Source organism: Megascapheus bottae, chromosome 1 (assembly GCF_031878675.1).
Source record: "Megascapheus bottae isolate mThoBot1 chromosome 1, mThoBot2.hap1, whole genome shotgun sequence".
NCBI lineage: Eukaryota > Metazoa > Chordata > Mammalia > Rodentia > Geomyidae > Megascapheus > Megascapheus bottae.
The window spans coordinates 49,184,137-49,256,225 of record NC_143509.1 but is presented as its reverse complement, the minus strand read 5'-3'; the positions used below and the strand labels follow the sequence as shown (position 1 = coordinate 49,256,225).

General features: G+C 36.9%; 1 protein-coding gene and 1 pseudogene across 1 annotated transcript in view; both read left to right on the top strand.

The window, feature by feature from the left end:
* The window catches only part of Gmnc (geminin coiled-coil domain containing), a 30,873-nt gene extending 12,314 nt beyond the window's left edge, over positions 1 to 18,559 (top strand). The window contains exons 2-5 of the mRNA XM_090331799.1: positions 12,961 to 13,135; positions 14,843 to 14,931; positions 15,838 to 15,954; positions 16,834 to 18,559. Of these exons, the coding sequence (XP_090187925.1) occupies positions 12,961 to 13,135; positions 14,843 to 14,931; positions 15,838 to 15,954; positions 16,834 to 17,442 (990 nt within the window). The 3' untranslated portion in view covers positions 17,443 to 18,559. The remainder of the gene's footprint in view (positions 1 to 12,960; positions 13,136 to 14,842; positions 14,932 to 15,837; positions 15,955 to 16,833) is intronic.
* Positions 18,560 to 26,887: 8,328 nt separating this feature from the next.
* Positions 26,888 to 71,577, top strand: LOC150069108 (AT-rich interactive domain-containing protein 5A pseudogene; annotated as a pseudogene).
* The last annotated feature ends 512 nt before the right edge of the window (positions 71,578 to 72,089 follow it).

Sequence of the window (72,089 nt, the reverse complement as noted above, 5' to 3'; positions counted from 1 at the left end):
GGGTGCTGTGATTCACACCTGTAATCCTAGCTACTCAGGAGGCTGAGATCTGAGGATCACAGTTCAAAGCCAGCCCTGGCACTGTAGACTTTGAGATTATCTCCAATTAGTCACCAGAAAACTGAAAGTGGGTCTGCAGCTCAAGGAGTACGGTGGTAGCCTTGAGCTGAAGAGCTCAGGGACAGCGACGAGGCCTAGAATTCAAACCCCATGACTGACAATAAATAAATAAATAAATAAATAAATAAATAAATAAATAAATTTGTTAGAGTGACTAACTTGAAAAAAGTGATTTTTTTGCATAAAATATTTAGATCACCTTTAAATAACTGTATAAAGGAGTTTCCATTTTCCAAAGCAGTTTATGAATACAAAGTGTCTTGATGAGTGTCACCCACTTAACATTCTCACCTCTCCCCAACTGACTCCTTCCCCTCTTTTTCTTAATTTTGTAATATAAAAGTCTTGACTACATTCTTCTGAAAGGTAATTTTTTTAATATTTATTTTTTTATTTATGCATTTTTGACTATAATTCATTCTTTTTTATTTCAATGTATAGAGGGGTTACAGTTATATTTGCCAGATAGAGGATGCATTACTTCTCACACATTGATATCCCTTCTTATGTTTTTGTCCGCATTTCCCTCCCTCTAACCCTCCCCTCATTTTCCCCTTCCTATTTCAAATAAAAAAGTAATTCTTCAGTGAACATAAAGGCTAATTTTCTCAGTATTTGATCTCTGTATCTATAAAATGCATATCATTTTTCAAAAAATAACTAAACATAAAGACTAAAGTAAAACTATAAAATGGAAAGCATAAAAGGTTCTCCCAATCATAAATTAGAAGTAAGTCATAATCTCCAGGGGAAGAGTTAGGCCCTTAAACTAAATTGTGAACACTACAAGTTTCTGCTGCTTATAACAGTGGGAAAGAAAAGGAAGTAAAGAAAATATTAAGCAAGTGAAGTATGGATGGGATACAATGCCATTAATGTCAGAGGATGGACATCGGGGCTGAACTGTTATACAAGATCTAAAGTAGATAGTCATGGATTGATGAATGGCATATTTAGTGAAGAAGGTACACCATCATAGACCTTTGAATAATAATAGTAGCCAAATTAATAAGTAGGAAGGACTTATTAGTACCTTAGCAATTGGATGAAAATGCAATTACATCATAATCTTCATCATAACAATACTATGGAATGGACATGATTATAAAATTTATTAGCTATTGAGGAAAAGTGAAAAATAAATAGGTCAGTAGAAGTCCCATTGAAAATGATGAATCCCTCGTAAATCTGAATAAGAACAAAAAAGGAGTATAAAGCATAGGAGGTAAGGAAAGACTTGATTATGGATAATATTAATTGTATAATGAATACATATAAATTTATGGAACAACTCTATAGAAAACAAAAGATATGTGCAGTTTTTAAAAACACAATTATCAAAATGAATGAACAAGTGGAAAAATTAAAATGAACACTCAGAAAATTTTAAAAAATCGTATTCACAGAAGCTTTCTAGCAAATATCCAAAGAATAGAGACTGTAGGTGTGTTAAAAAGCTATTTTGGTAGTTATTTGATACAATAAAGTATCAACTATTAGTAACATAAAGAAATAAAATGAGAATACATGAAAGCCTTTAAATTTAAGACCTGGCTATGTATAGATGGAATAACAGATATTGTCATCAGTAACAAAGGTTGAAAACTTTGTTATGCTGAAATTTGGATGGGGAGGCTGCTTTAAATATTGTTTCAACATTTGCTGAAGCTATCTATAGTAATAGGATAATTAATATTACTACTAGGAAAGAAAATTTTGTTTCTCTGTCCTGTTTGGAAGATTCTAACTAATAATTATGATTCTGGAGAAACTTATTTCAATTAATATGTGAGTTCATAATGATATGTTACAGTAATTTTAAAATATGGAAAAAATAAAAACTCAGTGATTACTATGGGTATACATACAGCAGTGAGTACTTAATTAGAATAGGGTCTATATAAAATATGTACACATATATATATAAGCATGTATGCACAGTCATGTGGCTCAATGCAAGCCAATGCAGACAAATTTGTGATAGTCTTATCTCCAGTTCACCAGACCTGGTGACATGGTTCAAGTGAAAAAGGTTCAGTAATGAGTTAAAAAAAAGTACGTGAGAGTATGAGGCCCTGCGTTCAAGTCCTCAAATATAAAGAATAATCTCAGAAGTTCATAAAAGTCTACATTTCTTTTGTTTGCAAAAGTGACAAACCCCACGGATGTGACTTCAAGTTAAAGGAAATAGTTGGTCTCCAATTGGGAATGGCAGTTATGGAATATGGTAAAACAGAATTACTGCTATAGCCATTTTTGAAAAATAAAATCTGCAGAAGCAATGATGTAAAATGCTATTTTTAGATTCTTTCTGTTAAATTTTCTACACATGTTCATAGACATTTTAGAATTTGGTAAAGTTAATTTTACAAACTGGCATTCATATATTTTCTTCTGTGAATATTTCTACTCATTGCTTATTTTTGTTTTTAGTGTAATATTAGAGTTTTCTGGTGCCCTTATACAATCCAATCTACCATCCTTCACCTAAAAGGCATACACACTGAACCCTGCAATTCCTCCTTCACTGCAAACAACACAATTCCTGTTTACATAAATATATGTGAAATAATTCTCCCCAACATACAGAAATTATATGTGCTCTGCTTAGCATTTCTCCAGTACTCATGTAATGTAGCATAAAATGGAAAGGAAGATCTGTTGCTTTTTAAATGAATGTGTTGCTTACAGTTATTTAATAAAGCCAGCTCTGTGGCTTTTGAAAGGACTTCTTCAGGGAGGGAAATTCTGTTATTACTTAAGGACAATAATTTTTGACAAGTCTATGAAAAGCTCCTTCTGTTGTAGACCATACACCTGTGTCCTGAGTTCAAACTTTCGATTTGTTTTACTTTTTTCATTGTCACAGTAACTCTTAGGAGCCATCAAATATGAGAGTTAAATGTTCCACTAAGAACCTGATCCTATTGCCAGTTGACACAGAAAATGTTTGTGATGAGCCCCGATGATGAGAGGCCAAAGCCTTGCTCCAGAAGAGGGAAATGTAGACTAGTCTAAATTGGGATTTACTGGCTCCATAAAGAAAAAAACTCAGTTAACTAGTCTGTACATTCTCTTCTTCAAATTGCTCACTTTTTGGTTCTTTTTTTCCCTCAAATAATTTGTTTTAATTAATTCATTGAGTTAATATTTTATATTGATATGTATTATCTATCTATCTATCTATCTATCTATCTATCTATCTATCTATCTATCTATCTATCTGTGTGTGTTCCGTCCTACTGAAGATATTCAAGAAGATTAATTAGAGGACATTTTAATTTCAAATCACTTGGAATCAGGAGTCAGTTATAACAGGAATAATTGTAATTTCCTGGTAATATGAATGTATGCATTAATGTGATGCACATGAAGTCTCAAGTAATCTAGCCTCTTTGACATTCTTGTAGTAGCACACATTCACCACTTACAGGATGTCGAGTTTTATCTTTAAATGGTACGCTGTGTTACTAAAGTCTTCACTACTTTCAATCTAGCACTTTGCTAATGCTAACTACTTATAGTACTTCTGCTTAATCATTGTAAATAATTTCTGAATTTGCAGAGTAGAATCCTGTTCTATTTAATTATATTTTCTATCAAATAACAAGGGTCAGACCTGTATTTTTATCACCCTTGACTCTTGGTGTCCAAGACCCACCATGTTTTCATAATGATTAGAATTTTAGAGTAATGCTGCATTAAATGAAGTAGCTAATTTGCTGCAATATTTTGTCCTCTCCATATTTGTAAGATTTTTTTTTACATCGTAAGCTTGTGGAAGAGAAGGAAATAAAATACATGCATTGCCCCCATATGCCCTTCTTATGTAAATCAAGTAAAGGCAAAAAGACACCGAATACTTGTTTTAATTAGTTAGTTGGTACATAATTATACTCTGTCACTACTTTTCAATTTGTTTTGTTTTAGTGATGTGGTTATTTCACCAAAATAAACCACTTCTAGTCATTTTTTTATAACTTCATATATCTTTTCTGTGATTGTGAAAGCAAAAGATTCTTTTCAAGTTTAAGGAATGTACAATAATGTGAAAAATATAGAGCCATTATTTCAGTATAATTTCTATTATGAACACGAAAACATTGGTGTGTTTACATTTTAACATTTTTAAAAATTCATATAAAATTTAACATGATGAATTCTTCATTGTTTTTCCATGAATCTAATTTCTCCAGAAAAGGTTTGCTACTTACATACAACTCACATTATGAACACAGTGTAATAAATTAAAATAATCATTTCCAATGGAAATTTTAAAATGTTTATAAATGTTCTTTGTACTGACATGATGAACAAAGTTGTGAACTATTTGTTGCTGAAATTTCTTATTTTTATAATTGGTTTCTTGGCTTGAAGGATTAAACTTCTTGAAGTGTTTCTTACTGAAGATATAAATTGAATATATCTTACATGAAATATATATTAGTAAAAGTCAAATGCATGCAATTGTCTCTTAATTACTTTTGTTTTCTGACAAATCACTTGATTGTTCATTACACCCCTTTCTCAAAATAAAATAAGTAACAAATGCAAAAAAACAGATATATAAATTCCATTGTTAAACCTACAAAGCTTGATTAAACACTTATGCATATATATATATATAGTTCCAGCATATGTGTGTATGCAAATGTATAAGATGACTATACTCATGACTATCTTTATATTAATAGATACTAAGGCATTTATAAACTAACTGTTAATGTACATCTTTGACTAGGAAAACTTCAGAATTCAACATAGTGTGTTGCCTTAATGGTGTCTAAGAACAAAGGAATAAAAATAACGTGCTTGTTTCTTGATATTCTCATATTCCAAAAGGAATCTACTGAAATGTATTTGCTTAAAACTCTTGACAATGATTTGGTCACACACTTGTAAAACTGATGCTTCCAAGATTGTAGGTGGATAGATTCTGTTTGAACAAAACAAAAAGTTAGAGAGGGGGAAGAGAAAGGAAAGACAGGGAAGGAAAGAGATAGTTTATGTATATTTTCTTACCTTTATCCAGTCATAGAGGATTCTGGGATTTCACTTCATCATTGGGTTGTTCTTGGATTTTTGGTAGGATGCTTTATTGCTATTATGTCATTTTTCTCCATTCTTGTGATAGTAAGCATTATTAGTTTCATATAAATATGATTTTCTCTAGTTTACTTCGATTATTTTAAAATATATATGATTGCCCAGTAATGCCAAATCCTTTTTTAAAATAAAAAATGCTAATATATAAGTATATCTACTGGATATAGGTTGGCATTGTATTTTCATTTGGAAAATGAAAACCATGGAAAGCAGAGTTTGACAAGGAACAAACTCAGAATTTTAAAGCAATTTTTAAGTAAGTGTCTTGACTTCACTGTAAATAAGAGGATCATACCAGAAAACAATAAGCTTTGAAGAACTTAGTTAATACTTTACAAGTTTTTCTTATTTTAAAAGCTTGGAATTATAGCTTTACTATAGGTTCATGTACTTCCATTTGTACTTTTTATTATTTTTTTTAAAATTTTTCTTTTGGTAGAAGAATCACATTCTTTCAAGTGATCTTACTTTATAATTCCAGGGCTCCATGGACTGAAATCCCAGTTGTCCTGCTTTACTACTGTATTCTTAATCTTTTTGACAGCAACAATCAATAGCTTCCTTATTTCTATATCTTCAGGAAATATCAAAATGATATGATCATCTCCAATTCACCTCTCAGACCTCTTTAGCCATCTACTCCTTGAGTCAAGTCCCTGAGAGGGTATTCTCAAGAAAAGAAAGCTCTGAACCCTACTTTGTGAAAATACTGGCACTCAAGGCCCAGAAATTGATTTTATTTAGTTTCAGTTGACTAGCATATCTTTGATGTTTATGAACCATGATAATTGTTTAGTTCATCCTTTAGTTGTATGGAGCAGAGTTGAATCTCCTTGTCTTTGCCATTCCAATCTCTAACCACTGTGCAATGCAAAGTAAAAGTCCACGGCCAGTGGTATTGATATTATTTTATTTCAGTTTGTCCAGATTGGCTTCCCTAGAGTAGAGCATCTCAACGACTATGCCCATACACAGTTGGTTGTAGACCTGTGAGATGCTCGCTTTCCCTAATCTCAGGTGGGAAGTGGGAGACATCACACGGCTCACTCCTACCAACAGTCAGGAAACCAGAATCCTGGGCTACTTATTTTAACTTGGAAACATTTTATGATGAGAAAACCAGAAAGTAATGCCATCAAGTATAAGAAGGGTTTGTGTCCATTTGCCAACTGAATACAGATTTCTTATCCATTTGTTAGTTGTCTCTTAGATGTGAAGTAAATAACTGATCTTTGAAATGCCTCCCCTTACACTAAGAATGTTCAAATTTGTGAATACTGCTATAGTATGTAAATTGCTCTAGTAAAATGCAATGGAACTGAACAATTAAGCAATCACTTGTTGAGTCAGCCAATGGCTGAAAATAATTATTAAGACAATTATTAATATGTATTCTGGCTAAAACCTTCAAAGAAACAGTACCATCTTAACAATCCCCTCTCCATATTGAAACAGTTCTATTCTGATTAAACCCTCAAATGGAACATTTTACTCCTTAATTTATCCAGGTCTTTTCACTTTTCTGTTTTGTTAGTCTGCTACCATTTTCTGAAATTATTATTATTATGAGTATAATTTTCATTTTTATTACCAGATTCAACAGTTGACGCTCTTTGGTTTATGTGGAAATACATTCATATGTTCTGTTGGCATGCAAATTTCTGTCTATGTCAAAACCTACTGATTTCTACAAATAATTGTTAAGGTGAAATTTAAAACTATAGCCCAACAAACAGAATAGATATTTAAAAATTGCAAATACAGCTGGGCACCACTGGCTCACACTTGTAATCTTAACTACTTAGGAGGCTGAGATCTGAGGATCTTGACTAAAGGCCTGGGCAGGAAAGATAATGAGATTCTAATCTCCATTTGTCCACCAAAAAGGAGAAATGGAGCTGTGGCTCAGTGGTAGAGCACTAGCCTTGAGGAAAGAAATCTCATGGACAACACTGAGGTCCTGATTTCAAGTCCCAAGAACAGTAGAAAAAGATGCATTTATTAAATCTTCCAGTGGAAAATCTTCATAGCACTGAAATGTCTCGTATAGTAACACTCTATCTAGAAATGAAAGCAGAAATATTATCTGTTTTTTATTGTCAAGAGACTTAGCTATTGAAGCTTTCAGGGAAAAGCTATGTTCATAAAGAAAAATTAGAAATATTCTTTCTTGCTCATGCTACTGAATCTACTAATAGGATAATCAATTAAGGTGCTCTCTAGGGGTGAAATGAAAGAGCATTCCATATGCCAGTCTGTTTATCTCCTCAGCCTACCTATCTGCTCACATTCTACTATTCTCTGCCTACAGACTTAGCTCTTTGCAGATCAGATTACTTCCTGTTTTGTTGTGTATCTTTGTCCTGAGGGGAGGCAGAACCTTGCTTTAACAACTGGCCTATTATTACCCAGCTCACATACTGTATCCCTTCAAACACAATACAGATGGCAATTTTCAACTGATCTTATTATTCCCAGAAAGAGAAACATCCAAATGAGTTTGTGACTAGTCTATGTCTCAACAAGGAATGGGATCTTCTTTGTTTCAAACAGGTGAGATACAGTTGCCAAAGGATTTTACATAATTGGTTACTTGATGCAGTTAAAAAAAATTTCACAAAGATATTAATTAGCTCATACCAAATAGTGGACCTTAAATACATAAAATGATGCACATAAGTCAGATTTAACTTAGTTGTGTCTAACAATATTTAATTTAACCAAAATATACAATACCACACAATAATGCAACTAGTTGACAATTCATAAAGCATTCATCTGTTAAGAAATAGATCACCAACTTTAAGATTACATTGACTCTTCAAACTATTTTGAGGATTTTAATTTAAAATCTTTATTTCATAAGTATAAAATTCATTTTCAATTATTTGAACAAGGGAGAAAAATATGTCTTTCAAATAGCTGAGTTCCCTACCTCTAAGAAAAAAATTTGTTATCAAACAGCATTGAATTTGGAAGTGGAAATTGCTAAGTATTTTAAAAAGTGGTCATATTTTTTATGTTTTTATTTGTTGTTATGTTTTGTTTTGTGCTGGTTACTCTAACTCTACTGAGTTATAACCCCAGGTCTAATTCTATGCTCAGGGTTGACATTACCACTTAAGCAACACCTTCACTTTTTGCTAGTTCATTAGAGATAATCATCTCTCAGATTTCTCTCCCCAATCTGGTTTCAAGACCCTCAGGTTCTTGAGTAGACAGTGGCCATCTTAAAAAGTACCCAGTTTTTAATGTGAATGTTTCGGGCATCACTATTCTAATTTGAGAGATGAAATGATAGGATTTAGAAATCCGAACAACATAACTCCGGGTAATTTTTATTCAGGGAATAGAACTTATATTCAAATCTAGATAGATTTATATAGACAACCTATCATCTTTTCCTTCTCATGTGTGTTCAGTAGCCTACTTGTATTATTTCTGGAGCCAAAAAAAGATATCTCCCAGAGGTTCACACTTAATTGTGACAGCTTCCCCTAAACAGAACAGCCCTCCTTTTTCTGCCCTGCTGCTCAGCCTAATTAGGGATTTGTCAAACAGATTGCATTTTGGCAGGACTGAATGTGTGAGCAGCTCTTTACCTTAAACAAGATCACCAGCTTTGATCACTTCAGCAGAATTTGATCTGTGCATCCGTATCCCATCCTTTCTACAGTGAGGGCAATGGTGGTGGTGGGGGGAGGGTTTGCTCTTTCTCGCATGTCATTCTGAAAGGAGTCACTCATCTATCTTCCAAAAAGTGATCCAAACCCTTGGTACTTTTCACATAAGTATTTCCTTTCAAATATATAGCACTGGAGTATGAAGCAAGAACTCCACCAAGTGGGGTATCTTTCTTTCCCTACCTCCCCCTCTTGATTTTTGGACGCAGAGCATTTAATGAGTATATGAGCCATTTTGCTAAGGGCTTAAACTGGTAAGTAGAGAAACAGTGAAGAGTAAGAAAGATTCAGGGGGTTTAGAGGGTAGCAACAATGCAAGCCCAAACTGGAGGTTGGTTCTTAGCTCTTAGGTCACATACAAACTAGTACACTGTGGGAACAATAACGTCACACAGGAAGTGGCCTTAAACCATGCAAGCTATTTTAGAGTCTAGGATGCTCAAGACCAAGGTTCTAGGTTTTGGCAGAGATTTTTTTTCTCTTCTCTCCCTGAATCATTCCTACTTGATTTGCAGACACGTGACTTTCCCTTCAATCCTCAGGGGTATCTCTTCATTTTGTAAGAACTTCAGTTTTGTTGAGATAGACCTCTACAATTTATTACTCCCTTAAAGGCCCAATTTTCAGTATACATTGGTAATTGCATTACTTACCTCTTTAAAGGCTTCATCTCTAAGAATAGACAGCTTGAGTAGAATACAACTCAGTCTAATGCCCATTAGAAGAGTGTCTGTAATGAAGTCAAAGAGAAATCAAATGTCTTAGGCAAAGGAGGAGCTGAATGCTGTAAGACTTCTGTTACTTCACATTGTATTCACAGTGACTGGTTTTCTTAATCTCAAAACTTCACCCCTTAGCCAGTAAACAGGGACAGTAGGAGTGTCTGCTTCATTTTCAGGTTGTAGTATCTGCTTTCCTTGGTAAGCTGAAGGGTTAAGTGGGCATTTAGTGATAGATGAAGCATTTAAAGATGGCATTTCACCTGTTTCTTCTCTGCAAAGCCTAATAGAAAACAGTGTGAGTACAAAATATTGGAGAAATGATAGGGTAGTTACATACTTTCAGAAATGCTCACATATGCATATGTTTTGTGTGATACTGTAGCTTAACTCAGGTCTTCTGGCTCTCCCTTAGCTTTTTCACTAAAGAATAGTAGTTACCACTTGAGCCATACCTCCACTCCTTGCTTTTTCCTGTTTACTTGGAGATAAAAGTCTCTGGGGTTTGCCTACCTAGACTGGCTTTGAACCATGTTCCTCAAATCTAACCCTCTCAGTAGCTAGGATGCTAGGCATGAATCACCAGCCCCAGGGATTGACACATAGTATTTTTTTTTTTGCCAGTCCTGGGCTTGAGACCAGGGCCTGAGCACTGTCCTTGGACTTTCTCAAGGCTAGAGCTCTACCACTTGAGCCTCAGCACCACTTCTGGCTTTTTTCTATGTATGTGGTACCGAGGAATCGAACCCGGGTCTTCATGCATGCTAGGCAAGCACTTTAACCACTAGGCCAAACTGCCGGCCCATCACATAGTATTTTTAATGGCAAGAATTCATTTTGTATAGTAGTATTTGTGAAGAGGTTCAACAAAGAGCACACTTTCATTGTATTCATTCTTTCCACAAATCTTATTTCTCTATGTTACAAATTGTCTTACCCAGGCATTTTGAGATTAGCAGGGAGCTAAAGTCTCTTTTCACGTGCAGCTTACATTGTACAGTGGATACAATGTCACCTTCACACTTAGCATTCATTTCAGAAATGCATCTTTTTTTTTTTAACCTTAAATATCAAGTGGATGCCAACTTGTTGTCTGGGATAAGAAAACACTAAGTGCAGGATCGCTTGGATGGGCGTTCTGAAAGGCAGCTCCCGTCCCTGGATTTGGGCTTTTTCTGGAGTTAGGATGCCCTTGGTACCTGAGCTCATTTGCCGGCCCCTCCCCGCCCTGCCTCGCCCTGCCTTGCCCCTCCCCGTCCCGCTGGCTGCTGTGACTAGGGCTTGAAGCGCGAGGTCCAATGCCAAGCCACTTGGCCCCCTGCCCGTCCCTCGCCACGCCCAGCCCCAGGTGCGAGCTGACCGGCACACGCGCGGGTTTCGAAGCGGCCAGGCACCCTCGGGGGCCCGAGAGTGAATCGCCAATACTGCCTAAACCCCATAGCCCCAGCCCAGAGCTCGTCCGCACATCTCAAGTCCAGATGCGGTGGACGCCAGAACCCTGCGCTGGGGCAGACTAGATCCTCAGCGCGCGTCACCTGTCGGACAGCCTGGCACCACATCCTCGGGCTGGTCGGGAGTCCTGAGCCTCCCCCCACCACCCCGGAGCTCTCATGGATGAGAACTCATCGCTCCTAGCCCCTGCGTTCCGTCCCATTTAAAGCTCCCACTGGCTTTAGAAAAAAGTTCACTGCGGGCTTAGTGCCTGCAGGGATTTCTCCCACTGCAAGATGGTAAGTGAAGGGGAGCAGGCAATTGCCAAGGGGCTGGCAAAACGGGGAGGGAGGAGGCTCCGAACTCTAACAAAGTTTGCTTTTGGAAGTTCCACCTTACCAGCAAGATTTCTTTGCTAACTTACCAATGAAAACGGATCCTCTCAGCTACTCCTTTATTACCTTCTATTCTCTCCTTCCCCCTCTCCTTCTCTCCTCCTTCTCTCACCCTAGCTCCCCTCTTAGTATTTTTTTTTCTCTCAGTTATTTCTGGTTATACAGCATTCTTCCAAACTTTGCATCTTCACCTGTACTCAGGGTTCACACCGCCCTTCCTCTAGATTATGCACATATTTGCAAACACAAGTGGACTGCTTTGAGTGCCTTGGGTTTGTTTTCCTCTCAGGTGTCAATTGCATAATAGTTTAGCTCTGATTCCAATAATAGCCTCCAGGAAGCAGTCAGCAAACAGGCTTTCAGAGTAAAAAAAAATAGCCCTAGATAAACTGTTGGCTGGACTTCCCACATCAGCACTGCCCAACCTGTGCTGGCTTCAGGAAGAGGCATTTTCTAAATTTAACTCATTTGGGAGCAGGAACAAAGTGTAATTGCATTGACTTGATGGTTTTCATTTTATCTGTCTCCTGTTTGTGGGGTGTTGTTGTTGTTGTTAATTCTAAGAAACTCAAGTCAACAGAAAACTATACTGGTCAAGAAAGGGTTTATCCAAATCTGAGTTCTGTTTAAATGAATTGCTTTTATCTGATTAAACATTGACACATCCTTTGTTGTACAAATTAACTCAGAAAGGCTGCATACCTGCCCCTGCTTGGATATTGGAAAAACTTTGTGTTTGAGAAGATTGGGGGTGGGCAGGAAGTAGAAAGGTGTTCACTGAATCAGAACTGCATGTAGGATGTATGCCAGGAAATTAGTGGGTGGAAAGACTTTGGGAGTAGATAGAGCTCTAGTTTGCATTTCTTCCTTCTTGCAGCTTTGATTAGGTGTTTGCTTGGGGTTATGCTATCAGTAATTGGACATGGATAGAAAAATGACTTTATTACATCTGGGATTCACACACATTTACACATGTGTGCGTGCATCTATCTAATATATATACATATATTTACACATATATACATACATACGTATCCATTCTACTCATCAGACTCATGAAAAATGAATCCAAAGTGAAAATATGGAGGTTAGTTTATATAGTGACATTTTGTTTCATTGTTTATTCTCTGATATTTCAAGGTTAATAGAAACTCCATTGGAATATTGTCTGGAGAAAACTATATATTGCTTGTATCATCAATCAGTAGTCAAATGATTTTTATTTAATTTTTGAGTAGCTTTAAAAGCTAAGCTCTGCAATGGAGAATACCTTTGGGTATTTATCAGTTTTGTCCACTCAATACTCATCTGTATTGTGCTCAAAAAGCGGTTTTAATATTTATTAGTAAGCCACTTAACAATTAATCTGAATTTATACTTGACCGCTTTGTTGAAAGTTTATTTGTTTTCACTACTTTATTTTCTTTATGTTTGTCCCATTTCTCCCTCTTGGAATCTCTGATACCCCATCCCCTGCCACTGCCTACTTGTCACTGGATTTCACAGAACACCATTCTGCCTTGCCAAGACCAGTATTTCACAGGAGGCCAGAACTATAATTGCCCCCATTCCACTACAACGTCAGAGTCTAGTGTTGATGTTTCCACGGAGACTTGGGTCTCCTTCTGGGCTGCTGGTCTCCTGGACAACAGGGAGCCCCAACAAGCACCGCAGGCACCCGGTGAGTTCTGCTCTTCTGCCTTACTGATAGACCTGAAGTCTTTCCTAGCCTGATGGCTGCAAAGCATCATGGTCTGGGACTCTAGAAAGTGAGATGTTCAGACGATTTACCTTAGCCTGAAGATTGGATTTTCTGGACTGAGAAGTTGCTACGTTTGACTTTCCAAAAGTGAAAAATGGACTTTTTCTTTCTCATGTGTTAGACAATGTATTACTCCCTACGGTTCCAGTTCCATAACATTCTCAACTCACTGACAGCGTTTGGGTCTGGGTCAAAGTTTTGTAAACATTTTAGCAGAAGTATGGAATCAGCATACCAAATGGAGCATTTGTTCTGGAATTCAGGAGATTTTTCTGAGCATGAGAGAAAAGCAAGAATGAATAAATCAGTGCCTATCAATGGAAACAATTCCTTCTTATTCCTATCTGGCACTCACACACACACACACACGCATATTCTATCTTGGGTGGAAGTATAACATTAGGCAAAAGTATAACACTGATGGATAATTACATATAGAATTGATTTTAATCTGGAGATTTTTGAACAATTCTTATAATTATTAAAGGAATATCTATAACTAAGCTAAAATTCTGTAAAATCTCAGACACATCAAAATTAAATATCTGTTGTACTGGTTCTACCATTAAATGGTCTGTGTATGCATCTCTGTATGTGTGAGGGGTTATGAAAAAGATAAGAAAACTCAGAATTATGGAAACGTGTCACAGGAGAGTTGTTCATTATAAGCAAATGCAAAAACAATGCCCAACAATTCAAACTCGCATTGCTTTGTCACATTTTATTGTTATGTCTTTACCCATCAATCCACTGGGATAAAAAATACACTTCAATAACAGGAATTTAATTAGAGCAGGAGATAGATCAGATTCTGATTGACAGAAATCACTTTTTGACAATTATCGGAAAAAAATCTTTTTTGCAAAAACCTAAGAAGTACTAATGCAAATAGATGGAACAGGCCCTGCATGAGTATCATTTATTTTTATCATGATCTTCAAAGAAGAAAGATGTGAATAGTTTTAATGAAGAAATGAGAGTTGGGAACCTTGTTCAGTGGTACAAATAGATTGTCTACTATGTGTCAGGCCCTTGGTTCAACTTCTAGCAAGGAACAAATTACATGAATGAATGAATGAATGAATGAATTTTAAGATTTGAAAATACTACCACATAGAATTCTAATAAATATAGCATATTAAATTTAGCAAGCAGATAAGCAGCTAGGGAGATGATAGCATCACAGAATAAGATTTGATTTTGAAATAAAACAATGCATCAACAAATACTAAGGAAACAGAGAAAAAGAAAAATTAGACAAAGAAATTTCAGGGTTATTGCTGATGGAGACAAGGGATCCATATGTATGTATTAGAATAAATTCACAATGGAGATGAGGTCTTTCTTATTTAATCTGCACACTTCACACATCATGGAAGGAAATGTTCTTTCAATTTCCAAGGGGTGCAAATTTTAAGCAGTTTGACATACATTGTTTAAGTATTTGTCTATCCCAGCTGGCCTTTGACTTCCGAAAGTTTCAACAATTTTTATTTTACTGTGAGAAAGTAATAGCATTTTTAGAAAAAACATTGAGCCTATTGAGATTTAGAAATCAGGTGACAGCTCTATTGCACACGTACAACAAATGTGTTATCTCCATTATTAATTTGCATTTTTACATAGAATCATCCTGTGACTCAAATTTTCCCGTTTTGGACTCTTGCTCCTGGGAAGAAGCTCAACTCTCCTCCCAACTCTACAGAAATAAGCAGGTATGTGTAGGTACTCATAACATGTGCTCTATACTGGCAACTTTCCTTATTCTCATATTTATCCTTCCTCTCACATAAGAAAACTCAGAATTATGGAAACATGCCTCATAGCTACTGTTTATTGGGGCTTGAACTCAGGGTCTGAGTGCTATCGCTAAGCTTCTTGAGCCAAAGTTCCACTTTGGCTTTTTGGGGGGGATGAATAGTCTTATTTGAGATAAGAGTCTCATGGACTTTCTTGCCAGGACTAGCTTTGACCCACTATCCTCAGTTCTCATCCTCCTGATTAGCTAGGATTACAGATATGAGCCACATGTATGAAATGAGAATATTTATGCATCATATGTCTGATGACGGCTGGAGTGATCAATGAGCTCTTGAATGTTACAGTATTTTAAAAGAAGTCATAATTGTTTACTAGAAGAATGAGATGATAACTGCTTTTTCCCAATGACTACTTTTTCAGTTGTTCATTGTAGCTGGCATCGAGGTAGATAAATCTGAGACTGGAAGAAACTAAACATGCATATATCTTATTTTTCTTTTAGAAAAGTACAAAGAGTCGAACTGAACCTTTTCCTAAATACTTTTTCTATATTTAAACAATGGCAGGTAGCTCATTTTCCTTCATACCTACCTGACACCCTGTGGTTACAATTTTATAAGTCATATAATCTCTTCAAATACTATGTGATGAATGAAAAATTTAGAGCGTAAAACTGAACAATCAAGTAGTGGGAGGTTGTAGGTTTATTGTAGGTTTCTGAGGATAAGGACTCCTTGAAATTGTGTTCACAAAGCAAACAGGAGAAGAATCAAATTTAAGGAGGCCAAGGAGCAGTAGCATTGTTATAAAGTTACAGAGTCAACACAGTGAAACGCCCTCCCCATTATCTGTCTTTACAGCTCCAAGACACCTTGGTACAGAAGGAAGAAGAACTTGCACGGCTACATGAAGAGAATAATCACCTCAAACAATACCTGAGCTCTACTCTGGTTAAATGTCTGGAAGAAAAGGCCAAGGTATGTAATAATCTTTTTTTCCCCTAAGGTCAGAGCAGTGATTTGAGAAAGGAGGCCATTTATGGAAAACTTAACTAATGACAAAAGCCTGTAGAACAATGTCTTTGTACCGGTTACTAGGATGGATAAATATTTCTTAAGGAAGTGCTATCTTAGACAACAACAAAAATTCTTATCATTTCAGATATATCTAGATTTCATATTTTGACCGGACATTTTAAAAGAGACTTAATTAAGACAAGACATGTGAAAGGGTATCAATGTATGTGAATTAATGCACCTTCTATCTGGCAAATATCATGTAACCCTTTTACTAATTACAATAAAAAATAAAAATAAAAAAAGAGTTAATAGGTTAATAGAGTTAGTAGGTTGAAATATAGGCTAAGGGATCCTGAGCAATCCCCAAATATGTTTGTGCCTCAGTTTTCTCCAGAATAGGTTTTAATAACATCTGTATCCAATGAGACAATGCATATAATCGATGGGCTGATGTTATAATCAATGGCAGTTTATTTACTTACAGATGAGAGGTCATTCTGTGATCTTGCTATTACTGTTGCCATAGTACTGATCACTTCCTTGTGAGGAAACCTTAAAGATATCATTTGTCCTTTGACTTTTCCAATAGAAAGAGAAATATGAATGGAAATTTCCACACAAAGAACTTGTCAGCACAAATTTAAACCTACAACCCCAAACGATTCCTTCCAGTTTTATATATGTGTATGTGTGTGTGTGTGTGTGTGTGTGTGTGTGTGTGTGTGTGTGTGTGTATGTGTGTGAAAAATAGACATTGAAACCCAATTTTTCCCCTAAAGAATTGGGATAACTGGAAACATTTACAGGCAGTGTCATTTTCAAATATTACGTTTCCAGAAACTGCTGTCATCAGATGAGTTCTTCAGAGTCTATGGGAAATTCAGAAAGGGGAAGAGAAAAACCAAAGAGCAGAGATACGCTTCTGCTGAGAGCTCCCATCCGAAAAGTGCAAAGCGGAACCTTTCCCACGAGTTCCATCACTATGCCGAAGAGCCCGGGAACACCGTGGACCCGTGGGTTCTTCAGACACTTGGGTTGAAAGACCTCGACACCATTGATGACACCGCATCAGCTAACTACAGTGCCCATGGCTCTCCTCCCCCCAGAGTCCCCAGTAAATACTCCCCCTTTGCACAGGATGTCCCCAGGGAAGAACGGCCCCCCATGGAGTATGTCAGTGAAGCTTCCTCTCACTTGTGTTGCAAGGCTAACCCAGGGGAGGATTTTCACTACTTAACTCAGCTTCCACCTCCCCTCACGGGGCATCAGACTGTTCCTCCTTACCACTCTGCGGATGTGTCACCCAATAAGACAGAGATGGCCTTTTCCACATCCCTGAGCCCTCACTGCAATGTGAAAACTCATTCCTTCCACCAGGGACAAGCCTTCGTGCGTCGGGATGAGGAAGGAGGCTGGAAATTTACCTGGGTCCCTAAGCAGCCATAGGGAGCCCTCTTCTAACACACAGCACTGCCAGGAACCCTGTTTACACAAGGCTTCTCTTTGCACTTGAACAGACTCTGTGAAACACAGAAGCTTTTGCTCAGTTGTCCTCTGCTACTTTAAAGGTTCCTCTCAATGACAGATGTCAGTCAGCATGGATTGGCTTCCAGGAGCACAGAGGAGGGGGTGAGGGTTCTTCTTCCAACCAAATTTAATTTGTTTACACAGCAACACCTGCTGTTCATTTCTGTCTGCCTTAGACTTGAAAAGATATTTTCTAGTCATGTGTAGGTTTCTTCCACACTTACAGATACTTTTCCAATAACTTCGTAGTGGCTTTTTTCACTTCCTTTTCTTAAAAAGCTTCTATTTACCTTTGCTTTTCACACCTGCCTTTAGAATGAACCTCATTATTTCTTCAGTTACTGCTTCTGAGTGTTCCAATAGCTAAAGACAAAGTAGACGCAGATACCTGCACAAATTCACTAAGGAAGACACAGTGTGGATATACTAACATTATTTCCACTCAGGTCTAAGATGTGTCTCATAATGGCCAATTTAGCCAGGCATCTCTTAAAACAATTGGAACAACTTGCAAGTAATAACTGATAAATGATCACACTTCAGCAGAATTTGCATTACTTTAAAATGGTCCATGGTATATACATTTCCATCGGCACCTGGCATTGCTGCTTTAGCCAGCATGCTTGAAATAAGAACATTGCTGAAGAAGTATGGTAACAAAACAAGCCATCATCTTAAACTACACAGAGACTGACAAAGTTCTTGCTGGAAGTTTATTCTAGGCTATCTGTACCATTACCTCAGACTTTCATGCCCTCACTTGTGTGTTCAGTCTTGCAGTGACAAATTTGCTCCAAATATCTGGAGAAGACCTCCTATCTATTTTGTACCAGGCTGTGTGATAGGAGGTGGTGACAAAATGCAAATAAGTTAACAATTTTCTCCACACTTTTGAGTTTGAAAATTAGTCATCCGCTGTAGTTTAGAGAATACCAACTCCTTTATGTGAAAATCTTTTTCTCAGTTGCAGAATCTAGAAAAGTTTGCTATATTTCTATGAATGGGGTCCAGATCCCATCAGCTTTCCTTCAAATATTGTCATCCTAGTTATAATCAAGCTTAACATCATATACACTGTTTAGAAATGCATGAGCCCTTTACAGCTAACAGGAGAATTGAATGATCTGACCACAATATTCTTTCCTCAGCACAAGCCCATTTTTCAGCTCAATATTGTTTGTGCTAGAATAAGTAGCATTGAAACATAGATTTCTGTTTCCTAAAGTAAACAAAAAAAACCAATTAGTCTTCATGTTAGTTTTCTTCTTTGTCGTCTCCTGTGCTCACTGTTTCTAGAATAAATTACCTGTGAAAATAGGCATGTATGTTTTAAGCATGTATAACCCCATTTTGAGATTTTTACCTTTCCTTCTCCTCTTAGTAAATAACCAGATGCAATGCGTTTTAGATGCTCTTTGGAATTCTCTGTAACAAAAATACGTACTTTGTTTTTGTTGTGGCTTGATCTTTGCCTTACTTTAGTAAAATGAGCAAAAACAAAATCATACTTTGTTTTGTAATCCATGAAGGTGGATCCAAGAAGAAAACTAATGTTACTCATGACTAGGAGAAAATGGAAAGCAATTGATTTATCAAGAAAATAAAAGCAAGAGTCAAGTGCCCTTTTTCCATTTTAGTATCTATGCCATTGGTGAGTAAAATATAGCTCTTTTTAGAATAATATATTGGAATCTTTTTTAAAGAGTTGACTATACTTCACCATGGGAGGAATTGAATAAATAACAGCTTTGAAAGTTGAATCAGCAAGCTATGAAATGAAATTAATTAGTGCACAAATGGTTATTTTCCATTCTTTCCATGAAGTATTGTGTATTAAGTATTACAAAGGGATCCTCTGCTTAACACAATGTGTTAGGTACACAAAACAAATGCCACATAAAATGTCATCACTTTTGAGGGCTTTTAAATGAAACTAAATCTCAGCTTGGCTGAAATTATATCATATTGATGTGCTACATTATGATAACCTGTTTTGGCTTATATGAGGAATTGTACTATGGAATATAACTGCAACATATTTTTGTGATTACGTCTACAAACGTTTGGTAGTCATTGGAATCTTAAGTAGAAAATCATTTTGTTGATGTTTGAGAAATTGAAAGTTTCTTACACCTGAATTCATGGTCTAACTTTTTTTTTTAGTTTTGGTTTGATTGTGCCTTTTCAGTAAACCACAATTAATATTTTATAAAGATAAAAGTAGAGAAATGAAAACTACTTCTGTGATTGTGAGGGACTTTAAAAAAATATTCTGCATAAGAATTTCTTCTCATCAATTTTCTCCACCTGGGTTGGAACCATGATCCTATTTATTTGCACCTCTTTCGTGTGTTTGTTTTCAGTATGTATGTTCAGTTATGCTTACCATTTCTGGTTTGATGGTACCTTCTACTCTTCAGGACACAATTAGAACATATTTCTATGTTAGGTTGTCTAAACTGTCAAGTGTTTTATGGGCACCGAGCTTGCTTACCTAACCTTGCACACAGATTGGAATCCAGTACCAATCTGTAAAATATGATAGCTTCTCAAATATCTACTAGTCATCTAAAAATGAGTCACGCTGTGTCTCACTAGAATCTGTAAAATAAGGGCATTTGGAAAGTTTCAGTAGTACACATAACATTCAATATATCAGATTATTAAAATTGAAAAATTTGAAAATAAATTCTATGAATTGCTATGAAGGGTTGATCTCTTTGACCAGACTCAAGGCCACAGAGGAGAGAAGTAGGAAAATTTGGAAAGGATAACATTGGTCAATGTGTATTGTACTCATAAATTGACATGTTGAATTGAAACCATTTTATGCAACTACATAAAGATACTAAAAAATAAAAAAAAGAATTAGAAAAAGATTTTTTTTGGTGTGTGAGTCCTGTGGCTTGAACTCAGGGCCTGGGCACTGTCGCACTGTCTTTGAGCTTCTCAAGGCTAGAATTCTACCACTTGAGCCACAGCACCACTTCCAGCTTTCTTAGTATATGTGGTACTGAGGAATCAAACCCAGGGTTTTGTGAATGCTAGGTGAGCACAATAGGTTATTCTCTGTGTCCAGAAAAAGGAAATTTTTAAAGAAAAAAACATGAGAAATGGCTTCAATAACTGAACTTCTCATCAAAAATGCAGTAGAAAGTATAAAGTTTGTGCATCTGGGGGAGATACATTAGGTATATTAATCTCTCATCTGTGAATTATATATAAAAATGGAATTTTTGTTTCAGTTTACCAAAAGATGCTCAGAATTAAATAAGTTCATCATTTTCCTTTTTATTTGTAATTTAACCAAATAGACTTGATTTTTGAGCTACAAATATATGGTGTAATTATATCTCTATATTTTTATCTACGTGTTTTTTATATAAACATTCAGTTTTAACTCTCATATTGGATATTCTACAAATGCAAACTATAATTTAATACTTAACGTTTTAAGCAAATGATTTACTTGTGATTTGAAATATTTGGAATTATGTGAGTTGGTTTTTATAATGAATTTATGACTAATAAATTAATGACATAATTTGATCTTGGCCCTTATTTTGAAATCACAATTCAATGAATAAATCAATGAACGAAGAAGTTTTCTTGACCCACTATCTGATAAATTTTGTCATAAAATATGCATTTCATCAAATTGTTGAATTAGTCATGTATGTGAAGAATAATTAAATCTATTCAGTATATATAGCCTCTGTCCCTCCCATAGAAAATATGAAAATAAATACTTTATAAAACAAACATAGCTTTTAAGTGAGAAAGCATAGGGTAAAAATGTTTAACCAGACCCAGGGAACAAATCCCCTAAGTCTTGGTTCCAAGAGTGGCTGGATCTGTGTATTCAAGGAGTCTTGCCAGGAATCTGAACTGAGATGACAGGAAAGCTATAGCTATGCTTGGAGATGAATTCCTCAGTGGTACTAAGATATCATTTATCACAAAAAGACATATCAGAATCCAAAATGGGCCAGTGCAGTTACGTTGAATAGCAAACCACACTTCTAATCATAGCTATGTGAAAGGGAGGGATTGAGAGGGTTGCGGTTTGGAGTCAACCCAGGCAAAAAGTTAGTGAGACTCCATCTCAGTCAATAAACTGGATGTCATGCTATGCTTCTTTGGTACCAATAACTTGGGAGATATTACATAGGAGGATCACAATCTGAGGTTATTAGGGAGAAAAATAATGACCCTGACATGAAAAATAAGCACAGGCCTATACACATGGATCCAACAATTGACTATGTGCTTTGCACAAATGTTCGTTCTCAAATTCAAATACCAGTACTACCAAAAAAAAAAAAAAAAAAAAAAAACCAGAAAAAGAAGGGAGAAAATTCTATCATAAAGTGCTGCCTGGCTTTGTGATAGTATTTTCTTATGCTTCCCATGTATAATGTTCTCTGCACGTGTTACATGTTTCAGAATGATCAGTTATGACATGGGGAATTATGAACAGACTGAGTTGTCTGCAAATGAAAATTATAAGCAGGATTTCAGTGGAACTACTCACTACTCTGGTCATGTATCCACTGGGAATGATGAACAGCAAGAGAATAAAGCATGTGATTCCAAATCAAGCCAATAATAGCCTTGTCCACACAAACATTCTTCTTTTACCAATCACAGATTAGCTAGCTTTTATCTTCTTTTTGCTTTCAATTTTCAGTTATTTGATGTTTCTTCCTTCTTGGAGAAAACTGCATGTAACCTTCATGGTTATAGATGGTTATAGTTGAAAGAAGAAATTGCCAACATCTGATTAGAATGATAAATATATTTTTAGTTTTGATTGGAAGATGAGAAGACTGAGCCTAATGTTGTGTCTTCTATAGTATTCATTCCACTATATTCTATAATGACCACTTTTTGGGGGCACCAGTAATTTATATGTAATCCACGGATTACAGTTCTTGTAGGTTTGCCTCCCAAGGAAAGTGAAATTGTCACTACGCTGAATACCGATGCTCAGCCCATCCATTCTAACACACTGGGAGCATTCTCTACCTTCTCTTTGGAAATCAGGGGTTAATGTTTTCTCTTCAAGGGTATAGTATATTTTATCCCTTCATTTCAGTGCCAGGTTGATCATTAATAAGCGTCCTGAAGTGTGTAGCCTGACTGGGGAGATGCCCCGCTACTCCAGGAGCTTTCTAAAGGGAATGTTCCCCCAGGGCCTTTGATTTGTACTGAGGCTGAGGGAGAGTGAAGCTCTTTAATGAGTGTGTCAAGAGAACTCAACATCCCTCCTCACCATCAGGTGAAAAGCCAAAATCACGCCCTCCATTCATTTGAATCTCTTGGGATTTGTCACCTCACAGCAGCCAGTCTTCCTCTTCCATTGTGGCCTCCCAGGAGAGGCAGGCAGGGTGAAACCTGAAAGTAGCATCTGTGCAGAGTCCTCCATGGTCCTGCCTCCCACTAGGGCTGTGCATGCACCCTACATAACACAGCCTCCACCGGGAGTTAGAGCACCATATTGCCACAGACTTAGCCTTTTTGTCCTGCACTTTTAGGTACCATGACTTCTCTCACTGTCTTCTCTCAATTTCATACAATTATTTCAATTCATATGCTGCATCTTGAAATAATAGAAAATGGATCAATTTTTTTTCTGTGTGAGTCACCCTGTTATCCACAATAGAATTTGAAGGGAAATGAGATCTAGACTCGTGTGCTGATGGATGAAAATACATCCTTACAATGACCTTGGACGTGGATTTCTCAAAGATAGATTAGTATCTACAGTAATTATTACTGTCTGTATTCTTAGTGTCTGTTAGACCAGGATAGAAATTCATACTTCTTTCTTTCCTGTGTAATGGATGGGAGAAGGCTACAGTCAAAACAACTGTGCTTCTTCTCTGGCACTTCTACAAGAAGTCAGAATTAATTTGATTTGGCTCAGTCTAGTGTATAGACCTATGAAGTGGTGATAAGAATGTTTGCCCTACATAACTTACAATATTGTGAGATAATCTTAGGAATTTTAAAGCCCAAGCATATGTTAAGTTCCTGATATGTAGCCTTAACTTCTACACAGAGTAAAAAAAAACCTGCTTCAACAAGAATTCTCAAGTGAAAAAAAATCAAGTTTCATAAACCACATGGTTAACAAATACATAAAAATGAACAAATCCACTGCACTTATTTCTACTGATTCCACTCAGTAAATTTTCACTTTCCTCTTATTATATTTCAAGGATTTGGACATAGGGTTGTTGAATGGAGGAGAAATAGCAAATGATGCATTAGGCACAATGTGAGAGATAGTCACTGGATAGGAAACTAGAATATCAACAAGCAATAGGTAGAGGTACAAGCAAAAGAGGAAAAGCTGCTCTGGGAAAAGCATGGAACTTTGTGTAAGGAATGCTATCCAGGCCAGTGCATTAAAGAGATTTTCATAAAATAATGTATATATTAATTCTATTGAGTAGAAATGCCTATACAATAAGACACAACACACAGGTATTCATGAGTGTTAATATTAAAAAGAAGGTAATGTGTGTTGAATAGAAGAGTGAAGAAAATAGCATAAACCTTCAAAAATAGATTTATATTTTATATCTATTTAAACTAGCAATTAGTATGTTTGTCAAATTTGTATAGATTTCCCTATAGTTATGCTCTGAATCACATATGAGTAATTCAGCACTGTGGGATGTTCCAGAGTTACCATTTTCTAAATATTCTGTCTTAGTGTTTCTTTAAAAAGCTTACACACTTTGTACATATAATATGACGTCCAGAGGAAAATACGGTAGTTATCCTTTAAGAATACACAAAGAAAGAAAAGCTAACATAAACTTCTTCCCACACAAGAAGGAGCAATGGCAGTGAGGGTTAGAAATGAAAACAAGGAAAGGGGAAGGAGAGATTTTCCTCAACAAGAGTCTGTAAGCCAGGTGCTGGGGGGCTCATGTCTGTAATCCCAGCTAGTCAGGATGGACTGAGATCTGACAACCACAATTCAAAGCCAGCTGGGGCACTAAAGTCCCTGAGACTCTCATCTCCAATTAGCAACCAGAAAACCAAAAGTAGGGCCATGGCTGGACGTGGTAGAGTGATGAAGCACCCAGGTCCAGAGTTTAAAACCCCACGACAAAAAGGAAAAACAAACAAACAAAAAATCCAAAAAACTGTTTGTGCAGCATCATGCCTAGCTTTCAGGCAACAAAAGACAATGTAAAATAACTCGATTGCTCAATATTGCTTATGATAAAAGGATTCCTGTTGTTACACATGTCCCAGGGAAAGGGGATGAGCAAAAAGGCACCTCCGAGTAGACAACTGACAATGAATTGGGATTAGAGGTCCAGGAAATGATACAACCAAGCCAAAGCCATGTGCAAGTTCTGCATGTCCAGGGGAAGTTATCATAAATGTATCCCACAGTGGGGATTATCACATGCTTTATATATGTGATATAATATTTATAGTGACAAATGCTAAACTAGAAGGAAAGTTAAAGTAAAAGACATAACCATTGAATGTTTTATCCAAAGATAGAGTGCACACAGTTAAAAGATAAGCCAGCCAGATGCAGCTGGTTCATGACTACAGTTCCAAGTACTCAGGAGACTGGGATCTTATCCACTGGGGCAGAAAAATCCCTGAGACACTTACCTGCAAATAACCAATAAAAAGCTGTAATTGGACAAGTGACTTAAGTGGTAGAACACCAACTTTGAATGACAAGCCAAGTGAGAATGCAGTGTCCTGAAGTCGAGATGCAGTAGCAATATAAACAAACAAAAAGGCTGGCAGATGCTGGTGGTTTATGCCTTTAACCATAGCTACTCAGGAGGCTGAGGTGCAGGCAGTGCAGGCAGGAAAGTCCATGAGATTCTTACCTCCAATTAACCATCGGGAAACTGAAAGTGGTGCTGAAGCTTGAAGAAGAAGAAAAAGAAGAAGACGACGACGGAGGAGGAGGAGAAGAAGAAAAGAAGAAGAAGAAGAAGAAGAAGAAGAAGAAGAAGAAGAAGAAGAAGAAGAAGAAGAAGAAGAAGAAGAAGAGGAGGAGGAGGAGGAGGAGGAGGAGGAGGAGGAGGAGGAGGAGGAGGAGGAGGAGGAGGAGGAGGAGGAGGAGGAGGAGGAGGAGGAGGAGGAGAAGGAAGAAGAAAAAGGCTGAAGGAGTGTTAAGAGCCTTGAAATGTAAAATTAACCCACTGGGGGAAAAGGATTGGTTATAAAAGGACCAGGCTCTTCAAATTACTTAGTAAAATTAATGCTCACCTGGACTTAGATTCATGAACAGAACTGACCTAATATTTATGATACTGACTTCAAAATGGAAAGGGAAATTCATCACAGCAAAGTTGTAATCAGCCGAGGGAAAAATAAAGCCACTTCAGTCCAATTAATTTACATTCTAATTAGATGGGATGTCTCGAAAAACATTCACAGATGATTGTAAAAAGTGAAAAATAAGTAGAACAGAAAAACTGGAGAGGTGTTTTTCAGATGAAATGGAACAAATGTATAGTTATTAAACAAAATGTACCAAAAAATTGAGTTAAAATGCTTCTTTCTCCAACAAAGATCAGAGGTTTATTGTCAAGTCATAAATCACAAAATAAATATATAAAGCCTATAGGAAAATGTATACATATGAATATATAATTCAGGCATATATATATAAATGCATAAGTTTGCTCTAACTGGGCACTCATGGTTAATACCTATAATCCTAACTACTTAGGAGGCTGAGATCTTAGGATCATGGTTTGAAGCCAGACTGGACAAAAGTGAGACTTTTGGGCCAGGAGTTTGGCCTAGGGATAGAGTACATGCCTGGCATGCACGAAGACTCGGGTTTGATTCCTTGGTACCACATACATAGGGGGAAAATAAGCCAGATACGTCTCAAGGGGTAGAGCTCTGTCCTTGAGAAAGTCTAAGAACAGTGTTCATGCCCTGAATCCAAGTCCTAAAACTGGGGGCGGGGGGGAAAGTGAAACTCATTTCCATTAAACTAAAATTTTCTTTTTAAGACAGAAGTGGGGCTGTATTGGTAGAGCACTACTTTTGAGTAAATAAGCTCAAGAAAAATGCCCAGTCCCTGAGTTCAAGCCCAAGATTGGCATGCAAAAAGAAATATTCTACAGTATGATTTTCAGTTGGTTCATACTTTGTTTTTCTATGTATATCTATAAGATTATAACAATTCAAACTAATTACTTCCAAAGTATAAATGCTATTTTCAATTTTTCTTATTACATATATATATATATGTGTGTGTATGTGTAACTATGAATAATTTTGTACTTTTAGTATATATATTTTCCCTGTTCATATCTTTATAATAGAGTTGCTTTGCGTTTACACTCGTAAAAGTATGGATATAAGCAGTATAAAAATAATCCTGAAGCTTATAATTTGTAATAATTTACCTGCACAAGCAATATTCCACATTGGACTCACTGTGACTACAGAAACCACCATCAAAATCCTCAGTGATACTCACAAGAGGGTATGTTGGAAATTAAATTTATAGATGAGGATAATGGGAGTCAGGGGAAGGGGGGAAGAAAATGGAAGAAAACAAAGGAGGGGATAAAAATGTTCGACCTGAAATACTCATTAACTTATTTATGTAACAGTGACTTCTGCAACATCACCCTTACAATAAAATAATATTAAAACAAAAACAGAATCCTCAGCAGACCCTGGTTTGAAATGACTAGAAAGACAATCGTTAGAATTTTATCTTTGACTATTTTGTTACTTCATGATAAAAACAAACAACAAAAAAAGGATCTAGCATTTACTATTGAATCACTGGTAAATTTCTTTTCCTTGTAACCCTTTTCTGCTGAAATAAAACTCAGAAAAAATTCATGGTCTCCCACTGGAAATTTTAAGATGCTCACTTGGAAATTTAACCTATTAATTACAGCCATCAATAGAATGAATATTTTATTTTTCTTGATAAAAATTCCTAGAGACCTCTAAATTCCAGCAACAGCTTGAAGTTTGAGATAAATGATTTATTTTGTAAATAATCTTCATTCATTTTTCGTAATAGATGCATTGCACGCTTATACTTCCATAGATTGCATTTTATGAAATAACTTAAAATGGGAATGCTCCATATATTTTAGATGCAAAATGTAATCTGATCTATTGACACTATTTCTAAAAAATATTTGTAAAGAATTAAGAGCAGTGATTTTTGTTAACGGTCTTATTTTACATATGTATTCAGGTTGTGCTTTTTGATACTTTTACCATTGTCACATGTAGATTTTCTATTTTCTTTAGCTGGTGATACTGGGGTTTGAACACAGTGTCTTGTGCTTTAGGAAGACTCTGTACCACTGATCTTCCAGACAGCTCACACGAAGATATTTCTTGACAAGAGATTCAGTTTCAATTTGTCAGGTGTTTTGATTTTTATGCTAATCCTGGGGCTTGAATTCAGGAATTCAGGTCCTAAGTGCTGTCCCTGAGTGTTGGTGCTCAAGGCTCTCTCATTTTAAGCCATAGCTCCATCTGTGGCCTTTTGTTTTGCTTTGTTTTTGGTAGTTAATTGGACATAAAGAGTCTCACAGGCTTTCTTGCCTGGGCTGCCTTTGAACCTCAAGTCTTAGGTATTCATCTCATGAATAGCTAGGATTATAGGCATCAGCCCTTGGCACCTGACAAGTCAAGGCCTTTTTCATACAAAAATATTTGAAAAATATTTACGATTATAATAATCATCTTCAAAGTAAAGTTTTATAAGGGATTTTTTCAAAATGTATTTTTTGTATATGTATATGAATTTATGAACCTTATATGTTAGTTTTTATATGCAAATAAAATGAATTATGAAATGTATGTGAAATTATAAAAGGAAAATCTAACTTTGCCTTAATTGTATGAGACTAATAAAAATGTATACATAGGCAAAACAAAAGTGCAAACTGACAAACAATAAAAAGTGGAATGGTGGCTGGGAAGTTTGGCCTAGTGATAGAGTGCTTGCCCAGCATGTGTGAAGACCCAGGTTCACTTCCTCGGTACCACATAATAGAAAAAAGGCAGAAGTGGTGCTATGGCTCAAGTGGTAGAGTTCTAGCCTTGAGAGAGCCCAAGGACAGTGCTCAGGCCCTGAGTTCAGGCCCAGGACTGGCAAAAAAAGTGGAATGGGAAACAGTGGAATAGATGAAAAATTCAGATGACAATTGCCATGCAACTATGTCTAACTCTAAACAGCCTAAATGTAGACGAGAAACAAAAGGAAATAACAAGTGGCCATGCCAGCGAACACTTGATAACTTTCTAGTCTTCCATATCAGTGACTTGTCAAGTAAATACAATGGAAGAGAGAAAAAGGCTGCATGACTGCACAAGATATTTAGGCAACAGATACCAGTGCCATTTTATTTCTTGATAAAATAATGATAGGGAAACCATTAAGTAAGTCTTATACATTATTTACTTAAATTCGTCCTGTTATCTGTTGAATTATGTATTACTACTTCTTAATTATAGTAATACATTAATTCACTAACTTAATTTCAAAATTTATTTATTAAAATATAAATATCATTTTCTACATGAGTGAATATTGGAAAAGTGTTAACATAGGAATATGGAGACAAATTTTCAAGAACGATGGAGAAGAAAAGTGTAAATTTATGAACTACTATAGGAAAGGAATAACATTGGGTAAACTGATTAACACAAAAAGAAGCCAGTATTTATAATATACAATGATTCAGATCCCATGTGGGCCTGTGCTTGTATAATTTTATTTCCATGAAAATATAGGCTGAGCCATATAATGAGTGACTGTTTTCCTTAATGTATTATGTTATCTCTCATCTCTTTTGCTGTCCCTTGGTTATCTCATATTGTTAAAATATTTCACTTTGTTATCTGATATATTCTACATATGCTTCATTGGTTATTTGAATTTGGAGAGGGAAGGGGGGAAATCAAAATGAGCGGAGGGAGGAGGGGAGGGAAATGGGGACCATGGCATGAGAAAGGGTATGAATGTTTGTGAAGTAATGCATCTTCTATCTGGTGAATATAATGTAACCCTTCTATTAATTACAATAAAAATATATGGAAAAAAAGAAAATATAGGCTGAGACACAAGTCTTAAAAGGCACTGAGTTTACTTATCTGTATAAGATGGAGAGTGAAACATAATTTCCTTTCAGAATCTCAAAGAAAATGTAGGCAAGGGGGCAGAGGGTTTTGCCTAGAGGTAGAGTGCTTGCCTAGCATGCATGAAGACCAGGATTTGATTCCTCGGTACCACATATACACAGAAAAAGCCAGAAATGGTGCTTGGTTCAAGTGGTAGAGCTCTAGCCTTTGGAAATTGGGGACAAAAACATGAGAAGGGGTATCAATGTGTGTGAAGTGATGCTTTTTCTATTTGGCGAATATAACTGTAACCCCTCTATTAATTACAATAAAAAATATGAAAAAAAAGTCCAAGGATAGGGCTCAGACACTGAGCTCAAGGCCCAGGACTGGCAAAAAAGCAGGCAAAAAATATTAAGGTTCTTTGTTTTCTTGTCATGTACCTTGACCTTTATAATATACCCCCCACTCTCCAAGACTTCAACCAAAATAGAATAGTATACAGTATATCTGAGCATTTTCTTTCTCTTCTATCTCTACCATTGAGTCCTACAGCCTTACCTAGAAAGTAATTTTCTTTCCTTGTATTGTAGTGATCATCTTATTGTCTTTCTTTAAAATTAATTTCAATGTCAGAACACAGCCCGCACTTCAAAACGCCTGTAACATCAACAGAAAAGATATAGTCCATGGTGATGGCAAATGTTTGTCAAGATATAGTAAGTGCATCAACCAACTCTTTAGATATCAGAAATACGTTTTGTGATCAGATTGTAGGCCATATGAGCTCAGATTGTCAGATGGTCAGATGTCAGATTGTATGCTGCAAATCTCATTTGTGATCATAACACAGTACTTTTATATAAGAATAGAACACAGCTGGAAGTGTGGCTCAAGTGGTAGACTACCAACCTAGCACATACAAGGCCTTCAGTTTAAAAGTCTATAGTGTCAACATAATCATCATCATCACCATCATAATGATGACATATACACTAGAGTATCATCATCTATTTTCTTCTGTGTGTGTGTGTGTGTGTGTGTTGTGTGTGTTGTGTGTGTTGTGTGTGTTGTGTGTTGTGTATATACTAGGGCTTAAATTCAGGGCCTGGGCGCTATTTCTGAGCTCTTTTGCTCATGGATAGCACTGTATCACATGAGCTACTAGCAACATTATATGGGTCATTTGAATGTTTAATTCGAGAGATGGACTTTCTAATTACTTACCTGTTCAGGTTGGCTTCAAATCGTAATCCTCAGATTTCATCCTCCTGTGTAGCGGGGATGACAAATGTGAGCCACTGCACCCAGCCATTTCTTTCATGTTAATACTAAAAGAACCTCCCTTAGATTCAGTCTTGGCATTACTCATCTAGATGTGGAATGCTGGCTTCCTGGGTGGAGGGGGGAAAAATGGGCACCAAGATATGAGAAAGGGTATCAATGTATGTGAATTAATGCACCTTCTATCTGGCAAATACAATGTAACCCTTCTATTAATTACAATAAAAATATATGAAAAAAAGATTGAACAAATAACCCAGAGCACTCGAAAAATGGCTTTTGACAGATACGTTTTCATTGAAAAGAAATTTAGTTTATAATAACTTGCTGCAGGGCAAATAGCTTAAGCAAAAGACTGTCCACATATAACATGAGGTATGGATTTTGGATTCATGCCCTTTTGGTATTTTATTCACAGCTAGGACTTATGGACTGATTATGTTTTTCTTTTAAATTATGCTTATTCAGTCTTCACTGTGTAAAATCTTTAGTTGACACATACAGAATTATTGTAGTTGGCATTGTTGCCCTTTGTGATTCATTTTTGACTATATTTTTATTGGTCTATGGTGGCAATAACTACTCTGTGAAAGCCAAGGTATAAAAAATATAAAAAAAAACACTCCTAAATCCAATGCTCTAGCCAAGGTGCTGAAACCATCCTGAAGAATTGCATTGTAGCACTAAGCATTCTCTACTGTTTTCCTGTTCACATGCACATGAAGAATGTACCATAGCAAATCACACATTATTTCGGCATCTATGACATCTTCCCGAAGGTGACAAATATAAACAAAACCAGAGTTGATGATAAAAGTTAAAGTTAGAGTACAGCCTGTTTAAAAGTATTGACTGTCCGAACACTAAGAAAAAAAATGAGAACACGTGCACATCATGAAAAATCATGTAAGTACACTGCAAGAATTCTTGGACTCCAATACATAAAGCACAGCCCCAACTAGCAGTTTATGGTAGACTAGATTATCTTTTTGATAATACCTTCAAACTCTCCCCACATGTCTAGTTGGCAGAAAGAACTGAAATCTGAATTAGAAGACTAAGAAGAAATGTCAAATTCTGATTTGGCTTGACCAGTGTCTATCACCCCAAATGCTTGAGAGATAGATATCAGGAAAAAATAATGGCTGGAGGTCAAAGCAGGCAGAAAGTAAGATCACAACTCAGTAAACGACCATATCAGCACAGACAAACAGGGCCTTTAAGAATTTTTGAGGCCTTGAGAACTCCTCCATAATATATGCAGTATAACATATAAAAGAAACTTTATGCAGCAATCTGTGCTGTTATTCTAGGGGAAAGATGCCAAGGGCAGGAACTCTCCACATAACTCAGGTTGACCTGGAATGCTTGGCCCTCTTGTATGTGCCAGCTCTGCTGGCCTACTCTTCTACCTTTAGTCAGGTGAAAACACAGTGTATGACAAAAGTGGAGAGCATTTCTCACCAGAAAACTGAGTCTGCTAGTGTCTGGCTCTTATGCTCTCTCATCTGCATAATGATGATAAAACAAATTATGTATTTTTACAATTGTTATTGCCTCTGTGTAACAGATCCAAAGTAACCACTTTAAAGGAAATAACTGATTGGTGTCTCTGAGGTGTGGGGCTGGGATTGGGTATCTGTTGATGACAATTGGTAGGAAACAATAGTGAGTGGATAGGTGAATAGGTGGATAGTCTCTCTACCACTGAAACATCTCTATCTGTAGGACTACTGTGATGTTTGTTCGTTTGTTTTTGTTGGTCATAGGGCTTGGATTCTGGGCCTGGGCGCTGTCCCTGGGCTCTTCAGCTCAAGGCTACCACCCTATCTCTGAGCCACAGTGCCACTTCAGGTTTTCTAGTCGTTAATTGAGATAAGCATTTCACGGTCTTTAGTGCCCGGGCTGGCTTTGAACCACAGTCCTCATATTTCAGCCTCCTGAGTAGGATTACAAGTATGAGCCACACCCAGCTTGTTGCATGCATTTTTAGGATGGATTTCCTTTGACAAATGATACAATATTATCATCTCATCTCACAGATGTTATCTATGCTGGTTCTGGAACTTGAACTCAAGACCTTAGCACACTGTCCTTAGTTTTTTTGCTCAAGGCTAGTATTTCTATCACTTGAGCCACAGACTCATTTTTTTTTTAATTGGTCAATTGTCCATGATTCTCAGCTCTGTTTCCTGAGTATCTAGGATTACCAGTATGATCTAATAACTGACACCTGCCAACCCTCCTAGTAGAGAGAAAATGCTCACTTCTATGGTTCACAGCATGATAGGACTTCCATTATTGGTACATTAAGATTGCTGGTCAATAGCATTTTGGGACCCTGTCTGGAACAGAATCAAAACTGCTGCATTTTCTGGCCTCAATTAGTGTCTTCACTCCAGCCAGCCACTTCTCTAAGAATTTCTTTACCTTCTGTCATTTCTATTTCACTTCATACAGGCCACAAATTTCCATAATGTTCAATAGCTATTTAAACAGCATTTTAGTGCCAATATTAAAAAAATTCTTTTTCTAAAATATAACCTTGAATTTTTGAGCACTATCAATCTTTTCTATCCAAGATTTTGAGGACCTGTTTCATGATGTGTACCCAAAATATCCATTTGCATTATTTCTTTTTCTGGTACTAAAAAGTTAGAGTCAAGTTCTCGTACACATATGTTAAGGAAGTATTCTGACGCCAAGTGTTCTAATGCCCTCAGCTCCTTTTGCAACTTTTTAAGAGAAAAAGCAAAACATTTAAGGATCATAATGAATCATTATAAATGACAATTATCTGTTTAGACAATGTTCACCTATGAGCATTCTAAGTCAGCTTTACATTTTACATTTGCATATATCTTCATACTACAAAACGTGGAAACACACCAATTTCTCATGCAAACAATTTTAAATGTGCCCAAGTCTATTCATTCAAATTCAAATTCTTTATAAACCTGCATGAGACATCAAATTCTGGACAAAGCATCATCTTTATGCTGAGGGAAGAAGTAGTAGCAGCTTTAGGATAAGTCAAGGAGTGACTGAGCAGGAAGTTCCAGTCCCTGGATGTTTAAGTGACCTCAGTCACACATGAATGGGAAGAGCTAATCCTGCTTGCAGAGTTGGTTAATAGACAGTCCCTTGAAAGGTCAGAGAAATCTGGTCATGGGTAGTCTTGTCTGTCACTGGCCCATTGACTTCCATTTCAGTTCAATAACATTACACATTATAACAAGTCTGGGTTAAGATGAAATAGTCATACCCATTACCTGACTTATGTAACTATAACTCCACTGCACATCTCCATTATAATAACAATAAAAACAAATAAAAATGATGATATAGTCATGTCAAAAATAAAGCAAATGCTGGTAGAAGAACAGAAATTGCCCAATCAAGACAAGAACTTTCCAGGAGCTCCATACGAAGTCAGAATACAAAATATCAGGCTCATAGGAGGAAATAATGTTTATTGTAGTCATAATAAATATCGCTACATATTTCAGCATAAGTTGTAACTGTTAAAAAGAAAAAAAAAGAAAATAAAAAATCTACCAAACTTTATCATTCATGCTTGTAGTTCTAGTGACCCAGAAGGCTGCAATGGGGAGGACTGAACTCCAAAGCCAGCTTGGATAGACAAATCCATAAAATTCCATCTTCAAAATAATCAATAAAGTAGCAACGTGGAAGGTTTGGCTCAAGAGCACTGACAAGTAAGTGAGCTGAGCAAGGATGAGAGCCTGTGTTCAAACTCCTGTGCCAGAAAAAGAAGGAAAAAAAATCAGTTGTATATGAGTATTATCAAAGAAACATCGAAACCTCCTCCTAAGTGGCAATCTGTTCTAACAAACTTTTTGAAAATTTCTTGTTTTTGTTATTACACTTCTGAGGAGTTAGGCTAATGCTGATAATATTGTAATGCTTATTTCCGTGAAAACTAAGTAACTATTCACACATGTCTTTGTCTTTCACCACTTATCATTGTCTCTATCATACAATGCAGGTGAGACTCCTCTAAGGCTTCTCTCATCTCCATGTTGAAAGAAAAGATATGAAGCTGCTTTTTCATAATTCTCCCTCTGAGATGTATATTTTGTTTGGAAGAATCAATCCTTATATAAATTTTATGAGGACGCTTAAAATTGTAGGAAAATACATTTAACTGAATGAAACAAAAATGGATTTTCAGGCCAGGCACAGAGGCTCATTCCTATAATCCTAACATCTCAGGAGGCTGAGATCTGAGGATTGCGGTTCAAAGCCAGCCTGGGCTTTGGAGACCCTTATCTCCAATTAATCACTAGAAAAGGGAAAGTTGGGCTGTGGCTCAAGGGGTAGTGTGGTAGCCTTGAGCTGAAGAGCTCAGGGAAAGTTGCCTAGGCCCAGAGTTCAAGCCCTATGACTCACAAAAAAAAGTCTTTTCAGTCCTCTTCTATTTTATTTTAAATATCTCCATTAGGGGAGAAAGATTTCATTAAAGGTATACTGGCAGACTAAAGAATTTCCTGTCAGAAGGACTATTTAGGTGAACTATTTGAACTATTGAAAATTTCCATTCCTATAGAATAAATATGGTATAATAATGGCAATTTCATACCTTTTAGTCAACCTAAATAGGCAGCTGCAATGTACTTGAGTGGGGTAATACCTTGAGAATATTCAACAAATGAGTCTGGTAGACAAAGTATGAGTCTAAAAGTGCCCACTCTGTGAATGGTCCCATGTAAAACTGAATTGAATATTCTTTGATGACAAATATTACCTTAATTATACAATAGCTGTTTTATTTGAAAATAGTCTGGTAATTCAGATCATTTTTTGACTACTAAGTACACTGTGGGGTACAGTCTACATGTAGGGCTCCAAATCATTGGAAAATCTAACTAACCTGACTAACAATACCCTGCTGGCTAACCAACCTAACTAACCACATGGTTCTTACTTTGAAATCTTTTTCCTAGGTATTTTTTTCCTTGGGTGAAATGAATGCATTCATTTGGAGATCTAGAATAGATCCTATACTATTCTAAATAAAGTAGAGGATGGAGTTATAGTTATTTGCTATATTAACTCATAAATCAAAGTGTCTGCTCCACTGTCTAAGTTTTTAGGAATTATTCCTTCCAGTTTTGAAACTTTACTTTTAAAGTTTATTTTCTTCTTATCTTAGAGCCTGCTATTAAAAATGCTGCACTTCCATGCACTTTTGACTTGATAAGTATACAGCAGCACAAAGGAATAGGCTTCATTTTCATTGGGTGTAAAAAAAAATGTAACAATGCAATGGGTGATAATTTTAAGGTGGATGACAGAGTCACTTCAGCATCTAAAACCCAATGTCTGGAATTATTGGTGCTCTGTGCGAAATCAAACTATCAAAGTAACTTCTGAAGAATTTTTTTTGCAAATGATTATTTTCTATGTTACTCTGGCATTACCAAAACAGGAACTATGAACCAAAGATATGGATGGATTTGGGTAGCAAAATGGTTTTCAGATTTCTTCAGTGCTTAGAAATGATGATGAATGCATGAAACATGTGTTTCAAAGATTTTCTAAAGAAAGATGATAAAACATAGATGAACTATATTGATCATGTAGTACTTTCTGCATAGATATCACATTATTATTTAGGGAGCATGTTCAATTCTACACAGTTTAACTGAGATGTACAGGATTGTGTCATATGATCTGGAAATAGAGGCTAAAGCCTTGAGTTCTTTTTTTTTAATCCTGTCAGAAAACATTGAAGGAATAAATAATTCAGAGATTTCATTTCCACATCTGTAAATGAAGTAGCTTGCATGTCTCTCTCATAAACACTGCTGTAAAAATTGGAGAATCATCTCTGAAAAATGTGTGTATAATAATTCAAATGTTAGAAGTTCTAATTGGAGATGAACATGCTTCAGCTTTGTTTGCTTTTTAACTGTATTTTTATTTTGCCTTTACTGTTATGATACCGGGGGTCAAATTCAGGATCTTTCAGTAGCTAGACAGGTGCTTTGACACTGAGCTGCAACCCAGCTTGAGCTTCAGCTTTGAAAGATAAATTATTTGGCCAGTCTATGGCTACATCACTAGTTTTTCAGTAGAAGATTTCAAAGGGATTGTTACTTTTAAGATTTATCATCTTTAAGAGTTTCTATGACTTGTATAATGTTTATATCTTAGTAAGAATATGTTATTATGAATATTTTAACATTTGATCCAAGTCCTTAATCTCCTCTTGCTAGTGCTCATTAAAGTCCTCTGGATTTTTAGCATGAATAAGAGGTAGCATCAGAGTTTTCTTTCGGAACAGATAGAAGTAACAGAGCTCCTATCTTTCCTTAGTTCCTAAGATTACTTCCTGCCCAATCCCTATTATCAATTTATGTATACATCATTTTCCCTCTGAGCCAATTCCTATTAGTTCATATAAGTAAATTTCATTTGACAGCTTTGGGCCAAGACTTTATTACCAGGTCTCAGTAAGATTCAAATATCAATTAGTATTTTCTTTATGGTGAATCCCATGCTACACGTAGCAAAGGTTTACAGGACAGGTTACATTGCAGGATGAAATCTTGGCCTCTGATGATCTGAGAGAAGAGTCACCATTATTTTCTAATGGCTCGTTCAAAAACAGAAAGTAATCTGTGAGAAAACTGAGTAAAACACACTGAATGATTTCTTTGAACGAAATTACTGATAATTCAATATAGCAGTGCCAGTCTTTAAACTTTAAGTTTTTCTACAGAAAACAAGTGAACAGTCATTTTCTCAGAGAGATTATTTCTTAAGACTCCCAAATTAAAATAGATTATCTCTCTCATATTTGTTTTCCTTACAGCAATTCCTGTAGCTGATACTTTGTCAGTATCAATTCATTTGATATATGACTTTTTGCAGATTGTCTTTAAAGGCAGGAATATTCCAATATTCCTTCCAGTCACTATAATAATCAGGAAATTATGCTCTTTAACAGATACACCTTCATTGTAAAAGCTGAAATAAACCTGGCAAAGAGAGTCAAATACTGCTTGCCCTCACAAATATGAGAAAACTTGAAAAGCTGACTTCACAGAAGCAGAGTTGTGGTATCTGAAACTAGGAAGAGTAGAAGGAAGGAGGATAAAGGTATATTGGATAATGGGTTAAAAAGAGTTAGAAAAGAGGAATTAGTATTATTCTATTGTACAGTAGGATATTAGTAAAGCACATAGTAGTATTCAACAGTCTACAATAATGTGTTATGCATTTTACCAAGTGCTAAGAGATAAAATTCAAGAATCCCTTCGAAAAGAAATGTTCAAGGAGATGCAAATGAAATAACCCTGTCTTTGACCAACATATATTGGTCACTTCAGCTCATAATATTCTAAATTATATATAACTTGTTATTTTTAAGACTATGTTTGCTTCAAAGGTCTCCAACTGTATATGCATTCCCTTTGTCAATGTGCTAAAGAGGGTGATGAGGAAGATCTAGGATTTTATCCAAGAAAACTTAAGTTTCCCAGGCTGTCAATTAGCAGAGTAGATATATGTCAGGAAAGCTGACTTAGTATTTTTCAGCAAAAGTGTGAAGGAAAAGTTAAAGCCTCTGAAATTCAACAAAATCAGGCTTTTCCTGCATAATTCTTATGCCATGGGGCCATCTTCCAGTGCAATTCTTACTCCTGATCTGAGCTGCTCCTAACCATACTGAAACATAAGGCTTTCCTTTTGCTGTTGCTGGCAGAAACTTTAAAGATTTTTGAGACTTGTCCTCTCAGGGAGACATCTGTGATTCTTTTTCTGAGAGTGAAGTATTGGAGACTGTTGAGAATAGCTCAGAACATGACAGTTGAGCCAGAATCATTTGGGAGTTGAATGTGAATGGCATCCTAGTTTTCAATCTCCAGAAGAAAAATATCACAATCCAGTAGGCTACAGGATGCCTCTTTCCTAGACACGATTCTTCATCCTTCCTATTTGTTTTCTTTTTCTTTTGAACTGAGCTGCTGTGGATCTCTTTGGAATGTGCTGTTCATTTCAGCATGGATGCACTCGGCAGTTTGTAGCCCCGCTGGGGTGTTTCGCCAGCTTTTGTTGAGAAATAACAGGAGGTTGCACATGGTGTCAAGAGAATGTTGGCATAGTTAGAGAAACAGGTATTGTATTAGTGGCGATGAATTCAGACCTACTGATGGTAGGATTAATGAAATCCATGTCTGGCCTTCTCTACAGCTTGATGGGGCTTATAATGAGGAGAGGCTGGCCAGTGGAGAGACTCAGCAAGCCCTCTGGCTCTTGGCCTGCTTGATCAAGCCAGACTTGTTAAAGGCATCTGTAAAGACAGGCCTCCCAAGAAATCTACCTGGATAATGGAGGTAGAGACAAAGGGAAAATGAGATTGGAAAAGAAGGGGAGAGAGAGAGAGAGACAGAGAGAGAGAGAGAGAGACAAAGAGAGACAAAGAGAGAGAGACAAAGAGAGAGAGAGACAGAGAGAGAGAGAGACAGAGAGAGACAGTGAGACACAGAGAGAGAGAGAGAGAGAGAGAGAGAGAGAGAGAGAGAGAGAGAGAGTGCGCGAGTGGAATCTTTTTTTTAAATTATGGAACTTTAAGCATTTCAAATTGAATTAAAAATAAATATCAACAATAGCAACACAATAAGTGAATTATATGTCTAAGAGATTTACATGCATTAATGAGTGTGATATCACAGCCACACAGTGAGTTCAGTACTACTTATATTTCACTTTTTTTTTTTCTTTTGCCAGTCCTGGGCTCAGGGTCTGAGCAATGTCCTTGGACTTTCTCAAGGCTAGAGCTCTACCATTTGAGCCTCCTTTTTTTCTATGTATATGGAGCCATGGAATCGAACCTGGGTCTTTGTGCATGCTAGGCAAGACTGCCTCTAGATCAAACTCCCAGCCTCTACATTTCACTCTTACAGATGAGAAAGTGGACACAGACAGTATGGGTAAATGCCCTTCAGAATTTGCAGGTGGGGCAAATGAGTTTTTGTTGAAAAAGGCCCAATAGGTATATATGTATGTGTGTATATATATATATATATATATATATATATGTGTGTGTGTGTGTGTGTGTGTGTATGATCATATAAAGTAATATTTTGTGAGGTGAACTCTAAGAAAAAGAAATATTTTCAGTAGCAAAAATAAAAGAAAGAAAATCTTACTATAGCATGTGGTCTTTTTCTTTTCTTCCTTTTCTCTTTCCTCTATGCCAGTGCTGGGGATTGAACTCAGGGCCTTGGTGCTGTCTTTTAGCTTTCCTGCCAAAGCCTGTCACTGACCCACTTGAGCCATGGCTCCACTTCTAGCTTTTTGGTAGTAAATTGAGCATAAGAATCTTACAGACCTAGAAGGTGCAGGTGGCTCAGGTCTGTAATCTAAGCTACTCAGGAGGCTAAAATCTGAGGATCATAGTTCAAACAAGTGGGGCATGAAAGTCTGTGAGACTCTTATCTCCAATTAACCACCAGAAAACCCAAAGAGGAACTGTGGCTCAAGTGGTAAAGCATTATCCTTGAGCTGAAAAGCTCAGGGACAGTGCTCAGGCCCGCTATGACACACACACAAAAAAATATCTGTGGGCTTTCTGCCTGAGCAGGCTTCACAAAACCACAATCTTCATGTATAAGCCCCTTGCATGGGTAGGAGTTATTACAGATGTGAGCTACCAGCTCACAGGTCACTGTAGGTCTATATATGAGCACATAACTATATTTTCACATGCTAGAAAAGGCAAGTAATTTTGTGGGAAATTCCTCAGAAATATAGCTGATACAAATCACAGAAAGCAGCTGGATATAGGAGAGAAGGAATTTATACTTCCTATGCTTTGAAATAGCATCTGATGTTTTTCTTCTCTATAGTAATATCATTTTCCTCTCTATATTAATATCATATAGTAATATGCAAATTATATTTGCATTTTAAAAGCATTCTAGTCAAGCTTTTACATTGTTATTGATATGAAACATTTTATCATTGTCTAATTCTGTGTCAGTTTCTCACCCCATATTTGTGACTACTTCTAACACCTTTGCCAAAGGTGAAGAAATTCTTTCTCTGAATGTCAGGTCAAGTTGTATGAGAAGAATATGTACACACACACACACACACACACATATATATATAAATTATGCACATATACGTATATATGCACACAATATATGTATACACTGCATGTATACATATATAATCTATTATACATATATGTATATCCATGTGGATATATATGTCTATATCTGTATACATGTATGTATAAATTATATAAATTATTATTATGCTAAATCTATTGTCATATACATTGCTATTAACAACAAAGAAATATAATGGGAGGAATCTTTGACCTTGTAAAGACTTACTCTGTGCCAGCCAGACTGCATCAATCATTTTTCTAGTTTCTCTAGCCACTCAGAAGATGCTTTCTTACTACACAAATGTCTAGAAGATGTTCAATCAAATGGTGAGACAGGTCAGTTTTTCTAACTCATGCCTCCTTCTATAAAGACAATGAAAAATGACACCGTAAAGACCCCACCTTCATGACTTTACCTTGTCCTAATACCTCCCAAAGATTCCACCCCTAACTCATAATAGCAAGACTCTTGTGAGATTAAGTGAAGTCATGAACTTTTGGAGCATGTAATCAAATTGTAATAGGACAGCCAATATTTTTGTGAACTGTAAGAAAAAAAAAGAACATTTCTCCATAAGATAAATGTTATTATTCTCATTTTGTACATGACCACTTGGAGCTAAGACCCATTTACTAAATTACTCAGTATCATCAGCTATGCAGGTTGGTGGTCAAGATTTGTACGTGAAAGTCATTTTAATATCCATTGTTACCACCACACTAAGCTAACAGCACGATTAATGTCCTGGCCTCTTAACAAATAAACTTCCATTATAGCTGCAAGAGAGAGAAGAGATGCTTTGGTCAGGAAACCAGTGGCTCATGCTTATATTCCAAGATACCCAGGATCATTTGAAGCCAACTAGGGCAGCGCTTATGTCTAGATTATCATCTTGAGCAAAGGGAAAGTTCAGGGACAGTGAGTAGGTCCTGCGTTCAAGCCCAGGACTAACACAAAATAAATAGAAGAGAACCTTCTAAAAAGTTCAGTCATTATGGTATGGTTCTGTATTATTTCTCACCTGGACTATCTTCCTAATCATTCTCTCCCATTTAGCCATCTTTCAAAGTGCTGCAAATATGATCTATTTGAAAATATATTCTACCATGTTGCACATCTCCTTAAATTCTGTAGATTTCTTCTAGAATGAATCTCAAATTATTGTCAACAAAAGTAAAAGCTCCTTAAATATACAAGTCCACTCTCTTCTCATAATTGTTGTTTATACCTTTCTACTTGATTCTTAAGATTTATTCTTAAAAAATTTCAAGCCAACAGCAATGACTCATAATTGTAACCCGAGGTAGTGGCAGGGAATTGGGAGGTAGGGGTGGAAATCGGGAAGTTTGTTGTTTGAGGCCAACCCTGAAAGAAAAGATTGTAAGACTTTCGTGTCAACCAATAAAAGGTGTGGTGCCATGGTATAGACTTGTCATGCAAGCTACATGGGAGATATTAATAAGAAGATAAGGATCCAGGTCAGTCTGGGGCAAAAAATAAGACTGTACTAAAAATAAAATAAAACAATAAATTCAAAGTATCTAGTGGCAAGACTTAACCCTACTACCACAAAAAATAATGGTAAATTGAAATCCCTTTGAACAATGACTTAAAAGTAATTATTAAAAAATCTATTCAAAAGGATGAAAAGAAGCAGGAATGGGACCTTTGTAAAGAGATTCTCTTATTGATTTTGAATTTCCATGGAGTCAAGGTCGTTTTCTTGATAAGAATACAGGAAGATCTCTAAGACCTCAGGACATCAATGTACTTGAAAATCCATGCCTAGAAGGTCTGGAAGAAGTTTCTGAGTATCAGACAGAGAAAAAGACTAGACAGTACTTGCTTCCAGTCTCATGAGATGCTTGTTCCTCCTTACTATTGTAAAAGCCTCCAGAAACAGCTTGAAACAGTCCTGACTCTCCATTAGTGCATTTTTTTTCTTTTGTTATATTGCTTTGCTGAACTAAGACATTGAGTTGCATGTGACTCTGAAGACTATTGTGATTTCATGAGGCACACTGGGGAATGTATGCTATCTCTCCATTTTAAGTTCAGGTGATTAACACTTTTATCCTGCTTATTTTCACATCAGGGCAATTAGGATGCATGCATCTTTGCGGACTATTAATTTGCTGATGGATCTGTAAACTCATTGATTTTACAAAACTAGAGTAATTCCGAAATTAATGTGTATTTTATTATTGTTTGGTGGCCTGTCAGATACATTTCAGTAGGATTAAGTTGATTAATAGTGTTGTTTTGTTCATTCTTTAGGCTTATTCTATCAATTACTAATAAGGTCATTGAAGTCTTCAGTTATGATTATTAATTTGTCTGTTTTTCTCTTTAGTTCTGCCAGTTCTGTCTTCTTGATAAATGGATCCTTTTATTACTATGAAATGTCATTCTTCAACTCTGGGAATAGTTTCTTATGAAATATCCTCTCCAGAACTCCTGTTCAAGTGTAACCGCTACTATCACAGGATTAAGAGGTGGGACTTGTAAGTGGTAATTAGATAAATAAAGCTCTGCTTTGTGACTGGACTTAAGGCCAGTCAAGGTAGGTATGGTTCTTCTCCGTCATTCACCGTCAAAGACTCTTAGTCCTGTGATACAGATCATCAAGGCCTTTGCCTTAACTGGACTTAGGCATTTGAAATCTATTCTGCAAAACTATAAACTAGGTAAACTTCTATTATTCATAAAGTACGTGGCCTCTGCCATATATTATAGCAGCAGAAAATACACTAAGATACAGGGATCCTGAGAGGGAAGATATTTATTTGCAGTGGATGTGGCTTTGGACTGGGTTACAGTAGACACTGCTAAAAGTTGGAGTGGTGGACTAGGGAAATCCATGTTCTCATGAGCAGAGCATTAGAGTGCTCCTGATGGCAAAAAGTTTCCCATTATATAGGGAAAATTTAAACCTTTTAAAAATACTTCTTTTTAAATTTTTTTCTGATACTGGAAATTGAACTCAGGGCCTCATGCTTGTTAAGAAAATACTATTTATGCTATGACCTCCCAACGTGCTCATGCTTGTGATTTTCCCCATCTTTACTTCCTGAGTCTCTAGGATTACACATATGTATTAGCTCCTATGCCTGGATCTTCATAAGGATTACCTACATGTTTCCGAGCTGAAGGCTGAGTAAAAATAAATTGGTAGTGAAGATTATTCTAATGAGATCTGAAAGAGAAATGAAGAACAAGCAAAGATCATACTTGTAATATAACTACATAGAACTCGGGGGACTTGCCTGTACACCCTAGGATTTTAGAGGATGCAGAATTTAAGATTTGAAGAGTGATGAACTAGGATATTTGCAAAAGACCCTTCTAAGTAACAAAATGTTTAAGCTGCTATCGGGTTACTTTTAACCAGTAAGAGTTAAATGATAACAGACATAGATCACTTAAAGATGAGATGTATAATTTAAAAAAGAGATAGAAGGGAACCATAATAATAATCTTATATAACAATAAAATCTTGGCCTTCCACATTCTGAAACTATGCAGCTAGTGACTACTAACCCTTTCAGTCTCAAGAATTTCATGATCTTTTGCAGACTGCAGGGTTAGAGCAGTCTGAGTTGGTATCCTGACGAAACCCTTTACTCTTGCTGCAATAGCAAGCAATGTCCTGATCAAGAACAATAGTAAGCGTTAAATGTTTAAGTTCAGAATGGCTATGCATCCAATTTTTATACATAAAAAATGAATAGAAGAAGAATGAACCCAAAATACAGATGTTGCCCTACTATCTGGAATTAGACTGGAGTCAGCAGTTTAGGCAAAGAGCCCAGCCTGCCAGGGAAGAAAAGATCACCTAAGCTTTTGTGTTTCCTCTGGTATGTGGGAGAAAGTCTAAATTAATAATAGTCCTGTCTGTGAAGATATTAGCTTGTGTAGGAAGCTGTAAAGTAAGCAAAGACTGGAAGTGGCACCATAGAGAGTGGAATGTAATCTTGCAAACTTTCAGTCTTGCACTTGCAAAACTTTGCATGCTGGAAACCTGGAGCTCTCAGGATGTCAAGCTCTTAAGAATTCTGAGCTCTCAGAGATTCACTCCAGTCCCCAAGTTGTACAGGGCTATGGTTTCACTTCATCAATTTCTATAAGTCTTCATGTCTAACATTCTTGAAGTACTTTAGTTTTGCAATCTCAAAATATTGCAGATATTAAGCATATGTTGCTTGGAGCTGTGAAGAATTCTGAACTCAAGTCAAGCACTTTTATTTCATTGCAAAGAATTTGAGCTCCATAGTTTCTCATATGGAAATAGATTATATGAACGTATGTCTCATGACCTTGTATCTAGCTGTGTGTCTAGGTTCACGTATGGACATGTAACATAATGTGAGTATTCTGCTTACTAGTTATATAACTTAACATGTAACTAGTTATATAACTAGCTATATAACTAGTTATATAACTTAACCATGATGACTATATCAGTCTTTATTCATTTATTCTTTTTATGTGTTATTTTATATTCTTCTCTGTGATAATGATCCACTCCCATAATTTTATTAACTTTTAAAGTTTTATTGGACAGGTGATGTTTGGGGGATTTACAGATACATAAGTCAGGTAATGAGTACATTTCTTTTTGAACAGTGTACCACACTTTAAAATTACAATGAATCTTTAACTCAAATCCATTTCTTGATCTTTACTCATGTGTTTACTTGACCTCTCCACTTGAATGTCACATAATCCTCAGATTTTTACAAATTTTACCTTATTCAGCCTTTTCTTTCATTTTTACAGAGGCTATCATCCTCCAGTCTTCCAGGTCTATTCATTTTCTTTCTTTCTTTCTTTCTTTCTTTCTTTCTTTCTTTCTTTCTTTCTTTCTTTCTTTCTTTCTTTCTTTCTTTCTTTCTTTCTTTCTTTCTATATTGGGCTTTGAATTAAAGACCTTATGCTTGTCAGGCAGGTTCTCTACCACTTAGACCACACCTACCACCCTCAATTTTTCAAGTCTCAGTGGTGGACACTGTTATCTCTATATCCAAGTAAAGAAAGAGCTCTGCCATGTTTACCCTGTGTTATAGATTCTGATGTTATTCACTATTCCCTTTGATGCCTATACGATGAACAAATCTAAATGGAGCATTTCCTCTGAGAAGGTTTAATATTTGGCATGTTGCTAAAGCATTCTTTATATAGCATTTCAAAATATCTGCCATTTTGAAAGAGGAAGACAGAGAAGCATGGTCATTGGAACGGGTGCGCTCCCTCTCCTTTGTCTTCTCAAAGAATTTGTCTTTGGTTCCAAAGCAGTAAATAAGAAGACTTATCATCCTAAAATGGAATGTTGCTCTCTCCACCTATGACAACTTGAGTTTCTTGCCTAGACATCTCTATCATATCAAGCAACTTTCAAAATCCTACTCTGTTCTCTCAATGGGGGAGCTTTTCTAGTCCACATAACTCTCCGTTGGCTTGTGTTTTCAAATATATTTTTTTCATCCTGTCTATTATATCTAGCATCTGTTATCATTTAATATCTATCATCACATTTACAACCCCTCTATGAATAAATAAAACATCAGTTTGTTATCTTTCCACTAAAGGCTGGCTCAGTGGCTCTTTCTCTCTACCATGTCTTCTCACTATCTTTGCTCATTTCACAAGGAGAGCTCAGCTCATAGTAATTGCTTCACTCTTAGTCCCCCTGTTTCTAATTTTATAACATGTTTTCTCCCTTCATCCCTCACATAGACACAGTTTTGTCTCTATATTGCGCTTAGAATCATCTTTGTTTTAAAAGGGACGAATGAGTGTATGAGTAACGTGGTATTACTAGGTCATGGTGATATTTGCTAATTTATTCATCACTCAAAAGTATTTATTAAACACAAACCCAAGTGGTAGTAGTGGTGAGATTAATAGTCTTTGATGTTTCAGTACTGGAAAAGGAGGTTTGAAAAACATGATGCAGATATGGTTGTCATGTAATATTTAAAGCCTATAGAAGTGCCAATTTAGAAGACAAGTTTTTAAGCATGAAGAACTGAATCTGAGAACATAGACTAACTGGGGATTGAGATGGAAAAAGCTCACAGATTGAAACATAGCTGAGCAATCATGGAACAACCATTCCTCAGGCTTGGGAGAAGTCAGCTTGGTGCAAGTATTTCCCTGTACTGGTACTCAATGTCCTTTGGATTGGAATAAATTTCTGTTGCTGTCTCATAGGAATGAATAGACAAGTTAATCATTGTTTGGCTTGCCTTATTTTAAAAAGTAATTCACAATCTCATGTTCTGCTTTGCCAGTCACACATATGTACCGTTTTCTTACCTTAGATGTTTAATATCTCTCCTTCGGATAATAGCACTTTTACCATTTGCTCAGGGATAAGGTTGAGCAAAGCCTCCCACTACTCTGAATAGAATGTTTGCTAATGCACAGCGCCATCTCCTGGTTATAATTTGGAATCCATTGCACAACTATACAACTATAAAGATTTGTTTTCTGTGGAAGGATAGCTTTGGCCAAGGTTTATTCAAGAACACATACAAACATGGAAACAAGAGCTTAATCATGAGTGACTGTTATTCTTAATGTATTATGTTTTCCTCTCTTCTCTTGTGTTGCCCTTTGGTTAATCTCATATTGTTACAGTATCCCACTTTGTTACCTGGTATATGATATACACGTTTACTTGTTTATTTGTAATAGGAGGAGAAAAATTAGAAGAGGGGTTGGAGTAAAGGAAATAGGGACAAAAACATGAGAAGGGGTATCAATGTGTGAGGAGTAATGCACCTTCTATCTGGTGAATATAACTGTAACCAGTTTATACATTAAAGGAAAAAAATACAGGGCCCGGGAGTTTGGCCTAGCGGTTAAAGTGCTTGCCTAGCAAGCACAAGGACCCGGGTTCGATTCCTCGGTATCCCACATGCACAACCAAGCCGGAAGTGGCAGAGACGAGACACAACCAAGCCGGAAGTGACTGAGACGAGACTGCAACAAGCGACAGAGAGCGGAGGCGAGCAAGCGGAGCCCAACCGAGTGGTGGCCGGAGCGAGCGGGGCCGAGCGAGCAGGGCCGGAGCGTGCGGGAGCCGAGCCAGAGCCAGCGAGGCCGGAGCGAGCGGGGCCAGAGCGAGAAGGGGCCGGAGCGAGCGGGGCCGGAGCGAGCGGGGCCAGGAGCGTGAGGAGCCGAGCCTGACCGGAGCGAGCGGGGCCGGAGCGAGCGGGGCCGGAGCGAGCGGGGCCGGAGCGAGCGGGGTCGGAGCGAGCGGGGCCGGAGCGAGCGGGGCCGGAGCGAGCGGGGCCAGAAAGAGAGAGAGAGAAGGGGGCCAAAAATAAATAAATAAATAAATAAATAAAAATAAAGGAAAAAAATACAAAAAAAAGAAAAAAGCTGGAAGTGGTGCTGAGGCTCAAGTGGTAGAGCTCTAGTCTTAAGAAAACCTAAGGACAGTGCTCAGGCACTGAGCTCAAGCCCAGGACTGACAAAAAAGAATAAATGCAATATAGTCCAGATGAATTTGTTTCTACCCTAATCATCATTCTCTCCTTTGTCCTGATAATTTGGAGATCAGGTTCTTAATAACTTTGTTGTTAGCAACTGTGTTCAGTACTCTTCTTGAAGTACTTCATGTGACATGTTTTCAAATCCCTGTTGGGAAAAGCCACATCACAAGGGTCCTGTGCTCTTGTTCTTGTTCCTTCCAACAAACACAAATGTTCCATTGAGCTTTCAAGCTCTTCCATTCACCCTGATTCTCTCTTTGCAATATTCTTCTTCCACAGGTAGATGCAGTCAAAAACAAATTTCAGAAGTTGCTTTGTGTTGTGCTCATCCCCCGCTGGGTTTTATTTGCCATGGGAACCGTGGAGGCAAAAAGGGAGATTCACAGACAGAATTTTTTTGTGACAGGATGGTAGTAGGAAACTTGAGAAAAAAACTGTGGTAATAAACCATCCACTTTACCAGAGATGGACCTGAATGGTTTGTATAATAGAATGGAGAAGGATACTAGCCTTATTTCTGACTAGAATATATGGACTACAAAATATAATCAAAGATTGAGATTATTGATAACATAGGCAATCCACAATAGCTAGATAAATTTCTACATGGAAGACACAAACAGAGGCTAAGAGACAACTTGGCAGCTTATGAGTTCATTTAGATTAAGGGCAACTAATTCTCCAAGAGAGTCTCATTTTTATAAGTTTCCTTAAATCTTATTCAGCTCCTGAGAAGCACTCAAGGAGGGTATCTAGATTTTAACTGAAGGAAAATTAGCAATCAAGGCACATTCACAGCTAGACAAAATGCTGCAAGCAAAGCCTGAACAGAACCACATGCAAGGTGTTCCATTCTGTCCTGTATTGGAAGAAAACAGGCAGATTTTTTTTTTAATTCAGATCTGTATGAAACATGCTCTGCTCTGTCTACATGGTTAGTTATTAACACTGGCTGCATCCTTGCAGCCAGTAGGTTCAACTGTTGTTTAATTCATACCTAGGGTCCTGTGTCAGACTATAAGTCAGCAAGGGTAGTTTCGTCTCAGTAAATTAAAGGAAGTCTGGAATATCTCACAAAACTTCTCTGTTTCAACTGTTCATTTTGGAGGCATTCATGTGTAATATTAAATGGTTACAGATAAAATTGATCTTTTTAAGTATTTTAATTTGTACAAATTCTGTTTAAAGAAGCATTATGCAGTCCTTCTGGTGACCAGTCACCAATTAGGGTAAATGGCTCCACTCAGAAAGCGGTGTATCCTCACCAACAGAAGGAACCCACCAAATAGGATATTAGGTGCTTCTTAGGAAAGCATTCAAATTGGACTTCCATCTGGAATTACCTACAACTTAACCTTGCATTTGAGGTCAATTAGTTATGGGTAGAAGTAGAAATATTAAAATCAACTAAGGTAGTTCAAGATGGTTTCTAGATGTAAGAAACTTGTCTTTTTTAGACAAATATCTGATGCCTCTTGTATTCAATGATGTTCAGCTTGTATTGACAAGAGCTTACTATTGAAGTCTACGGTACCTGTGAAGTACCAAGCAGAACATTCAGAAAATAGTGGCTACTATATATTTTGAAATCCATGTTTTCATAGATAACAAATACTTATGAGAACAATGGTAATGCAATCACCATTGATCTCCTGTCACAAAAGTAATCATCTCTGTTAAAATTTTCAGTCATTTTCTCCATGTGGTTATCACATAATAACATACCAATGGGCTGATATTGGTGGCTCATGACTGTAATGTTATCTGTTCTGGAAGCTGTGTTTTGAGTATTCAGAATTGAAGTCAGCCCCAGGTAGACAAATCCAAGACAGCCTTATTTCCAAGTAATCAGTAAAATCTGAAAGTGGAGGTAGGGCTCATGTGGTAAAGTGTCAGGGGAAAGAAAAAAAGCAAAGCAAGAACTCACATCCCTGAGCTGCACAAGACCCTTAGCTGAAGCCCCAGTGATGGCACCAAGAAAAATTTAGAATATTAATTATGGCTTTAAAGACTGTATTTTCTAGATGATTTGGAGACCAAAGCTGCCATTCCTGAGAGAGCTGGTGAACAGTACCAAACTAAAGAAATATAGATTTCACCGTAGTTTAGTGTTGTTTTCAGAACTGGAGAGATTCAGTAACCTTCATTTTGAACTTCATAACTGTATAAGTAAACCTCAGAATCATTCATGATTCTCTCCACTAAAAACTGACAAATAACTGGAACTGGGCACCAGTGGCTCACACCTGCAATCCTAACTATGCAGGAGACTGAGATCTAAGGATCACAGTTCAAAGTCAGCCTGGGCAAGAGAGTCCATGAGACTTTCTCAAAACTACTCAGAAAAAGCCAGAAGTGGCACAGTGACTCAAGTGGTAGAAAGCTAGCTTTGAACAAAAGAAGCTCAGGGACAGCGCTCAGACCAAGAGTTCAAGGCCCAGACTGGCAAACAAAACACAACAAACAAACCAATAAAAACAAGAAAAAATGATTAGAAACAAGGTTCTATTACATTCTTGTTATGTTCATGTTTCCATCCTAGCATGCCTAGATATTCACAAGTTTACTTCAACTACTGTTGAAATTATGATTTTAAAATAAAGAAGTCGAATTCATATTTAATATGTTTTAGATGAAGGTGCATGCAAGTGTGGTTGTGAATATATGCACATATCTATGAACAAAAAAAATCACATGTACACACACCACACACATACCTGTAAGTTTGGAAGTACTAGTCAACAACACATCAGAAAGGAGGCTTATATATAAAACCTGACACCGTTCCAGGAATCGGGAAAGCCAAACCTATTTGATCTTTTAACTTGTCAGTGGAAAAAAATGGATGAGCTGTGCTTGCTCATGCTCTGAGCTGAGGTCAAAGTACCCTTGAAGAGACAAGAAAAAAAGAAGAGGTGATTTCCAGATAAGTCTGGCAGCTTTGGCACCAGAAGCTTTTGTTGTTTTGGTTTTTTTAACTGTAGTCCCCAAAAAGAGACTGTGCTTCAGCGGGCACAAATTGTTCCCCAGATAATGTTTGACACACGCCAAAGTGGAGTCCAGCCAGGTTTCAGCTACCAGGCAGATTCCTGCTTGCCGCCCACGGGCACACACAAAAGGAAGGCCCAGGTTACTGCAGCCTTGTAGGTAAGGACCAAAGATGCTATTTGTCATCATTTAGGGAACAAGCCATTCTTTCTCCTCCTATCCTCTAATCAATAACAATGAAGCTTGCCTGCTAGGAAAAGGACAGAAATAACTGAAAAAAAATAAACCCTCTTCCCTCAACTTCCTCTACATTTAGAAACATTGCCAGATCATACTGTCTATTCTTTGTGTTTTATTATTTTTTATATGTGGGCTTTGGCACTGTCCCTTAGCTTTTTCACTTAAGGTTGGAGTGCAACCACTTCAACCACAGCTCTACTTAAGATAAGAGTCTCACAGAATTTCTTGCATGGGCTGGCTTTGAATCCTAACCCTCATCTTCCAGCCTCCCGAGTAACTAGAAGTACAGGCATGAGACACTGGCATACAGCTGAATTTATTCTCAATGTCATCTTTGTCGTAGGTTAGTTCTATAAACATTAATGTAATTGTTATTCTTTGAATATCCAGTTAACACTTTCCTATTCATGTTTTTAAGACGTTAAGAAATTGAAGATATCATCACTATTCATAAAAGATAGATAGTTCCAAAAGCTTGTTTGTATCTTTTTCTCTCATCATGCATGTCCTTGTGGCGTATGTACATACCCATGAGTAGACACAGCACATGTTGTGTTCACAATTGTTAGCTCACAATATGTAAAATTTTATCTTGTTTTATTTGCTATTATTATCATGGACACACTTGCAGTGACTTAGGTAACAGATTGAGCAAATATGAAAATATTATCTGGAATGTGCCCTTTGAGTGTGTTAATACTGCTTCTCATTCTCCTCTGAATATCCAGCCAACTTATATTTGAGTACAGTCTACTGGTAGAGAAATTATTACACACTTAAAAAATTCATTCAACTGTCTGACAATCTAGTCAGTAGAACACTTACATACTGCCAATATCAAATTGTCTCATTTTAATCCAATGAGTATTCTCAATTCAAACCATTTAACCAACACCAAATTTAAAAAGAAATTCTTTTTAGCTTAAGATAATATAAGAGAATAATGCTCTGTTTTCAATAGAGTAAGATTCACTTGTCTTATATTCTGAATGCATTGCTTCCATTTATGCACTGGATAACTGTAATTCATTGTTGGTTCAAATTAGGCCCACTGTCAACTAAGTGCCTCTAATGTTTTTAAGGTGAGGAAACCCTTGTCAAAAAGATTTGCCAACTATGGAACATAGTTAACTCTATGGCACTTGATAGCCCATTGTTAAAGTAATAAGCCCATAGTAAAACACTACAGAGTGCAAGTGTAAGTATGTACACCCATAAATGATGTTTAACATGCACAGCTCTGACCCATCGCAAAGAAAATCTACTGCCACTATTTGGCAGTAAAAAAGCTCTAAGCCAGGCTCTGAGCCAGCAGAAAATACTTTCCACCACTCATTTTATCATGAAACAGCACTTATTACATGCCTGCATGTACAGAGCATTTCAATTAAAGATTTCTTCTTTTATTAAATCATTAAGTCGTTGTACAAAGGAGTCTGAATTCACCTTGTCAATGTTTGAATACATTGCCTCCATCATTGTCCCCATTGCTTCCTCTCCCTCTCCCTTCTTGGGCCTCCCTCCCTCCCTTCCTCTTTCCCTACCTCTCTCCCTCCCTCCCTCCCTTCCTCCCCCTCTCTCTTTCTCTTGCTCTCTCAGAGACAGGTCTTAGTAATATATACCAAACTAATCTCAGGCTCACAATACTCCTCTCCAGCTTCATTACCGCTGGAAATTCCAGCAGCACCATGGTCAACTCTAGAGCTTTGATAGTTTCCTTCAATTGGTTCACTTCATTTAACCTTTAGTAACCATTCATTTCAAAATTGGTCAGCTAAGATGAGAGAGTTGATATCCAATTACTTATCAGCTCTTCTGTCACTGTGACAAAAATATTTGAGACAATAACTTAGGGGAGGAAGGATTTTATTTTGACTCATGGTTTTAGAAGGGTCCATCCCTGGCCACTGGGCAGGTTCTGTTACTCCTGTGTGGGGAGGGAGAATGGCAGGGGGGTGGGGGCGGGGAGGGAAGCATGCTGTGGAATGAAGTGTCTGGAGTGATTAGAGACAAGTTACAATCTCCAATGGCGCCTCTCAGAGGCCACCTTCCTTCAACAGGCCCCACCTCCTAGCTGCTTATTCACCTTTAACTCATCAATGGATCAACCCAGTGAGGGAATTATGTCCCAATGATCTAATCAGCCCACAATAGAGCCACTGGGTGGGAATTAAGCTTTCAATAAAAGGACCACTCTGGGGACACTTCCTATCAAAATCCATAACACTGGCCTTAGATTACCCAATTTGAAGTGACAATACAGAGTTTATGTAAACTTAAAAGTCCTTGTCGCATAGATGCTTTTCTTTACTATGCAGTTAAATGTGCCCAAAGCACCAAAAGGACAAATGCTTAGGTGAATTTACACAAAACATGAAAAGGAAAAATACTTACTTTTCTCCCTATCTAGATGATTCTTTTTGCCTTCTAAGTAACCCCCCGTGCCTGCAGAAACTTTTTCCTTTTTCTTTTTCTTTTTTATTTCTAAGCTGTATCTTACATGTTGTATCTTTAGGAAGATGGATCCCTCCAAAGCAGGAGTCTGATAATTACTACGCTCTGAGTTAGTGTGAAAACAAATTCACTGTTAGCTTTTAGGAACAATTCAGATTACATAAGAATTCAAGTCTGCTCCTCTTCAATCTAGCCCCAGGTACTGTGCATCATCAGGCAAGGGAAGTTCATGGCACACAATTGTGTAGTTCATTCTTCCTTTACAATTATGATACAGCTAACTTGCTATGCAGCATTCCCTAGACATCTACCACTAGGTTTTGGTTCATGTTATTCTTTTAGGACTATTGCCTCCTGAAATATTCATTCCTTAGTATTCATCTCTATAGTGTCTTCTTGGTTAGACCATCTCCTTCAAAAAGAAATTCTGGGGCTGGAAGTTTGGCCTAGTGGTAGAGTGCTTGCCTATCATGTACGAAGACCCAGGTTCAGTTCCTCCGTACCACATGCATAGGAAAAAGCTGGAAGTGGCGCTGAGGTAGAGCTCTAGCCTTGAGAGCTCAAGCCCAGGACTGGCAAAAAAAAAAAAAAAAGGAAGAAATTCTGATTTCTCTGAGTACTTATGTCATGTATGCTCTTATCATTACATGAATTTTATTCTGCCTTGTAAACATAGCATTTAAATGTGGTTTAGAGAGGAAACAAGATTCAATTTATGTTCTCTAGAGCAACTTTAGATTTTAGCCAAGACACTAGAACTCAGCCTCTCTCCAGTCAGAACTCTCGTGTTATAGCTTTCTCTACTTCTGTCCCAATCTGCTTTTACTATACAGTTCATGAATAGTTATATATTTTCATTTACCTTTCCTAAGATTTAGGGATGGTGTCTTAATCTGAGCATTCATTATGTCATAATTGATTTGTTCTGGTGTAACCCAAATACTGTGTACTGGGTAAATGGTAAAGAAGACAGATTTGTTTCTCACAGCTGGAGCTCAAGTCATCAGCATCTGGTGAACATTGCTTTCTGCTTTTGCACCACACGTTGTGCATGCCACAGCATGGCATAGCACTGCATGGCATAGCACTTACTTTATGCTGCCTCTAGAAAGGAGGTAGCATGTGGATGCGCAAAAAGAACCAAACACCCTCTGTCAATTCTGTTCATGAGATGGGTTTCCCAGGATGCATAGATCTCCACCAAAGTCTCCACATCTTAACACTGTTGATTTGAGGATTATCAGCACATAAACTCCAGGAACTCATGGAAACATATAGAACTGTTACTGTTTGCTTCTGAAAAATTCTCAGTCATTATTTTTTCAAAAAAATAATCCAAAGCAAATAACATAACATCATGAAGAGATAAAAGAAACAGAAGTCCAAGAAAGACAGGGAAAATTGTGGAAGGATTTTATTTAATGACATATAGAAGATTACATGTACTTTGTGGAGTAATCAAAATTGTATAGACAATGTTTTACACTGAGAGGAAATTGGAGTTAGTTAACATGGGTAACTTTGTAAGTTGGCCCCAGGATAGCAGAATTAAGTCCCCAACATGAAAATTTTTGACACTAGCATACATACATCTTCCACATTTTCCAGTCAGCAGTAATCATGGTTTTGTTGAAAATGGTTATGTACCACTGATTTTTCTGTGACAGAATCTAATTCAGATTACACATTCCATATATCCCATCAGTTTCTTAGTTTTCCTTTAATTATTAATTTTCTTTTATTTCCTTAGTATGTTTTGAGAATGTCAGCCTCTTACCCTGTGCTCTGTGGCTCTTTTCTTGCGAATCTGATACCTACTCATGAAGACATCCACAGTGTGCATTTGGCAGATACACTAGAAGTAGAATGTTGCATGTTTTCAAGTTTCCCATGAGTTAAATCTATCATCAGCCCCATCTTGGATTCTAGGAAATATTATGCACAGAAAAGCACCAGGATTCTTTAGAGAATGATTAAAAACTGGAACTAAGTCTGTAATTATTCAGAATCCTTGTGGAATGAACTCCTATACCTGAAGGCACAAAAGATCTTAAATAATGACTGGGTATAAAATCAAAACAGCATTTTTAATGAGTTCCTACTGGACACATCTATGAACTATGACAAATTAAAATTAGAGTAGTAGAAACAAAATCCACATTATTGATAATTAATCTGAGTCATGAAGTAAATAAATACATAAAGAGGGGCATCTTTAAAAAATCATTATGTAGAACTATTATTAAAATAAGATTTGAGAATCTCAGTATTTAGTATTGCCCATTTTCCATTTATTCATGGCAAATAACACCATTATAGTGTTATATAGAAAATGCACATCATATAATTATTCACAAGTAATTTGTGTGTTGATGGATAATACATTCTTGCTGTAATTTTTGTTTTCAGAAAGTAAAGGAAGTATTCATCAAAGAACTTTATATTTTTAGGTTCTAGTTACTTGAATGTGAACACATGGAGGGAGTGTCCAGATAATACCTTAGTTACTTGAAAGAAGAGATTTGACTACATAGTCTCTTTATGTGTCTGAAAATTCTGGGCTGTATAATCCAATTTTGGTCTTTTTTGAAGGTAGTTCCAGGTTTGATAAAACTATTCCCTGGGTCTTTCTCTCATTTCAGGGAGCTATTCAAAATGTAAATTGATGGTGAGTAATGTTATACAAAGTTTATTTAGGTATAATTAAATTGCATTTTTTTCTGTGGTTCACTGTGACATTATTTTGTTGTATTGAAAACCTATTTTCTATTTACATAATTCACTTCACTTTTTAAGCTCTGAATTCATATAAGCATGTCCAACAATAGGATTCCTATTTCATTCCTATTCCCATTTTAAAAAGTGGAATATAATTAAAGTCATTTATAATTAAAGATTTAGGATTACAGGAAGCAATGTGAGTCAGAACACTAAAGGACATAAAATATATTCACTGCATGAGTTGTTTTGCTGATCATTTTATTAGTATGCTGACATCCCTACTGCAAATCATTAAACATAGTTCAATATATTTTGTGAAAGTTCTTTTTGAAAATATAACATGGTATAGAAAATAAAATGGTGAAGGACCAGCAGTTTGGCCTAGTGGTAGAGTACTTGCCTAGCATGCCTGAAGACCCGGGTTGGATTCATTGGTGCCATACATAGAAAAGCTGGAAGTGGGGCTATGGCTCCAGTGGTAGAGCTGTAGCTTTGAGAAAGCCCAAGGACAGTGCTCAGGCCCTGAGTTCAGTCTCCAGGACTGTCAGAAAAAAAAAAAAAGAAAAAAGAAAATCATGAATAACTACATAAATTACTAAATTGGAGAGCGATCAATGAATTAAAATTTCAAAAGAGCCTTTGTCAATCACTCCTTTGCATATCCTCCTTTGGCCTCAGTGTATGAATGACTAGAGTCCTATATAATTTATCATGTCCCTGTGTATGTACATATATTCACATATATGTATATACAAATATATATTATATAATATATATATATATATATTTGTGTGGTGGGTGTGTGTGGTGGTGGAGGGGGAGGGTCATGGGACTTGAACTCTGGGCCTTGATGCTGTTCCCGAGCTCTTCAGCTTAAGGCTACTATCCTACCCGGGGGCCTGGGCCTTGTCCTAGGGCTTTTCAGCTCAAGGCCACCACTCTACCCCTAGAGCCACAGCCCCACTTCCCCTTTTCTAGTGATTAATTGGAGATAAGAGTCTCCAGGGCCTTTAGTGCCACAGCAGGCTTTAAACCACGATCCTCAAATCTCAGCCTGGGAAGTAGCTAAGATTACAGGCATGAGCCACCTTGTCCGGCTTTACAAATATATTTTAATCATTCAGTGTGGTTAGTTGTACATTTATAAGCATATTCTAGTTGTCACAAATGAGGGAAAGCATGCAGCCTATTTCTTTGGCTCTGGCTTGCTTTGATTAATATAATTTTCTCTAAGTCTTTCCATTTTCTTATGGAATGGTACAATATCATTCTTTCTGGTGGATGAGTAGAATCCATTCATCCATTGAGGGCCATCTGGGTTGATTCCATATCTTGGCTATGGTAAACAAAGGCTCAATAGCTTTGTGCATATGATCATATAAAATAATAGTCCATAAAATGAACTCCAAGAAAAAGAAACAAGTGACATGTTTAGTTGCCATTGTTGTTGTTTTCTTTTCCTTTTGTCTTGTTTATTTATTTATATTTGGGAGCATAGGGGAGGCACAGAAAAAGTGAAACAAAGTTGAACAAATACAACAGTGGTACTCACTAGAGAGTATATAGAAAATGAACTGTACATTTCGTGGGTGGGCACATTAGGGAGAAACTGGGAAGGAGAGACATTGTTCAAAAAGAATTGTTCTCATTACCCGATTCATGTAACTATAACCCCTGTATGTCAACTCTACAATAACAATAAATAGATTTAATTTTTTTTCCAAAGAAGCAATGGAAGTTAAGGTTGAAGGAAACATAGAAACAATTAATGTGAAATATTTGGACTGCAGAGGTATAAAAAAGAATGGAATCATTCCTATAATGGAAGCCAAAATAAAAATAGTAAAAGTAGTGGTGTATTTGATGGAATTCAGGGAATGCAATGCAATTAGTATCTGGAACTTAAAAGCTGAATTCAAGGGTTTAACATTAGAAGAAAAATAGCTGCACACTAGCTAAATCCTGTAATCTGAGAAGATTGTAGTTCAAGGCTATTCCAAGCATGTCAAACAAAAGTATTCTTGCAACTCAGTGAAAGGTAAAAACTGTTTTTTTTAAAATACACTTAAGAACGTCTCTTCAAAACAGTCTTCTATTTGAAAGCTGCTCAGGTTTATTGAGCAGTTTTGACAAAGCTGCTGGATATTCAAAATAATTTCCTACATATGTATGTATTTCATATATATATATATATGAGAGAGAGAGAGAGAGAGAGAGAGAGAGAGAGAGAGAGAGAGAGAGAGAGAGAGAGAGAGAGAGCGAGAGAGCCCTATGCCATAGCTTCCCTCTCATGCAGAAAGGGTATGCATATACTGTAACATGTTGATTTCATAGATTGTTGTATTCAATAACCTTTACATAGAAGGTAGATAAGAATTAAAAGGGTTTAATTTCCTAGAATGAAGTTTGAAAGATGTCATTAAAAATAAAATTTATAAGATCAGAAGATTGTGTTCAAGGCATTCCAAGCATGAAAATTCATACAATTTCTCTTCAACCCATGACTAGTTGTAGTGGTGTAGGCTTGTTATCTAAGCTATAGGGAAAGAAGAGTGGCTTGTAGCAGTGTCACATGCATATCATATTCATGGACATGGGAAAGCACAAGTCATAAAATTGCTAAAACATATACCTAGGAAGCACAAAGCTCAGTAGTTCAATATCCAGTAATATAAATATATTAAGTATAATATATAGAATATTATATATATATTATTGTGCTCTTCATTTTGGCTCTCTGACCAGCACTATGGTGGTCGGCAAGAACAAGCACCTTTTGTAAAGGCAGCAAAAAAGGAGCCAAGAAGAAAGTGGTTGATCCATTTTCTAAAAAAGGTGGTACCCTATGTGAAAGCACCTGCCATATTCAATATAAGAAATATTGGGAAAACACTATTCACAAGGACTCAAAGAACCAAAATTGTATCTGTTGAGGTTCAGGGGTTTGAAGTGAGCTAATTACTGAGGATGTTCAGGACAAGAACTGCCTAACTAACTTGCATGTCATGGATCTCACACGAGACAAAATGTACTCCATGGTCAAAAAATGGCAGAGCATGACTGAAGCTAGTGTTGATGTCAGACTACAGATGTGTATTTGCTTTGTCTATTTTGTGTTGGTTTTACTAAAAAATGCAACAATCTGAACTGCAAGATCTTGTATGCTCAGCATCAGCAGGTCCACCAGATCCGGAAGAAGATGATGGAAATCGTGAGCCAAGAAGTGCAGACAAACGACTTCCTTAGGAAAGTAAAAATGCTGAAGAAGCCCAAGTTTGAATTTGGAAAACTCATGGAGCTTCATGGTGAAGGTGGTAGTGTTCCAAAAGCTACTGAGGATGGAAGAGACTAGGGTTAAAGTTGAGCAAGTTGATGGATAAGAACCACCAGTCCAAGAATCTGTTTAAATTCAGAGTTTTAAGAATGACAAATAAAATGCCTATTTATGGAAAAAAAAATCTTGGACTCTTTCTGCTGTTCTCTGTCTGTCTCTTCTGCTCTATATCTCTCAGTGTGTCTCTGTGTCTATGTCTGTCTGTCTGTCTGTCTCTCCAATTGCCCTCTTCTTATAAGGACACGGATAAGGTAGTGAAAGCTCCACTTGCATCGCTGGAAAACAGTTAGCAATGAGTATGTCTTTGACTTCAATAGTTTTTGAAGGTCCTTTGTTTTATCCCCAGTGTCTGAGAGTAGATCTGAAAACAGCTTTCATGCTGTTTTCACCTACATCGGTCAAAATCATTTATTTTTCTAATAGTTGAAATTACATAGTACACATTTGATCTAAACTAGTAATTTAAAAATCTATATTTATGAAATAAGCTGTCGAAAGAACAACCAGTGTTTTTTTTTAATTTTTTTAAATATTTTTTATTGTAATTAATAAAAGAGTTACATGATATTTGCCAGATAGAAGGTGCATTAATTCCCATACATTGATACCCTTTCACATGTCTTCGTCCCCATTTCCCTCCCCCCATCTTGGTTTTCACCCCTTCCTTATCCAATTTCAAATAACCAAATACAAATATATCCAATTATCAAGATAACAAAGTGAGATACTGTAACAATATGATATAACCAAGGGACAGCAAAAGAGATGAGAGATAACATAGTACATTAAGGACAACAATCATTCATTATATGGCTTTTTTTTTTAATATCCTGGAGGTCCTTTCAATTAGCTTCATACTATATGGCCTTAGGTATCAAGGTTTTGCTCTACTGCAAATCTCTGCTAGTAGAGTCCAAGATTTCTACTGATTATGACAAATGAGGGAAACGCTTGAGCCTAAGTTCCTTTGAGTTTGCTTACTTCACTTAATATGATTTTTTCTAAGACTTTCCATTTCCTAACAAATGGGGCAATGTCATTCTTTCTGACAGCTGCATAGAATTCCATTGTGTACAAATACCACATCTTGTTTGATCCACTCATCAACTGAGGGACATCTAGGTTGGTTCCATATCTTTGCTATGGTAAATAATGCTGCAAGGAACATTGTTGTGCTGGTGGATTTAGTATGTCCTTGTTTCTGGATGGTTGGGTAAATGCCAAGTAGTGGAATTGCTGGGTCATAGGGGAGCTCTATGTTTAGCCTTTTGAGGCACTGCTACACTGCTTTCCATAGTGGTTGAATGAGTTTGTTCTCCCACCAACAGTGTAGTAATGATCCCTCCTGGCCACATCCCCTCCAGCATCTGTTGTCATTCGTTTTCCTGATCCTGGGCATTCTAACCCGAGTGAGGTGGAATCTTAGAGTTGTTTTGATTTGCATTTCTTTTATGACCAGAGATTTCTTCATGTGTCTATAGGCCATTTTTGTTTCTTCTTCAGAGAAGACTCTCTTTAAGTCTTTGGCCCATTTTTTAATGGGATGGTTGTTACTTTGGAGGTTAGTTTTGGAGTGATTCAATTTTTGAGCTGTTGATATATTTTAGATATGAGGCCTGTGTCTGCTGTATGGTTGGTGAAGATCTTCTCCCACTCTGTAGGCTTCCTAATTAATTTACTAGCTATGTCCTTTGCCATATAAAAGCTCTGCAGTTTAATGCAGTCCCACTTATCCAGCCTTTCTCTGATTTGTTGTGATTCTTGGTCCTTATTAAGAAAGTTTCGACCTGTGCCAAGGAGGCCTAGTGTATTTCCTATTCCTTCTTGTAAAGTTTTCAATTTGTCGGCTTTTACCTCCAGGTCTTTGATCCATTTGGAGTTAATTCTAGTGCAGGGTAACAAAGAAGGATCCAACTTTAGTTTTCTGCAGGTGCTTAACCAGTTCTGCCAGCACAACTTGTTGAAGAGGCTGTCTTTCTTCCATTCTATTTTTTTGGCTTCCTTGTCAGAGGCAATCCAAAACAACCAGGGGTTTTAAAGGAAATCTAAACTGAATTTGTTTAGGACTAGATCTCTTTAGTCAAATAAGGAGGTTACTTTCTTAACTCACATCAGTGGAAATTATTATTAATATTTTCACTTACATTAAGAGAAGGCTCACAAGTATTTAGCAATATTTATTGTTATTAATGCTGTCAAATGTGAGACACTCAGTTAAGGAGATAATTCAGGCAACAGCACAAATTGCTATCAGTGTATGAGTTCATATGGATGGACTCTATAAGTGAAATTTTTCTATTTTTTATCCATGGTCCACTTTATGCCTCAGTAAATAAGAGCATATGCTACAGTCCAATAGTTCCAACAAAGATACTTACATAGGCTGGAACTTGTTGCTTATGCCTATAATCCTAGCTACTCAGGAGGCAGAGATCTTAGCATCATGGTTCAAAGCCAGCCTGGGCAGGAAAATCTGAGACCCATTTCCAATAAACTACTTGAAAAAGCCAGAAGTGGTACTGAGACTAACCTTCATAAAAAAGCTCAAGGACATGCCCAGGGTGAGAGTTCAAGGCCCAGCATTAGAAAAAAAGAAAAACAAAAACAAAGGCAAATATCTTGTCTCATATAAGTGGCCAATTCACAGGCCATGTGCTTTGGGGAAAATTAAATGTTCAAGATGCCATTGGCCTTCTGCGTCTACTTCACTCCTCATGTGTGTTCTTTGTGCTGGCTTTATTCCCATGTTGTTTCTCACCACATAGCAGCCCCTCGAAGCTCCAGGCTTATCTTGTTTAGCTCTTAGAGCACAGAAATGATTGCTCCTACTTTGAAATATATCCAGGAGATTTTTGAGGATTAAGTGATAAGATTCTCATCAGTCACTTTTCATCCCTAAACAATTTGTAGTGGGTAGGCTCTGTGGTATTTTGTAGGAAGTACATTATCAATCCCACTTAAATCCCTCAATGGAGTGTGGTACTGGAAAAAGTTTGAACCTATCATTTAAAACTAGAAATAAAGTACTAGGAAGGGATAAATTACACATATACATACATATGTATATCTATATCCATTAAAAATTAAATATAAACAGCACAATTATTGTAAATGAAATATTTAAAGCAATTGAATTAAGAAATGTTGTGGAAGTTACAGTTCTGCCTTCCTTGTTAACTGGAATAACTGCCTTCCTTGTTAACCTTGTGCTCTTAGTTTTTACATTTTAAAATTAAATAAACATTTTATGACCCACTAATAATATAACTATGTACAAATATACCCTAAAAGTATTTATACAGTTTAGATGAATGTTAACAGTTCATAGGATTTACTAGGATTTTTAAAAGCCAATGAAATTAAACACAATTTCATGCTTTAACAAACAGTTCAAGATGGAATTTTTAAAACTATACCATTTAAATAGTACCCAAAATAGAAAGCATATATGGATGTGCTTCTATTAATACACGTAAGACAAACTGAGGTTTAGTTGATATATCTTGCTTCTGATTGCAGTTTTATATTTTTCCACAAATATAGGCAGGAAAGCATAAAAAATGAACATTTGTCTCACCCTCAAAATTTCTCCGTGCTTTTTTTTTGACTGTTCTCTCCTTTTACACATCATTTATAAGACTGAACTTCTAAAAATCCTAACATTACAACAGAAGTCTTTCAACAGCTCTATAATATTGTTGACTCATGTGGCCCAAAGGTATACCTTGAAAGTTCTCATCTATGTTTCCATATAACCAGTTGCTAAGTACCATGGCTTCCTATATATTTTGTATAATTATGAGCATTTCATTTTTAATAATTATCTTGAAGTAGTTGTACAAAGGAGTTATTTAACAAAGTAGTTTAACAAAGCAGTTCAAGAACACTGTATATGTTAATCAATTTCAACATTCACACCCATAATTTCCCTATATACCCCTTCCCTCATGCTTCTTAAATTTGTACAATACACACTATCCTCTTGACTACTGTCTTTCCCTCTTCTATTCTTTTGTCTACCTGTTTCTCTTTGAGCCAACCCACCCATTTCAAATACCTGTTTCTTCGTGTTTGATTTTTTTGAGCTTCATGTACAACCATATTTATTGCCACACTCTTCACAATAGCCAAAACATAGAATCAGCTTGTATGCCCCTCAACGTGGATCAAGAAAATTTTATATATGTCATATATATATATATGTTATACACGCACGTTGGAATGTTACTTATCTATTAGAAAAAAATTATATCAAACAATTTGGAAATGGAAAGACCTGGAAAAGAATTACATAAAGTAGAGTAAATCAAGCCCAGAGAGATAAAGGATGCATGTTCTCCCCTCATACCTATTAGCCAGATTCAGCTTATAAACCACATTGGGTGGTATGCCAGTGTACACAAATGTATTCTCCATTTTTTTAATTGTCAATCTGCTTTCTCCACATCTAACTCCTGGCTACAAGAGTTCACTTTTCATTTCATTGTGTATTTGTGACTTTTCCAGGACATTCTGTCAATGGAACAATATAATTTTAGCCTTATGAAATCAGATTTTTGTATTTGCCTTCTTCCTGTAATGTTACATGTTGTTCTTAGTCATTTGCCTGTTATTATTGAATAGCATTTCAAGGCAAAATGTTCCAAAACATTTTTATGCAATTAACAGTGGGTGGACATTTCAATCCATTTTAGCTTTAAAAATTTAAAAATAAAGCTGCCATTGAGGATTTTGTAAATACATATTTCATTTTTCCTATATCAAATCATCTACACCAGGTGATTAGAGTGCTAAATAGTAAGTAAATTTCAATGTCTATGCCCATTTGAATGTTCACTTTTCGTAAGTGCTTCAATTATTCTTCACTCACCAATTACTGGTGGGGCTTTTTCTACATATTTTTAAAATACCTTTTGTAATCTTTAAGTTTGGCACCTTGATTTATAGTTTATTAAAAGTTAATATCTATGATGTGTTATTTTAGGTAAAATGTGCAACTCCTCTGATTATTGTTGAAGTAACTTTACTTTTACCATTGGACTTGCATTAGTCAGCCTTGTTGAAAATTAATTAACCATATATGTGTGAACCTTGCTCCAGATTTTCTATGGGATACTATTCGTCAGGTCAGACTTTAAATCAATACCAAACTGTGATGATTTAAACAGAATTATAATAACAGAATAAAATGATTTATCATTATATAAACATGACAGCTATATAAAACACAATTAGATAAGCTTTATAAATACATATATTTGGGCATTAATAATATATAATAAGTTACTTAAATGCAAAAATTTGTGAAAATGTTGCCCTGTCTCTAGTCTGCCATTTGGATCAACAAAATCAAGGAACATCTTATATAACTAGCTATTATTTGCTTTTCACATTTGTCTAACACTTTTATATTGTTCTGTTTAACTTATAATAGTGAGATACTGGCTATATGAGGGAAAAGAATGCAAATTCCTTTGTAGAATACATTGGAATATTTGAAATTATCTTTTTACCAGTAACAAAGTAATTGTCTTAAACTCACAAGTATTTGACAGAAAACAGAGATTATTCTGTGATCAAAATATAAACTAAAATTAATTGAGAAAAATAACTCAAGAACTGGCAAACATATAGAATCAGTCCAGTACTATTTGGCTTAGTATCTATTTCAATAAAGAATTAGAAGAAACAGTATGGGAAAGATAAAAGCCTAGAATAGAAAGGAAAAATTATATTACTTTTTATGCTAAATATTGCTGATAAAAAGAAGGAAGTTAACAGTTAATTTTTATAATGTTGATAAATCTTTGATATAAAAAAAGAGACAAGAACCTAAACACTAGTGTCTCATGCCTATAATCCTAGATACTCAGGAGGCTGAGCTCTAAGGATAGCAATAGCTGTTCAAAGCCAGCTTAGGCACCAAAGTCCTTGAGACTCTTATCTCCAACTAACCACCAGAAAACAAGAAGTAGACCTATGACTCAAGTGGTAGAGCACTAGTCTTGAGCTGAAGAGCTCAGGAACAGCACCCAGGCCCAGAATTCAAGCCCTATAACCAACCAAAAGAAAAAAAACAAAAGAAGCATATAATAGAAAAAAGCAAATAATAGAAAATCTTATCTGTGTATATAAATGTAAATCTATGTAATAAATTAAGAAAATATAATCCAGAAGTATGGTAGTGTGTCACAATGTATATATGTATAATATATCTTTAACCACTGAGATTTTTATTTTTGTGGGTCATGGGGCTTGAACTCTGGGCCTGGGTGCTTTCCATGAACTGAGATGTTTTAGAAAGGAATGTTTTAATAAAAATTATCAAGGTATTTGTTGATTTAAAGACATTGAATTTGATAATTACAGATGTATTTTCAACAAATGTAAAACGTATTGTTTATTAAAATGAGAAAAATATTTTAGCAAAGCTAAAATAATGGAAGCCCCTATAACTTGTCCAAGTATCTACTAACATTAAGGTAAACATGTTTTATCATGAAACTTTAGGTGTCTTTTAACTAATATAAAAATTGAGATTAAACACTATTGTGACTGTTCTGAAATTTTTTGCTGATAATTGAGATTTGTGAAATAAAACAAGAAACATTTCAAAGATTAAAACCTAATATCACCTGTGGATAATATAAAGATAAAACATAGGAAATAACTAGAAATATAACATTATTTAAAGATATCTATTCAACTTAAAAAACAAGTAGAATTTTAAAGTAAAAACAGCTTATGAGTAGAAAATACAATAAAATTGTAGCAAATATTTATGAAAGCATAAAGCTTCAAAGATATATAAAATAAAACAAAGCTATAAAATAAATGGAACAAGAAAGTATTAATATTAAATATTCAGTTTTTTTTTCTTTTTTTTTTTGCCAAGCCTGAGCTTGGGCTCAGGGCCTGAGCACTGTCCTTGGACTTTCTCAAAGCTAGAGCTCTACCCCTTGAGTCACAGCACCACTTCTGGCTTTTTCTTTGTATGTGGTACCAAGGAATCAAACCCAGGTCTTCAAGCATGCTAGGCAAGCACTATACCACTAGCCAAACTCCCGACGCAAATATTCAGTTTTTTAATGCAATTTATTAATAAAAGCAATTCTGGGTTAAATCATAAAAATGATTAAAAAGTAAATTATATTAAGATTAGAAATAGAGATAGGAGAATTAGAGAGGCAAAGAAAGAGAGAATTAGAGAAGAATAAGAAGTAAAAATAGGCAATATGATATGAAAAACTATACACAATAAGATAGACCTTCCTGCTTTAATGCTTTATTAAAATGTATTAATAACCTATCAATTGATAAGGATACAAGAATGAAGAAGTAAATCAGTATAAGATATTTAACTTTACATAAATAGAACTAATTATGAAAATCCTATGAGCATTTTAACAGTGATTACAACCAGTAAATGGGGAATGAAGAGGAAAATCAATTTGTGTTGGGCTGATAGAAAACTTGAGATATTATAGAGTAAAGCTAAATTCAGATCCTTTCCTCATCACAAAATATAACTGTCACATAGACTATCTCAATATAGAAAAAAAAAAGCTTTAAAACTGTGGAGGAAAAAACCCAGGAAGATATATGAGTTCTCAGATTATAAACTATTACTTTGTCCAGTTACAAATAGCCAAATGCATATAAATTGTAACTCAGTAGGTGGGACAATATTGGCATTTAAAATTATCATGGCCAATATCATCATAATAAAATATTCAAGGAACCCAAGAATGGAAAAAGATATAATGAAATCTGTAGCAAACAAGATGAATGTTGAAAGATGTGACATTTGTTATGATGGTTACTTCTTAGAAGGAAGTACAAAACTGTATTAGGGTCGTAAATAAAAGAGATTTCTTAATTTATCTGTGTGACTTGCCTAAATTTCTAAAAATGTGTTTCGGATACGGTGTTGATATAAAATGACTCCACAAGATTGTGATTGAGGAATTGGTATCCTGCAAATAGAACTATTTGGGTAGGTGTTTGAAACCTAAGTAGGGGGTACCTAACTAGGAGAAATGATCACTGAAGGTATGTTTGTGGGAACTGTGACTTGCTTTGGGTTCCTTTCTTTCTCTTTGCTTCCTGTCCACCATAAGATAACCAGCTTCCAGGGCCGGGAGTTTGGCCTATTGGTAGAGTGCTTGCCTAGCATGCATGAAGACCCAGGTTCAACTCCTCAGTATCACATACATAGAAAAAAGCCAGAAGTGGTGCTAAGACTCAAGTGGTAGAGCTCTAGCCTTGAGAAAGTCCAAGGACAGCGCTCAGACCCTGAGCTCAAGCCCAGGACTGGCAAAAAAAAAAAAAAAAAAAAAAAAAAGATAACCAGCTTCCTTGGCACACATTCCTACTGCCATGACTCAGGCCCCAAATAATGCAGACTGCTCACCACAGTGTGAAACCTCTGAAACCATAAGCCCAAAATGGGTTTCTCTTTTTAAATTGTTCTCTTAGGTAACTTGGTAGCAACTACTGAAGAAAAAAAAATACGATCCATGTGCGAGAAATACTCATTTTTTAAAAAAATATACTTTGTCCTCTGGTATGAAAGATTTTAAAATAAGACATCAACTTATTTTTGTAAAGATCAAGATAAGCTCTCTATCAAATTGTAAACACTTCATACGTATTAAAACGAATACAACCCTTATTTAAACAAAATCTCTGGTAAAGTCAGGTATCCATCTACCATGGTTGAAGATTGATAAGTCAATGTATTTTTAAATGACTTAAATTATTTTCTTAGTAATTTTTGAGTCAATAATAAACCAATGACCAACGTACAAGTGCCAAGAAAATTTGACAATAACAGAAACAGATGGGGATGGAAGGGGAGGTGCAGATATGCATGTCTTTCCAATCTTCCACACGGGGTTTAACACACTGTCAACATTCAATAAATGTTAAACAACAATTATAATGATGGGTCCCATGTGCATGCCAGATTTAGAGTGGTAGAAACATACAGGATGACAGACTTCCTTACTCATTATACCAGCTTAGAAAGAAATTTTTTTCTTAGCTTAGTTATTAGCACAAATATTCTTTCCTTAAATCCAAAAACAAGGGGCCTGGAGTTTGGCGTAGTGGTTGAGTGCTTGACTAGCATACATGAAGCCCTGGGTTCAATTTCTTAGTACCACATACATAGAAAAAGCCAGAAGTGATATGGTGGCTCAAGTGGTAGAGCTCCAGCCCTGAGAAAGCCCAAAGACTCAGGCCCTGAGTTCAAACCTCAGGACTGGAAAAAGCAAAAACAGAAGAACTTCAATTTTTCTCAGCTTTTCTCTGTCTATTATCATTTCTGAAACCTTTGTAAACCTACTGGCTTCCACTTTTTAACCTCGTAAGTCATGTTAACATTGCTATCAATTGGTTTTACAAAACAAAGGAAAAATATAGTCATAGTAGGTTTTCCATCCTTAACAAATCTTTGATTATACCTTTCTATTTAAGAGCATAAAACTTTTATAACTTGGCATGAAAAGCCTTCTAATACTTTAAGTCACATTTCTAAAATGTTTTGCTTTATTAATAAATCCTTGCTTTATGGTTTGTTTTTTTGGTTTCATTGTTTCCCTCTCTGATTAGAGACTATGACATGGATCTATTTCTAGGCTGTTTTCCCCATGTGAAATAACTAGCGGGCTTTTTGTTTTTGTTTTTTTGCAATTCAAAATGAAGGTGGAAAATCTGTAAAAAGTCACAGTCTGGAATAACGTGTATGGCAGCTGGGAGGCAGCCGGGGCAACACAAGTGCAGCCACCTGCACATGTCACCATGACAAGAGGCTGGTCCTCCCCTACGAGCTGCACCTGAAGGGGGAGGATGACAAGCAACTGTCCCCCCCCCCCAACCCCAGGAAGCAATACAAGACGGCCAAGGAGCACGGGGGTGGGAGGGGGGAGGAGGGGGGGAGAGAGGGCCACGGAGAGACTGAAGAAGGCCAAGGAGGAGAGACAGGTGGGTCTGATGATTCCAGGAAAGACCAAAATGGATGCTACTGACCTAGCACCACTTCCCACCCAGGGGCCCCCCAAAGTCAGCATGAAACAGCCAGATTCAGCTTCTGCATTCTCCTTGCCTTTCATGGGTACCAGCGGCTGCCCCGAGGCCTGCAAGCAGCTCTTGTCCAACTTCTATTACAAAGGGACACATGCATCATGTCACCACTGGCCCAAAAGAAACTCCTGGCCCAGATCAGCTAATAGAGGCCTTGCAGTGCCAGGAGGAGGACTGTCGCCACGGGGCAGATGGCCCTGAGAAGGAAGCCCCAGAGAGGCCTCAGATCCTAAAGGAGGCTGGTTGAGAACTCAGGGCACTGGCTGACCCCACAGGAGAGACTGCAGGGCCCTGGGAGCAGGGTCAAGGCTGAGGTTCAGGCAGAACCCTGCTCCCCCACCCCCATCTTCACAGGCTGTTTTCACGCCTACCCCACTGAAGTTCTGAAGCCTGTCAGCCAGCACCCCTGGGACATCTCCAGCCTGAAAGACAGGGTGCTACTGGGGTCTTCTAGCAAAGAGGAAGGGCTGTCAACCCAAGAGCCCCAGCTGGGGTGGGGTGGGGATGCCAGCCACCCCTCTGTAGTCCAGAAAAAGCAGTTCTAGGAAGAGCAACTTCTATCCCAAGCCCCGAGCCTGCTAGGTGCCCGCCATGGTCAAGGGTCTTGCTGAAAGTCCTTTCCCTGCCCACTCCCCACGGCAGCGCAGGCCTCGGCCATAAGCCCAGCCTGGAAGAAGATGGCTTTGCCCGTGGTAGTAAAAGAAAACAAACAAACTGAGGGCAATGTCTCCATTTCTGAAGGAGGTGGATACCAAGGAGTGGGAGGCTAAGCCGTAGCACCCGGCTTGGCTGTTGGGCCCAGCCCTTGGGCCTACTGCCCCGGAGGCCTACAGGGGCACCGTGCTGCATTACCCGCTGAACTTTGCCAGCACCCCAGACCATTTGAAGGGCCAGGCCACACTCCTCTTCAGCGCCCTGGCGATCCCAGGCTTTCCAGCCCACTTCCTGGCTGCCACAGGCCCCTCACCCGTGGCCACTGGCTTGATGCACTTCCCCCTTCCGCCCTTCCACAGTGCCCTCCGCCACAGACTTGGTCCTGCTTCATCTGCCTGGCACATAACTGCCGGTCACTACCTACACAGCATCCCCCTTCTTGCACCTCAACACTAAGCTATGGGCTGTAATCTGTGGTGTGTACTTTGCTGTGGCGGGTCTGATATGGCCCAAGATGGGCAGGCATTGCTGAGATCTTGGGCTGGAGCCCATTGTCCAGGATTAGGCTGGGCAGGCTGGCACGAGGAGAGGCAATATGAAAACTGGATTTGTTTCAAGAAAAAGCCCCAGAGACTTGTGTTGTATCAAGATCTAGAAATAGGATAATGCCCCTAGAACAGAGGCCAGGATCAAGCTGCGCACAGAAAGTCCAGTAAAATGGCAGTATGATTTACCCAACCTTGCCATGCACAAGGACCCTCGTGAGTTCATCTGAGATGGGAGCAAGCCAGTGGGCGGGGCCATCAGTGTGAGTGATGGGGATGAGCAGGTGACATCTAGGGGCCTTGTTGGCAGGCTTCTCAGAGCATCCTGTCTTCAGTCCACTTCTGAATAGCTAGCCGCAACAGCCATGCTCCAGCACAGACCTATGTGACTCTAGCACTGCGCTGAGCAGCAAGACTCCAGCTTCCCAACTGGTTGTGCCCTGCATCTGCTAGCCAGCAGTGGGAGGGGGTTGCTTGTTTGTTTTGTGACAAGAGTCTC